This window comes from Dipodomys merriami, unplaced genomic scaffold, assembly GCF_024711535.1.
Source record: "Dipodomys merriami isolate MVZ:Mamm:240054 unplaced genomic scaffold, mDipMer1.0.p SCAF_12, whole genome shotgun sequence".
NCBI lineage: Eukaryota > Metazoa > Chordata > Mammalia > Rodentia > Heteromyidae > Dipodomys > Dipodomys merriami.
In genome coordinates this window covers 40,340,424-40,412,512 of record NW_027202493.1, presented here as the reverse complement: position 1 = coordinate 40,412,512, position 72,089 = coordinate 40,340,424, and the positions used below count along the sequence as shown (strand labels likewise).

General features: G+C 40.6%; 2 protein-coding genes across 2 annotated transcripts in view; both read right to left on the bottom strand.

Moving 5' to 3' along the window:
* Positions 1-8,279, bottom strand: part of Adamdec1 (ADAM like decysin 1) — a 15,312-nt gene extending 7,033 nt beyond the window's left edge. Inside the window, exons 1-6 of the mRNA XM_070016673.1 lie at positions 8,148-8,279; positions 5,164-5,273; positions 4,334-4,410; positions 3,515-3,593; positions 1,678-1,754; positions 171-363 (exon numbers count right to left, since the gene is read on the bottom strand). Of these exons, the coding sequence (XP_069872774.1) occupies positions 171-363; positions 1,678-1,754; positions 3,515-3,593; positions 4,334-4,410; positions 5,164-5,273; positions 8,148-8,196 (585 nt within the window). The 5' untranslated portion in view covers positions 8,197-8,279. The remainder of the gene's footprint in view (positions 1-170; positions 364-1,677; positions 1,755-3,514; positions 3,594-4,333; positions 4,411-5,163; positions 5,274-8,147) is intronic.
* Positions 8,280-16,435: 8,156 nt separating this feature from the next.
* On the bottom strand, positions 16,436-55,244 carry Adam28 (ADAM metallopeptidase domain 28). The gene is made up of 23 exons (XM_070015925.1): positions 55,193-55,244; positions 49,307-49,410; positions 47,280-47,356; positions 46,498-46,576; positions 45,289-45,365; positions 43,041-43,233; positions 41,801-41,872; positions 40,629-40,700; positions 38,855-39,024; positions 38,366-38,450; positions 35,286-35,416; positions 33,677-33,854; positions 31,427-31,516; positions 31,006-31,201; positions 28,040-28,142; positions 26,304-26,463; positions 24,915-24,995; positions 23,664-23,742; positions 21,529-21,634; positions 20,168-20,246; positions 19,203-19,271; positions 18,251-18,316; positions 16,436-16,537 (listed from the first exon to the last, which is right to left on the bottom strand). The coding sequence occupies exons 1-23, from the start codon at positions 55,242-55,244 to the stop codon at positions 16,436-16,438; spliced, it is 2,421 nt and encodes an 806-aa protein (XP_069872026.1).
* Between the last annotated feature and the right edge of the window lie 16,845 nt (positions 55,245-72,089).

Genomic DNA, 72,089 nt, shown 5'->3' with positions numbered 1-72,089 from the left:
CCTTACCAGAGGATATATATTTTTTCCAAAAGAAAAAAAACCAAACAAACAACACACCACCCCCTGAAGACTCAGAACACCCATGACAGGCTTGGTTGAGCCTACTACTACATTGTGTGTTACTGCTGAGACCACTGAAACAAATCAGGGTGCAGAAAATCAGAACCTACCTGTAAGACTCTCAGCGACCTGGAAGGTCGAATATGCCTTTGTTTCCTGCCCATACCATTCACACCACAGGTAGGATTAACATTCACGGTGTCCAGCTCCTCCTGGTTGTAAGCAAAGACAGCATGTTCTCCCTGGTCTGTACTTCCCAGAGGCCTTATCACGAGCTTTTGATCATGGAAGGTAAAGTCTCCTCTGCAAGAGACAGATATGGATTTCAGCATTCCTTGGCATGCACTCACGTTTCCTGTTGAGAATGGAGGGAAAAAAATCTCTCCCTCCTCACCAGTGCCACACATAACACTCATTCTCAGATCCTTTGACAGGCACATGTTCACTGGGGTCACAAATCAGTATTTGACAATAATGAAAACAGGCCATGTGATATACCCAGAGAATCCTGAGAAACTACTCAAATGAAATAGTCCCAAAGAATTTGGGAAGTATCTGATGAGCCCAGGAAATATTGTCACAGCTTATTTATTGATGTAATTGAATATATCTTGGAAGATTCTAGGAATGGAGTGATGGAATGTTTATGTACAAGAACCATACAAGAAGAAAAATGTGTTTGTAGGGAATCCAGAGTCACAAACGGGGACTGGTAGGAGCTGAAAGAGCTCTGTGATATAACAACAGAGAAGCTTCTAGAAACGGTATCTATTTTATGATATGCAGAAATTTTAATGTGCCATGCTAAGGATAGATCATGTTGGGACAGCAAGTATGAGCCATATTTCTTATTTTAATCCTGAAAGATATACTTGTTGGTGTGTATCATTATAGACACAATAAGAAGTTATTAGCAGTGCTCATTCAGAGGTAAACTTTGTGGTAGGTAGTATTATATTCTCATGTGTGCTTTTTCAGGCTCTGAGATTTTCTTGGTTGGGAAGGCTTGCTTGTATAAACACATATACACATACACTTAAAAAATTAAGCTGGAGCCAGACATTGGTAGCTCATACCTATAGTCTTAGCTATTCAAGAGGCTGAGATCTGAGAGTCACTGTTTAACACCAGCACAGGCAAGAGAGTCTGTGAGACTCTTGTCTCCAATTAGCCACCAAAAAAGGCATAAGTGGAGCTGTGGCTCGTGTCAGAGCACTAGTCTTGATCAAAAAAGCTTAGGGACAGAGCTTAGGCCCTGAGCTCAAGTCCCAGGATCACAAACAACCACCACCACCCAACAACTTAATATCAGCTAGGAAACTCACAGGGTATTATCTGCAAGACAATAACAAGCAATTGTTTCTAAGAATGACATAGAGAGACTTGGCAATGAACCCAGATACTCAGAAAGCCAGACTGACATGTGGAATAGCTGATGACACCGCTTATGCCATGATCGTAAGGGTGATGCTCTCTACTTCTCCCACTTGGAGCACGTTGATTAAGTAATCCATGAGGGAAAATACCAAAATAGCAAGACCAGATAAGGTCCAGAAGGACTCAGTTCTGTGTAGCAAAATGTTTCCTGATACTCACTATTCTGGTCAGTTTTCTCACCTCAGCCCATCGCCGGTACTGATGCTGGCCGCAGAGTTCTGTTCATTTAGGATGTGACCTTCATAGTGACAGTGCTTCTGGAGTAGAAAACCGAAAATCACCTCAGAATCATACACGTGTGCACAGAATGCGTCTAGCTTCCACTATTATACTTACACGTAAATGTACATAAACAACAGGCATCATGTGGAGAAGGCTACCATCTTTAGTACAGGGGAAAGAAAGCTCAACTCAGGACTGGGGCCCTTACTCTTTTTCCAGAAAGAAAACCCTTTGAGGTCTTTGGGGGCCTTCTGAACCACTCCACAGGTGACTCTGAACTCTCTATCTGGATTCTCAGTAATTTCTCTCACACTAGTGAGCAGTGAAATAAAGTCCAGGCTGGTGCTCTAAGTGTCTCATGGTGAATGAGAAGTAGCCAATCACTGGGGGTTTCAGTATCACCTGCAGGCTCTGAGGGTGGGACCATCCTGAGTTCTTCAGACTGACTGGCTGAAGTCACCATTTTAATCCGTCTGTTAGTGGATCCTTTTCTACCAGATTTGAAAACTGGGAATATTTGTCTACAGCTAAGATAATGCACAGTTACTGGTCTGTATTAGCAAGGGGACATGTATGTGGAGAGATCTAGATAAACTTACCATAAATCACCTCTGGTTCAAAGGTAACTGACTTGTTTTGTGTGTGTGTGTGTGTGTGTGTGTGTGTGTGTGTGTGTGTGTGTGTGTGTGTGTGTGGTGTGTGTTCTTTACAAGAAACTTTCTCATTGAAGAGGTGGGCAAGGTACTGCATCAATATACCATCGACCATTGGAACTGAAGCAGGAGGTCTGGGAGAAAAGCTCAGGTGTTAGAGAACCCTGAGTTCAAACCGTCATATCTCAGCAATGGCAACAATAACAACAAAAAAGGAATCACTAATGAAGCTATCAGATACTCTTCTCCGAGGACAAATGTTACCAAACATCCAGAAATCTGTGAAATGAGAGTTTTGATACAACAAGGAAGCAGCCAGGCAGAGGTGGTGGAAGTTTTATGTGGTTTCTATTTGTTTATAGAGACAAGTAGGTATACAGTTCCAGAGAAGAGACCTTTTGCCTGATCTCTGATTTTTTTGTGTGTCATGATTCTTTACATCTGGAGGCTAGGCTCTAGAACTGGAGGGTGTAGAATTGTTACTGGTCTAGATATAAACATTAATTATACTGTGTTGTAAACATCAGGATAAATGCAAATATTTTCAGGAAACAGTAGTAATAGCAAGTTTCAAGTATTTATAGGGAACAGCAAGTCTTTGCTTTTACTTAATGTATATTAAGGGAACAAAGTGTTTTGTTGGGCTATTTCCATACAGGCATATTAGGGGACAAATTCCTAACCTGAATATAAAATAGTCTAGAGACAAGTAGACTTGATGTGCTTCTAAACAGGTGACAGAAGCCTCATGCTATTCCCACCTTTTCTTTTTTTGGGGGGGGGTCCGGTCGTGGGGCCTGAACTCTGGGCCTGGGCGCTGTCCCTCAGCTCTTCAGCTCAAGGCTAGCGCTTTACCACTTGAGCCATAGCGCCACTTCTGGCTTTTTTCTTTTTGCTTATGTGGTGCTGAGGAATCAAACCTAGGGACTCGTGCATGCAAGGTAAGCACTCTACCACTGAGCCACCTTCCCAGCCCCCCACCTTTTCAAAGCTACGATTTTTCTCTATTTGTCTAACTGGCTATGGATGAGCACCTGGCTTTCAAGTTATTTGATTATTTTTTAAATCAATGTCTCTGGAGCTATGCATTTTTAATAAGTGGCAGATGCTAGGGTAAGTCCCAGGAAGCCTTCAGACCTTACCCTGTTCTGAGGGTTCCTGGTAACGTTCTCTGCTCCTGATGAGTGCTTTGTTTCAGCGCCGTCTGACCCCAGGAGGAATCTGTAGAGAATGAGAACTCATAGGATACTCAGGATAGAAGCAAAGGCTGACTTCCATGATACATTCTTCAGCACTAAGAGAATGAAAATGTCTATGATGAGGAAGAGTTGACCTTTGGGCCATTTTTCCTTTTCCAACATTGGAACTCTGTTGCTGAAGCAAACCAAAGAACGAGCTCTGTAGGTGAAATATGAGGGTAGAAATCTCAACTGCTTCTCAGTTGCAGCAGATTGTTTTTTTCCTTCAAATTGGCTCTCTTTAGGTTGGTTTGGACTAAGGGCACAGGCTCAGGAAGTCTTGGTCAACTACTGTTGGCTTGTAAGTCTGCATAAAGAGCCATTTTGTCTTGGAAGAAGTTTGTGTAGTCCTATTTTCCAGAGTTTCTCTCCAGGAAAGCACCCTTTGGACATACGTTCTTATAACAGTAATAAAAATACACATCCAAGATTTGGGTGTATTTGAAAAGAGGATATTTTCAGTACATTACAAAAAGTTTAAGAAAGAAAATCACCTACAGAATGCCTCTCATTGCCCTCCACGTTGCATATAATTCCCCAGGAATACACTGACCTTAGACAGATGAAAGGCAGACCTCCTGCTGTTGACAGGAGCATACATTTCTTAAAGCCCCACACGCTTCACGTCTTCTATTCCAGTCACACTGATTAGAGCTCCAAGAATACTTCCCCATTTCTCAATTAGCAATCAAAATGATTAGAGTTTCAGGAAACAGAACTTACTTGGGGTTTTGAAGGTGAAGGATAATTTTTTCTCCACTTAAGGTAATTTGATACCGAACATGAGGCGCACATCTTCCCTGAAAGTATTTAATGATGTAATTATGTCATACAGTTTATATGTCTAGGCTTATTAAAAGCAACCATAGTGGTCCATGGGGCATATATTAGGATAACCATTATAAATGCATACAGGCTGAAATCAGTGCTCTCCTGCCTTTAAGAGGAAGCATAGCTTATACACTGAGATAGATTTCTTAAAAATGCCATTGTATATGGTAGGGTCTTATGGCTGGCTCTGGTCCTGTGGGCCACAATGCATCTCCAGCAGGATAATCACAAGGGATGGATTTCTATCAAACTGAACTGAAATACTCTGAAGAAAGCCAATAAAGATTTACAAAGAATTAAGTAAGAGTGAAAATTACCAAATGGGAGAAGTGTTTGTAGCCATGCAGAGGTGCGTTTCTACGTGTGGATGAGGTGGTGGCAGGAGAATGGAGTGAGGAAGGGGGCCATAAGAGTTTGAAGAGCAGGGAGGGACAAGCTCTCAAACGAATGCCTTCTAGACATAGCTGTTCTTGCTGGAATTCCATCCAATCCCACATACACGTTTGAAACAATGTCTAGTCTGCTCTCTCCTTTCTCCTCAAGCAAGACAGCTCCTTCTATTAACTGTGTAAGCAAATCATATGCTTTGTTCTGGAAAAAGAGGAGCTATCTGTATAGACTTCTCTTTGATGGTGACTGTGAGATCTCTTCTATCAGTGAGAAGTATTCTCATCTGTCTTCAGATGATTGTAAAATGAACCACGATCTCTTGGGTTACTTACCTCTTCATCATTCTTTTCCTTCTCAATCTCGCTTTGATAGGCAAAGGGTAGTTTTCTAGGGTGCACTATCTCCTGGAGCTTGAGTTCAGGGCCTTGCTTTACAGTGTTGGCTAGAAAAGGAGAGAGAATATGCAATAAAAGAGTGGTTGGGCTGGTTGTTTTATTAAAAGGACACAGAGAGAAAGCATTAAAAGCAAGTTGATTCTTTCATTTTAGCTTTGATTACAAAAGTTTATATTTTTCTCTCTCAACTCCATTCTATAATGACATAGGGTCAACAAAGCAGTTCTTTTTTTTGGGGGGGAAGGTCCTGCTGTGGGGCCTGAACTCTGGGCCTGGGAACTGTCCCTCAGCTCTTCATCTCAAGGCTAGCACTCTACCACTTGAGCCACAGTGCCACTTCTGGCTTTTTTCTTTTTGCTTATGTGGTGCTGAGGAATCGAACCCAGGGCCTCATGCATGCAAGGCAAGCGCTCTACCACTGAGCCACCTTCCCAGCCCCACAAAACAGTTCTTGAGATGATCTCTATGAATGTAAACCTGGACCACAAGTTGGAGAAACTGCCTGTCTGAGAATAAAGTTCTGCCTGGAATAATGCATTTCCTTCTCCTTCTAGAATGTTCTTTCCAATTATGATTTCTTACCCTCTCAATGCCTTCTACACCATTTTCCCACTGTGGTGCAGATGTGAATACCCACTCCACAAGTCAAAATTTTCTAATAATTTTATATATAATTTCCATATAATTTTCAGATAATACATCTACTTGGGGAGTCAAAGGGGAATGTTATAAGTAGTAATTTTACTCCTCATGTGACAATAAATGGTGATTCTTTTCTTCATTGACATTTTCCCTGAAGACTGCAGATATCACCAGAAATAAATTTTTACTGACCTCTCTTGGAATATTTTTTTAGGCCACAGAGAGCATGGAGGACAATTGATTATAGACGAGATCTTTCTTGTTGGACTTGAAATTACATCATTAGCTCCTGTTGTTTTTAGTTAGTAAGAAAAGAACTGATCTTGGAGCTAAAGGATGTGGTCTGATACCTTTGCTAAACGGCCCTTGAGAAAGCTGTTTGCCTTTGTGTGATTTGCTATGTGAGACGGAGATTGAAGAAGAACACCATAAAAAAAAACTATTTATCACTCTCCTAGGAAAATAGCACCACATCTTTTTTGTTCTTTCTGATTATTCAATTAAGGTCAATCTTATTCATGAACATTCACGTTTTCACACATACACACACACACACACACACACACACACACACACACACACACACACACACACACACACACACACACACACACACACAGAATCTGTCCACAGAGAGTTTTCTGTTAAGACAATCAGAGCAATTAAGGACCAACAAGTGAATTGGGCACTTTGCTGATAATGAAGAGACTAAGGGAAAAGAATAAGGAAAGAATTATCTCCTAAGTCAACTTCTAGAGTTCTGAACAATGCTTTCCTGAGAAAAATATTATATAATGAAGCACAAAGTATAAAACTACTTAATACATTTTCTTTTATCAAGCTGGGCATTAGTTTCATGTCTATATTCTTAGGTACTCAGAAAGCTGAAATCTGTAGGATCAAAGTTTTTGGCCAGCATTGGCAAAAGAAAAAAATTCTAAGTCTTCATTTCAGTGGAAGAAGCTGGGTGTGATGGTGTTCATCTGACATCTGAGCTGTCATGGGAAATGGAAAATAGGAGGACTGCTGTCCAAGTACAGACTCAGACAAAAATCAAAACCCTATGTGAAAATAACCAGCATAGAAAGTCCCGGAAGTGTAGCTCAGCAATAGAGTGCCTGTCTTTATAATGGAATACATATGTATTTAGAGACCACATTTTCTTTATCCAATCATCATGGTTGGACCTCTAGCCTGATTCCATAGCTTGGTTCTTGTGAATAGTGCTGCTATAAATATGTGTGCACCATTATCTCTGTTGTATGATGATTTACACACTGCAGTTATACACCCAGGAGTGGTCTAGCTGTGTCATGGGGTAAATTATTAGGATTGTTGAATGAGAGATAGAAGTTCAGAGACTTTTCACTAAATTATTGTGTAAAACACAAAATCTTGAAAATGAGCAGAGTTCCTAAGAATTGAGTAAATGACTATGAAAGCACTCATTAAGCTGTATGTATATATACCATCATTACTGGCTTAAAATTTATCTAAGTTATTTCTTTGGTACATTAGTGGTTGAATATGAGGGTAAGATCTACCCTGATAGTCCTGTTAGTGCAATGTTTGCAGTTTCCTTAAACAAGTGATAATTTTGTGATAGGCTTAAGGTAGGCCCTTAGCTATCTATGTTTTTTAAAAAACCTGTTTCAGTATAAGCTTTCCTAGAAATGTATTTATATACAGAAATGTGGAGATTCCCAGCATTTGACTTTTAACATGACAGTCATGTGATCACAAGCAAAGTAACCCATGATGGCACCAATGGGTGCAATTGCTTCATAGGATAACAAGAGTGCATACAGCAAGTGCCAAATGGTTCAACTGTCAATTATCAACCCTATGGAGGAAAAGAGTTATTTTTTTCCAGGCCTAGACTTTTTGACCTTGCCATTCCACTAATGAATCCTCCTCAGGAAATAATCTTAAAATGTAGCTTTATTACAACATAGCTTACAATCCTAAATACATTAGTTAAAAATTATTTATCAATGAAAACATAAATAGACCACTCATATACTTTTACCTGTTCTGTTTTGGAAAATGATGAATTTTTTACTTAGTAAAAGGCATTAAATTTGAAAAAATGACAAACTTTAACATATATGTTTTATGTAGTGAACATGTAAATGTTATATAGAATATATATTATATATTAGGAAAGAAAAATCCAAATGGTAGTGATCCTTTGGATTACAAAGCTTTTCTCATCTCCTAGGGGTACATTCATCACATAATTTGACTTTTATATAAAATTCCAGCATACTCATTCTTACCTTGAGTTTGAACGATGAGCCAAAGAACAGAGAACAGGACCCAAGACATCCTGGCTACAGCTGGTTGTTAAAAGCTCACACAGTGTGTCATTGTGGTCTCCCTCGCTGTCGTTTTCATCTATTTGTACTTCTCTTTAGCACGTCGTAAAAGAAAATGAGGCCACACATTTTTCTTGTGAGATTTGGAGGTATTTCCTAACTGTGTTGGAAAATCACCAAGAAGTTACAGGGCAGGGAGCGTGAGAACATTTGCTTCTGAGAGGTGTTTACATCTGCGGTTGCTGCCTGCTGAGCATTCACATCTGGACAGATGTTTGTTTGCCTTGGGTCCTCTGATGGTGTGGGCATGTGTGAACTACAACTATATTCCTACTTGCCTATTTACACGTATGTTCTTCATTGTGACAAGTCTGGAAAATATGACAGGGTCCTGTCCATATTTTGAGGAATTGGCACAGAATGTATAAAAAGAACATCAGGATGCTGTTAGTCCTTCTGATTCTCTGTCTCTTTGTGGATGAAACTGGGCTGTAATAACATTAAAAATTCACCTGCAGTTACACACACACACACACACACACACACACACACACACACACCACACACACACACACACACACACACACACACACACACACAAACACCCATGCACATACATGTAGAGCTATAAACAAATGTTTATATATAAATTATCCACTGGAATAGCCACAACCAAGCTATGCTGCACACGCTAAAGTGTATGAGTTCCCTCAGAGAAAGTACTATTACTTATGATGAAAGAATTTTTTGTAGCTATAAATATACCAAAAGTGTGCTGAGGAGAAATGTTGATCATGCCCAATGTCCCAACATCAAGCAATGACTTCAGTTAACCTCTTGAGGATTCATTTTCATCATTCTTTCATCCAGGAATGGAAAGACGAAAGGAAAGGAAAGAAAATTAATAGTATATTATTTTGTTCTCCCTTTCTAAAATGTGTTCTCTTTAAGTAGTTGTACAAAGGGGTTTCAATTCAACAAATCATTTATAAGTACAGTGCGTCTTGATCAATGCCACCCTGCTATCATTCTCCCCCAACTTTCCCAATCTCACCCATATATTGCTGCATATAAAACAGTATATACTAAACCCCTGCTTTTACTGTATTTGATGTCGGTATAATATGTGGAGGGGAAGGGGAAAAACAAATCGTTTAAATAGGGATACAGGTGAACCCATTGCAACAATGAGATGTACAGGCCGTTATGTCGAAAACGAACTTTACAACTTTCTTGCGGGGGGGGGGGCAGGGAGGATTGAGGGGGCAGGGGGAGGATGAGAAGGGATGGGAAGGGGAAACAAAGGAGGAGGCTACAATGCTTGATAAGAAATGTACTCATTATATTGCCCATGTAATTGTAACCCCTCTATACAGTATTTTCACAATTAAAAAAAGAAAGAAAAAAAAGTATATACTATCATATATAGTATGTTTTCATGACATTGAATATCAGTTCATTCTTTTAATAACCTTAAAATATTGCACTATGTTTATATGTTATGTGAACTCGTGTTTCTTTGATTTCTAAGATAAATTTCTAGAAGCAATATAATTTAGCTGACAAGGATGAGTCAGTTTGAGGTGAATGGTCTATACTGACCATGTTCCTTAGCACTCCTAAACCTTCCATTTCAAAAGGTTCCCAGTCGATCATCCTACCTGCAAGCTTACTTTTGATTAGCACATTTGAGAGCTTCCCAGAATCCTATCCTAAGTTTACAAGTCACTGTTCTCTGTCTTTTCTTGTTTTTGTTCTTCAGAATTATGAGATTCCCCCACCATAATTCTGTAGAAGAATGGGAATTTCTGGCCCATAAGTTATTCTACTTAAGTTACCATGTACCATTACATAATACTTCCCATTACATTTTTAGATGAGGATAATGTTAATTAATATCACTAATCAACATTGATTATTAATATAATTAATATTAATGTGTAATGCTAATGATTAATATCATTAATATTAAGGGTTTAACTGAGTCTCACCCCTTTCTATTCACCTGCTGGTGTTAACTATTTTAGTTTTTACCATTGTTTTAAATTCACATTATTAATTATTAATCTGGTATGTATATCTTGCAGCTTAGTTGACTGATGGGAAATGCAATTTCTTTACCCTTCAAAGACAGAAGAACATAAGAATGGAATAGTGCTTTAAAATATCCACATCTGTAATCCTAGCTACTCAGGAGGCTGAAAGCTGAGGATTGTGGTTCAAAGCCAACCCAGGCACAAAAGCCCATGAGACTCTTATCTGCAATAAACCACTAGAAAACCAGAAGTGGTGCTGTGGCTCAAGTGGTAGAGTGCTCGCCTTGAGCTGAAGAGTTCAGGTACAGAGCCCAAGCCTAGAGTTCAAGCCCCACAACCAACAAAAAAATAAAATATCCAATAAACATATATACTATGAAGAAACTGAAGGCAATTCTCTGTCTCTGTCTCTGTCTCTCTGTCTCTGTCTGTCTCTGTCTCTGTCTCTGTCTCTCTGTCTGTCTCTGTCTCTGTCTCTGTCTCTGTCTCTCTCTCTCTCTGGAAGATTTATGCTGTTAAGATAGTTGTATATTCAGTCTTTAAACTGTGGTAGTACCAGTGAAGAAATTGTTTACTCACTACATCTGGTGGGAATGAGGAATGGCATATACACCAAGCCTTATTGACTACAGGACTCAAGTTGTCTAAACAGACCACTTAACTGGGACTAGAAAACCAAGAAGTTATGAGCAACATCTGGGTTACAGATAATTTGTTCCCGTAAAGCACACAAAATAAAATTTTAGAATATTTCCTTAAAAAGTATTTTTGGTTGTGTAGAGAAGATTATGGCTAGGTAGAAATTAAATCAGAATAGAAATATTATAGCAATGCCTTGTACATTTAAAGATTCTTTTTCACATACATCACTATTCTTTCTTTAATGTAACAGTAGTGATAGTCATTCAAAGGTTACACTTCTACTTTAGTAAATGATTCCAAGTTAAGTGACTTACTTTAAATTACCCAGAAGATTTGCAAAATGCATCTCCTAAGTCATTATGAGAGAGATACTTGCTCATCAGAACTGAAGGATTTCAAACATTCCATCATAAATAATGGCCATGGTGGTTTAAACTGTACATTGTAGAATGGTATTTTCTTATTACTAGTTTGTTTTTTGCTAAGGTCTTTTGGAAAGTCATCCCTTCAATCCTAGTGGCTGGTAATTTCTGCTCTTTCTTTGTAGCTGTAGTTGATGCATTTGGTAAAGGCTGATCTATTTTATTCTTCTTTCCCAGTACTTGATTTATGATTCTGTTACTTTTGTCTATTATTTTTGCATGTCAAGTCATTTTTATCCTTTTTGCATATTTTCAAAAGGTTGTTTGATTTTTTTATCTTTTGCTTACATTTTTGCCTTGCCTGACTTTTCAATTTGCCCAATAACTTTATAGACTTCTTAACCCTTCCATCTCTAATACTACTTTTTTTGCTCTACAGTATGTGCCTCAACTAATATTTCCACTGGTAATATTTCCATTGTTATTTTACCACTTGCATCCTGGCAGAAAATTACTTTTGATGTACCACTTGTTTCCACCTAGTTTGCTAATCTTTGCTTTTTAAATTTTTTTATGTTTAGTTTGCTTATTTTCCATTACTATTGATATAATTTGTCTTTATCTTTTCAAATCCTTTCGTGTTTCTTAAAAAGTAGTATCTGTTTATTTCTCCCTCAGAGAAAATAAGAATTCACCATGCTTTCATATTATTCACTCCTCCCCAAGCCCTTCATTTTATTGACATTATCTAGAACTATGCCAACCAAAAAGTAGCCACAGGCAGTTATTAAGATTAAAGTAATTAAAATTAAATACAATATTGAAGTTCAGTGCTTCAGTCTCAAAAGCCATATATTCTTAATACCATGTGGTTAGTCGCTAGCTATATAGTGAGACAATCAAAATGTACTATTTTTACTTCATATCCTTAGCAGAGCTCAAAGTTACCAGTTAAAAGGTTGGAATGATGTTTAACTCTGAGCTATGCTCTACTCCTTTCTGAGTGCGTGTGACCAAAGTATGGATTGCTGCAAATAGCCAATTGTCTACATCTGGGCGCTATTAAAGTGGGAGTCCAGGCAAAAAAAAATGCAGACAGGTTCTCTAGTTTGATCCAATATCAACTCCATCCTAAAAACTTCCAGGTCTCCAGGAGTGGGAAGAGCTATACCCCCTTACCTGTTGACTTAAATATTGTGGCTGGCTGGGTTTGGTTTTGCTTAGTTTTTGTGGTTTTGCTATCCTCGGTCATGACACGTTTCTTGCAACTTTATAAATATTGTAAATCTATGTCAGTCCTATTTACTTATTTTGTCTGTCTAGTTTTTGTTTATGAGTAGTTTGGAGTGAAACTTAGTACTCACACTTAAACATGTAAACAAGTATGTTCTATAGTTCATGGTGTCTCATCTAATGTGTGAATTCATAATACCGCTAAACCTCTTTTATCATTATATAATCTCCAATTTCTCTTGTGCTACTTTCCTATGCTTCCTACATTTATATATCTATAAAGGTATATATGTATTTAATGAAGAATATTATACCAAAAGGTATTTTTTTAAATAGTTCACTGTCTACTGTAAACTGATAATGTGAGACCTTTTCTGGAATTACAACTGTTATATAGCCCAAATGTCTCCTTAGAATTCCCTTTCTTTATCCTTTTTAGGTCTAATAAACTGCTTATGACTCAAGATTCAGATGACACCCCTTGGTCAAACTTCTCATGCCTTCTCCTAATAAACATTGCTTCCCAGTAGTTATGTTTGAACAATTTGTCTCCATTTCAGCAGTTACTTTAACTCTGTATTTATTTCCATCAGCCTTGAGCATGAGGGTGCACTGTAGGGAAAGAGGCTAATCACTCTATTCCTGGTATCCACTTGTACATGGAAACTTTGTAAATGTTTGTATTGAAGAATTAAGGAAAACAACCCCATTAACATCAGTTGTGCAATGTATTAAACTAAGAATCTTACTGAGAGAGGTTTCCTTAATTTATTAAGCTTCAACCTCGAGGCTCTGTGATACATGTAAGTAGCAAAACAGAGGAAATAATAAGGAGTTTTCAAGATATGAAGGTCTATTTGGCATGCGGTTTCACTGCAACCTCATACATTCCAATAGATCACTTGCTGGGGATGGAAAAGCTGTGGCATTCTGGGTACCTTTCTGTAAGCATAGCTTTGCCACAGCAGCAAGGTATTATGGGTGAAGGAAATGGAGAATATGGCTCCGTGGTGGAGTGCTTGCCTGACAGATTCAATCCTTAGTATGTGCACACATACTCCACAACATGCAGCCTCCATTCGTTGTTGATGAATGAATATTATCCACTAAGTGTGTCCCACATTTCTCTTTTTCACGATGCATTTATAGACAGCTTTTATGTGTTTCTCAGAAAACTCTGTGGGTTAGTAAGAGGCAATCATGATGACAAAATATCACAGGTAATCAGCCTATAAAGAGGAAGGTTTAGATGACCGTTTTGAGGTTTCAGTCTATGCTAAACCCCATTGCTGTGGGCCCTGCGGTGGTGAGGTCACACATCACAGAGGAGAGAACTGAGTGGAGCAAAGCCACTCACCTTATGGCTTGGAGGCAAAGGAGACTACAGAAAGGGCTCAGGATCCCACAATGCCCTTTGAGAACACACCCCAATGATCTGAAGCCCTCCCATCAAGCCCCATTTCTTGTTTCCACCACTTCCCAATGGCACATGCCGGGGACCAAGTCTTCATTGTGTAGACCTCTGAGGGACGTTTGACATCCAAATTATGGAACCGTCTGTAAAAACTGTAAAGTTGTGAATTTTGTTGGATGAATCAGTGTAAAGATGCTCAAGCATCTTATTTGGCTTGCTGTCTTTGCTGGCATTCTACCACCTGAGCCAGGCCTCCAGTCCTGCTTTTATCACTGATCAATTTGAAGATGGACTCTCACAGATTTTTCTGCCCAGCCTGGCTTATTTCAGCTTCCTGAGTAGCTAGAATTACAGATGTGAGCCACCAGCAGCTGTCTATACCTTTGTTCTATTTTGTTTTCCTGGTGTATGTAAACTCCTGCTTGGAATCAAAGGCTTCTCTAGCTCTCTATAGTGTCAGCATAAATGGATAAACTTCGTAGATAAAGGTCTTTATGAAACAAAAGCAGGTAAGTGGTAGAAATGGATGAAACAGGCCAAGAATAAGAAAAATGCAGCTGTGATGAAGGAGAATGCATGCATCCTGGTGGTGGGAAGGGAACTGAGTAGGACCACTTCCACTAGTTAGTTTGGCTTCAAGTCAAAGACAGAGAAAACCCAACTCAAGACAGCTTGAACAATAGGAAATGTTTATTGGTGATACAAGAAGTCCCAATGAAGTATGAGGTGGCTTCAGAACTATTACTATACCAGTTTGATGAAATCATTAATAGCAATTGGTTCAACTTTCCTGCTCCATCTTGGTCAGTATATCAGTACTACTGCACACCAGCAGCCAGAAGAAAAATGGAGGAACATCTTCTAATAATTTCCAACATACTTTCTTTCTCATCCCATGGAGAAAAATGGGGAGCTATACATTCATGTCCAAAATAATCACTGGCAAAGAAAATAAGATTATTATGATTTAGTTAAGGTGATAAAGATTTATCCATGAGATAAGTCAGGATCATCTGTGCTAAAAAATGGACAGCTAGACAAAGTTGAGGATCTGAAAGCAAAATAGAAGGGAGGTATTGGCTCTTAATGGACAATGTTGACCCATCTGTCAAGTAAACTGTGGTTGTCATGGATTATGTGATTTTGGTGTTGAAACCCATCTGATTGCTTTTCAAGACCTGGGAATTTGGATGTTTATGCAAGATCTTGAACTTTAAAAAATATTAGCAATAAATTCAGAACATTTTAAAAATACTATGTGGGCAACATATTTATGTACAACAAATTACAGCTGTAGTCCAAGAAGTGCCTGTAGGTCACCAGCTTGCAAACTCTTGATTTATATTATTATTTCATTTCATGAAAACTTTCTCTATACAGAAAGTACAGTTCACTTTATCCATGCAGTAACTGAATTATGCAAATAGCTATGATAAAAATTTACAAATATTTTACTCTCTAAGGTATGAATTTTATTGATGTATATTACATGTGTATTTGGAAATACTACAATTTAAACTTCTTTGTACAATTAATGAATGCTAATATAAAAATAAAAGGTTTTATACAATTATAGACAAACAAATGAAATAGCTAATAAACTTTATAACAATATAAGGAGATACATAGAGAATGTTTATATATTTTTACAATGACTAAGAGTTTTTAATTTGATGTGTTAATGATTAAAATAATCAAGTGGTTGCAACTTATAGAATAATGAAATGTATTTTCTCACTACTCCTGCTTTTGTTTTAATTAGAGAATACAATAATTCCTTTCAAAGCAGCAGATCAAGGTGTTCAACAACATAGTAAGAAAGAGGAGTGATTCTAGGAAGAAATCAACTAATTATAAGTTTAAGGTTCATGGATAATTTTGCAGAAAAATGGTCTTTTCCAGGAGTATGGAGGAAAAATTTAACTAAAACAAGATTTCTCAAGATGATGTCTCGCTTGAAAAATTTTACTTAACCTCTTCAAAGTAGAGCACAAATCAAGAATGCTAACATTTTTTAGGGTTATGGACAAATAGCAGTGAGAAAGCAAGTGTATCGCTTCACCTAAATTGTCCAGTCTTCCCACTTCATCATTTGCTTACCAGTCATGACTTCACTGTTGTATCAGACCTTTGGACTCGATCCCTTAAAAAAAAAAAGACCATATTCTTAAATGATTAACTTTTCCTAAAAAATAGATATAGATAAATATAAATTAGTTATAAATATAAATATAGATACAGATAGGAAGGGAAGGAAGAAGGGAGGGAGGAAGGGAGAAAGGAAGAAAAGAAGGAAGGGAGAGAGAAAGGAAGAAGGAAGGAAGGGAAGAAGGCAGGAAGGAAGGAAAGAAAGAAGGAAGGAAGGAAGTAAAAGGTAAAAGGAAGAAATAAATACAGTAACAAAGTTGGAAGTTTTAAGGAATTGAAACTCATTCTCTGAAATGACATAATCCCATCTAACAGGTTTTTTTCACCATCAGCTGGGAAGAAGTAGAGACATGAGAGGATCACTATGGAAGGTAAGGAAAACACAATACTGGGATCCTGTATTTTTCTGGGCAATTACCCTAACATGGAGAGGATGGGGGACCAGGAGGAGACCTGTGGGTCTGGTTGAGACTGCATAAGGGATTGCATCCACTCCACTATTCTCAGGGAGCATTTCTGAGAAAAAGAAGAATGTTCAGTTCCTCATTACTTTCTTCTTCTTCCTCTCCTTCTTCTTCTTCTTCTTCTTCTTCTTCTTCTTCTTCTTCTTCTTCTTCTTCTTCTTCTTCTTCTTCTTCTTCTTCTTCTTCTTCTTCTTCTTCTTCCTCCTCCTCCTCCTCCTCCTCCTCCTCCTCCTCCTCCTCCTCCTCCTCCTCCTCCTCCTCCTCTTCCTCCTCCTCCTCCTCCTCCTCCTCTTCCTTCTCCTTCCTCTCCTTCCTCTCCTTCTTCTCCTCCTCCTCCTCCTTCTTCTCCTCCTCCTCCTTTTTCTCCTTCTCCTTCCTCTCCTTCCTCTCCTTCTTCTCCTTCTCTTCTCCTTCTTTTCTCCTTCTCCTTCTTCTCCTTCTCCTTCTCCTTCTCCTTCTCCTTCTCCTTCTCCTTCTCCTTCTTCTTCTTCTTCTTTGTAGTCAGTCATGGGGTTTGAACTCTGGGCCTGGGTGCTGTCCCTGAGCTCTTCAGCTCAAGGCGAGCACTCTGCCACTAGAGCCACAGCATCACTTCTGGTTTTCTGGTGGTTTATTGGAGATAAATGTCTCACAGACTTTTCTGCCCAGACTGGCTTTGAACCACAATCCTCAGATCTAGAGAAGCTAGGATACAGGCGTGAGCCACTAGTGCTGGGTTCAGTTCCTCATTACTTTCTAATGAGAACTTCATCTCTCTTCCTTCTTTATTACTGGTCCCTCAGAAATGCAACATTTCTGTCAGTACACAAACACCTCCCATACACACCCAATCGACTGTTCCCAATGGACTTACTCATGGTGGTAACATTTCTTATTGATGCCAGGTGTGCTACAAGACTATAATGTCTTGAGAATAAGTCAGCCTTACCTTTGAAAACAGTAGTGAGAGAGATGCTTTTGCATCTTCTAAGTAAATTAGCATCTGAAATGGTATGCTCCACCCTCCTGAGCAAAACTCATTTCCTGTACAAAATTATTTTTTATCTTCTCTTCACTCATTTAAATTGTACTCAATGCCAAGGAGCCATTCACATTCAACTACTCGACGGATCTTCTCCTTGAATAATTCTACAACTATTCACATTCTCCCCACTATGTTCTGTCATTAGTATTATTTGTTTGGCACAAATTCTACTTGGGGAATTAAAAGTTTCATGTGTATATGATTTGTCTTCTGCCAGTAAAAAGTCTTAAATTTAGGATTTTTTGGTTTGTTAATTAAAAATAGAATACCAATCCTGGGACATAATCTCAGAAATCATTTGATAGGTATATGAATTTCTCATTTCTTGAGCACCTGAATTCCAGGTTTGCTTGCCTATGATCTATTTTTCATACTCTTATCTCCTACAAAAACCTGTAACAATTAGCCTTGTGTGACCTAAAATAGGTTGTAGTAAATGCCATTATGATAAGATTTTATATCCTCTAGGATAAGCATCTAGAAATTATTGCATAAATGAGACATGTACCAGAAGTATTTATCATTTCTCAACAATTATAAAATAAAAGAACTGCTTTTGCATTATAAAAGTTCAATAGCCCTCTGAACTCAGATGTAGCAAGTAAGCTTTGCTATTCCAGAACATGTGCTAGGATAGGCCAGGCTCGTCTCCAGAGCACATCTGTGCTCTGACTTTGGTGATATCATTCTCAGTGGACTCAGAAACATGGAGAACATACAAGTTGACCAATGGGTACTTACCAGGAAATAGGAAGATGATACAGATGTAGGAATTGGTGGTGGTGGAAAATTTGGCTTTGTGCTTAACTAATAAGAAAATAAAGAAAACTCAGTTCAAAGATAAGGTCCTGAAGAGTGCGTGTGCTGAATAAAAGGATTTTAAATTGTTTGCAAGCATGGTGACTATAAAAGCCTACCCATTGGAATATTCTACACCTGTGAGTTTGATTACTTTTATGTAGGTGCATGCACACAATTTGGATGCAAGTCCAAGGGCAATCAATTTGACAGTGGTTATTATGGAGTGAATGTTTAATTCTCCCCTCATATTTATCTATTGAATCCCTAGTCCCCTGAAATGATGACTGGAACTGGGGAGTTTTGGAAGTGCTTAGAGCTTGAGTTGAAGCTCTCTCCCTGTCTTTCTCCCTCCCTCCCTCTCCCTCTTTTTGTGTTTCCCACTCCTTCCCTCTGCCTTTCCTAATCCCTCTTCCTCTCTTCCCCTTTCTCTTAGAGAAAATGGAGACATCAGATATCTAAAATCCAGGGGCAGGTTCTCACCAGACACTGGCTCTATCAACAACTTGAACTTGGGTTCTCCAATTTCCAGAATGGGGAGAAATAAATACTATTTGTGGTTAAATCCATCCATTTTATGCTATTATGGTACAGTGTCTGCTATGCTGGCTAAGAAGTGTATTTTATAAAGCAGATTTGTAACTATAATGATTTATCAACTGCCCAGCCCTGGGATCTAAGTTTAGGAGTTAAATTGAGGAATATATACAGAGAGGCATAGAATTTCTCACATTTCTCACTTTCAAAAGCATTTGAAAACATGTATATTTTATATTAGGATGCACACAAATGTCAACCTTCTACTGAATAAATCACTGGGTGTGGTAACTGAGTCTTTGACCAGTAATTCCTGAAGGCTGGACTGAGCAATACCAAAGAGAAGTTTCTAACTTACAATGGAAGCCGGAGGCTCACTGCATTCCACAGGCAGATCAGACACAGGAAGCTTCTTCTCCTGCTTCATCTAAGGGGAAGAAATCATCTGGTTAAGTTGCCTCATTGGTTTCCTAAGCACATCTTCCCCACAAGTAGTCTTCTTAGGTGTGGGAACTTATAACTACCCTGACCTCAGAAGAACAGACAGGAAGTCACAGTGGTCCTGACCATGCACTGCGGAAGAACTCCCCAAGGGCTACATGGCAAAGTCCCACCAGAAACATTTTTACCAATGGTATGTCACTCACAAGCCTCACCGAAAATCTCTAACCTTGTAGAACATAATGAAGGCATTAAGGGTTGTACATATCATTATACAAACAAGGAATGCATTTGGCATAGAGAAGAGAGACAGACAGACAGACAGACAGACAGACAGAAACAGATTTCTGGCTTCTTCCCTCATTGCTCTCATTGTCCCTTGATTTATTTCATGAGCCCCAGCAGCAAAATAGCCCCTGGGTTTTTAGGAATTCTTTTTTTTTTTTTTAAATCATTGTATAGTTACTCTTCATGTTGTACAGGGGGGCTACCATTTCATGAGTATTTCTGCTTTTCACACTGCTACCCCTTCCTTCACTTCCCCCCAGTTTCCCCTCCCCTCCTTGTCCACAATTTACATAGGTCATTTTCCACATCGTTTCTACTGAATAGCACGATTGCATCTGTTCCCCCTTCCTCCCTCCCTTTCCTTGTTTGCTCCCCTCTACCGCCACCCCTCTCTCCCCAGAAGAGAAATTATTTTTGTGATCAACAAAAAGCAAAGGCGAATGCTCTGAGTTTGTTGTTACAGGGCTCATCATTGTTGCTATAAACTAAACAGTGCAGCGAGGTTTGGGTGGCGCTATTAGGAAGAATGTAAACAGGAGACAAGAGGAAGAAATCACAAGCTGGGGTCATGGCTGAGAGTCCACTGGAATTCACCTCTTGGGGTTGAACAGCCTTCAGCATCTGGGGTTTAGCCTTCTGCTTGTGTGACCTGGTATTTGTGGTAGACAGTGGCCTGTAAGTAAAAACATGTCACAGAAATGGAGAAATTCCTTCAGCATTCTGGGAAATCTCAGCAGTGATGGCCAACTTTCTTAGCCCACAGTGTCAGGCTTGATTATTGACTGACTTTTTAAAATCAGCTCCTCAAAGTATCTCTAGCTTGGAAGGTACCATCATTATCCTGCAATTCATACTCATTGCTGCCCTTATTTTCTACAGAACTGATTCTATTTTAAAGCAATGTTGCAACCAATTTTAACATAAATCACTGCATTATGTTAACTTGGTGTTCATTTAATATTTATTAACTACTCATTATCAATGAATAAATCAGTCTTTAAAAATGATTTGAAAAAGAAGGTGGACATGGTAGTTTACATCTGTAATCCTAGCTATTTGGGAGACAAAAATCAGGAGGAGGAAGATTTGAGGCTAGCCTCGATAAAAAATATCAATGAGAGGCCTCCCACCTCCCTGCCTATGTCAATAAAGCTAGGTGTGGTGGCAAATGCCTGTTATCCAAACTACATGAGGGATGTAAATAGAAGGATTATGGTCCAGACTGCCCTGGACAAACATTGACAAATAACTAAGGGGAAAAAAGGACTGGGTTAAGATATGTTTCAAGTGTTAGAGTTGTTACCTAATATGAACAGAATCTTGCGCAAATGCCACCAGCACTGACAAATAAATAAAACATGATCTTCTGCCAGGTCAACACCATGACTGAAAGGTAAATATGTGTTGACTCGGGCCAGGGCTCCATCACTTACTTGGGAAGACTGCAAGCATGTTTGTTCAACTCTCTAGACTTTCCTATGCAAGTCCAAAGTGAAGCCCCTAACCTTACAGGATTGTAAGGATGAGTAGAATTCACTTTTTCATCTTTAAGCTGAAAGTAATAAGAAACTACCTGATGATGTTACTGTGACGATTAAGTTAACAGTGGATATCAGAGGTCTTAAGCACAATGCTTGTCATATCATTAGCATAATTAATTCTGGATACTGTGTTCTTATCACAGGTGTGAAAATCATTGATAATTAGAATTAATGTCAATCTTACTATTAATTACAGTTAGATTGACTACCAGAAGAAAAAGACACATTGCTGGTTGTAAAATTTTACTAACTTCCCAATAGAAGGGATGCTGAATATCTAGTCCAAGAAGAAAGTGTACATATGTATATATGCATAAGAGCATTTGAAGTTAACTTAAACTAAATTTATAAGGTCACACTGTAACATAAATGTCAGTAGGGGTCTCAGAGCCCCACAGAAAGAGCAAGGCTTACCTCTGCACCTTCTGCTTTCTTCGGGTACTTTGGTGCCAGATTAATATTGTGACCACCACCAATATGACCGCCATGGGGAAGAGAACCCCCACAACAATGGAGAAATCTGTAGCAGTGAAACGGGGAGCCTATTGAGGTCATGAAGAATTCCCACCAATCCATCCCTTCAGACTTTGTTTTCCTACTTGCCACAACTTCCATCTATCTTTTCCAAAAAGAAGTCTCTTCTAGAACATCTCTAATAGCCAGGTACATGAAAAGGTATGGTCACAGTTATTGTGTTAAAGCTTATGAAGAGGAAATCAAGGGTAAATCCCTAGCAAACACTTATTATGTGAAAATAAACAAAACATGACCTGCCAGGTCAACACCATCATTCTACTGAGAAAACATCATTCTACTGAGAATTCTTTGAAGTAATGTTTGTAAATAATGGAAAGATGAAGGGATGAAAGATTAGAAAATAATATATCAGGAGTAAAGAAATTGGCAGAGCAGAAATGAGATCTTATAATAAAATTTTTAATGAAGCAAGCAAAAGAAAAAGATTTGAAAAATTCCTCTCAGAACAAATAAGGAGCTGCAAGAAAGTGATAGGGACACAGCTAAGTGGTCCATTTGCTCAATATTAGAATGATTCTGGCCAGAAAAGAAGTTATGCAACCTTGAATCTGGGAATGGCTTGAACAACTATTCCTCAGTATTCACTTTTACCTGCTGCTTCAATTATAATGAACATAGATTCAATCTTTTGCTTTCTCAAGTATTCACTTCTCTTATAATAACCTAAAAGTACAGGAGACCAGGCAGTACTGGCTTAGAGATCAATGCCAAAGTTACTGCTCTCCTTGCAGAGGTTAGCAATCTAGCTGCAAGATAAATTGTGATAGAAATGCAAGAAGAGTTCACAATTGTGATTACACACACATATAGACATTTCCCTAACCTTCACAAATGCATGATAAATCCAAAATGTTGCATATATGTGCAATTACATTATAGAACACTACAAAACCAGATATATTTTTAGAAGTTCCAGAAGAATAAAAAGTTAAGGGATATGAGTAGACAAAAACAAAAACAAAAAACAACCAAATCAATAAATGACAGGCTAGGGGCTGAGAAGGTGGCTCAGTGGTAGAGCGCTTGCCTTGCATGCATGAGGCCCTGGGTTTGATTCCTCAGCACCACATAAGCAAAAAGAAAAAAGCTAGAAGTAGCACTGTAGCTCAAGTGGTAGTGTTAGCCTTGAGCTGAAGAGCTGAGGGATGGTGCCCAGGCTCAGTATACAGGCCCCACGACCAGACCCTAAGTAAGTAAGTAAGTAAATAAATAAATGACAGGCTAAACATCAGAGGTAAATGCCTGAGGAAAGTCTGAAGCATCTGAACTCAGAATAAATGGTTCATTCAGTCCCAGCCCTGCCCAACCCCCACCCCCCATCTCCATGGACATGGAATGAAACTGTCCATGTCCCTGGAATGAAGCCCAAGAATTGCTCTACAGAGGCAAGGGCATATGATAGAGGAGCCTGAAAAGCAACACAGACACATAATCCAGACACCCAAACTGGAGCAGCCATAGAGGAGACAGTCAGGAAGGAGCATAGAAAAAATGCAGCTCCCTCCTTAAAGTCCTCTTGACCATGGACATTGGAGCTGAGTGTCCCCATCCTATTGAATATTTATTATATGCATTATAATATTCAATATCTAATTCCTATATTCACTTATATCTAATATACACAATCATACAACATATCACATATATGCAATTATATATAATGTATAATATAGTGCATAGTATATGATACATAATTGTATATATAACATATAATCATATATAATTATATGACATATATTAGATGTTATTCATATAGCATATAATATATGATATGTATACTATATATACTATGTATACAATATATAATATATAGTATAAATACATATATGTATATGAATGTATGCATATGATATACATGTATAGATATATATAATATATACATTTTATATATATATATATGTGTGTGTGTGTGTGTATATATAATCAATAGCTACAGAAAAGTAATCTTACAGGGATCGCAAAGAGGAAACCCCACTTGGGAAATGAGACCTCCCTTTCTCCCGGCTACCTACGGAAGACGGCGGCGGAGTCCCGGCAGTCAGGAGGGGCCCATCCTCCCTTGCACTGACACTGCAGCTTGTGGTCGCACACCTGCAGGGGAAGGGCGGGTGAGACCCTGGAGACCGACCCCAGGCCTTGGGGCAGGAAGGGGGATGGGAGGGGGGGAGGAGAGAGAAGGGGAGGCTCCCACCAACCCGGGGAGCCGTAAGTGAATTGCCAAGGTTGCAGCCATGGCTGCTCCCAGTGCTGCCTCTTATTCGAGGGACTGGGGGTCATATACACATAACCCTCCAAGGAGGGAAGTGGGGAGCATCCAGAGCCAGACCTCCAGCTGCCCCACAGCTCAGCACCCCCGCTGCTCACCGCCCTGCAGCTCACCGCCCCGCGGCTCACTGCCCGCTGCTGCCCCGCTGCTCACCGCCCCGCAGCTCACTGCCCGCTGCTGCCCCACAGCTCACTGCCCCGCTGCTCACCACCCCGCAGCTCACTGCCCCGCTGCTCACCACCCCGCAGCTCACTGCCCCGCTGCTCACCACCCCGCAGCTCACTGCCCCGCAGCTCACCTCCCCGCCGCTCACCGCCCCGCTGCTCACCGCCCCGCAGCTCACTGCCCGCTGCTGCCCCACAGCTCACTGCCCCGCTGCTCACCACCCCGCAGCTCACTCGCTGCCCTGCAGCTCACTGCCCGCTGCCACACCGCTGCTCACCGCCCTGCAGCTCACCACCCCGCAGCTCACTGCCCCGCAGCTCACTGCCCCGCTGCTGCCCCACAGCTCACTGCCCCGCAGCTCACTGCCCCGCAGCTCACTGCCCCACAGCTCACCACTGCCCCGCAGCTCACTGCCCCGCTGCTGCCCCACAGCTCACTGCCCCACAGCTCACTGCCCCGCAGCTCACTGCCCACTGCTGCCCCACAGCTCACTGCCCCGCTGCTCACCGCCCCGCAGCTCACTGCCCCGCAGCTCACTGCCCCGCTGCTCACCGCCCCGCAGCTCACTGCCCGCTGCCAAGCCGCCGCTCACGGCCCTGCAGCTCACCGCTCCGCTGCTCACCGCCCCGCAGCTCACTGCCTGCTGCGGCTCACCGCCCTGCAGCTCACCGCCCCGCAGCTCACTGCCCGCTGCTGTGCCACCGCTCACCGCTCACCACTCACCACTCTCCGCCTGTGGCTACCCCATGGCTCACCGCTCACTGCCTGCCCTGCCTCTCACTGCCCACGGCTGCCCCATTGCTCACCTCCCGCTCACCACCCTGCCACTCACCGCATGGCCCTGGCACTTAGAGGAGCAGTTGGCGGACTCGTAGGCCCTCTCCACCTCCACGCAGCGGGCACTCACGCACACCTGGAAGGGAGCACCATACACTGCAGATGCTGCCCGTGCCCCACGCTTGCCGCTATCAGCATCACTAGTAAGTCCACGAGTCGGAAAAGTCATCCTTATTTTTTTCAAGACAGAACTTGATTGTGTGTACGGTTTTAGAACACTAAATCAATGCTGTGTGGCCACCTGATCCTAGGCACATGGTGAATACCATGGGAAGAACGAATGAAGGCATGAATGAATGCAGCCATGGTGAAATGGAAGTGGGGGGAGCATTATGGATTGAGGGCCTGGAGTTTTGTGCCTTTCCCATAGCCTACTTTCCCCACAGTACGTCTGCTGTGGTTTCCTGCCTTCTGAGATCTTATTCAAATAACATAATCTACTGCTAAGAGCAAGTATGAAAATTTTACCATTAAAGGTACAAATGCACTTAGGTTGCCCTAGGACTCTTCCTACTTTGGGCACCATTTCTCGCCCCTGGCAATGGTCCACATTTCAGGAAGCAGAGAAGGAAAGTAAATGCTATACGAACCTCTTGCCATAAGTCAACAACCTTTTAAATTCAAACCAGCAGCACCTAAAACTTCTAAATTTGAATTTTTGTTTCCATGTTTCAAAGGTTCTGTCAGTCTCATCCACTGTTTTATATTTTACTCTCTACATCTTTTTATGAGACATACCTACATTGAACTACATGGTAACTCTAGGTACATTTGCAAATTAACTCTAGTTTAAATGACCCAAGGAAGTTAAGCAAATTCGATAATATGTCCAGAATCAGCTTTATGGTGGTAGAAAATCAGGCTAAGTCTTAGGCCATGTAAATATCAGAATGTAATAGAATAATTCTAACCTCTGATAGTGGGTGAAATCTTGTCATTATCAAAGCTTGTGTGTTGGCTAAGCAGCTGCTGTGCTTGAGTGTGAGTTTATTATATTTTCATGGGTGTGTAAATTTGTTCACTTATGCTCAGTGTCTCACACCTAGCGCTTTCAATTTGTTTCAAGACAGCATAGGAAAGTAACATGCCTGTTGGTTATATGTATGTTCCATGGTTGTTATGTGTATGCTTATCAGCATTGCATTGTTATTTATATTGTTCTTGAAATAATGCTGTAAAAGTCATTATTTGCAATCTTCATAAATTTTGAGAATATTAACAACAATCATTGTTCTTGTTCTTCATGAGGTTTTCTACCATTGGCCTTTTATTTTATTAATTGTTCAGTGATGTGGGTTCAAAGCCGTAGTTACTGAATAACTAGAAAGCAAGACAACAAAGTATGTGACAAACATTTTGAGTAAAAACCATGATTTCACCTTACCTTGTTATTTCCACACTTGGTCCCATTGGCCACCATGTCTAATCCTTGACTTGGATCTTCAGGATCAAACAATTTACAACCTTTGAAAGTCACTGTAAATCCTTTCCAGGGTAAATTACCTGACCCACCTTCACAAAACAACTTCCCACACATGACATCTCTAAGGAAAAAAAAACCAAAATGGATTGAACATTCAGTTGTAGGCAAGTGAAGATGTTTAATAAAATCGTTCTTTAGCAGAGTTTTCCACTTACACTTTCTATCCATTTCCCTCTATTCCTCTGTAACAGGAACCCTGAATGTTAGCAAAACTCACTGTTGCTCAGGTAAATGAACTTCTCATACTACCATAGCTAGTTTTCACTAGTTGCCAGAGTTCTGGACAATGGGAACAGGGCTATGTCTTAAGTCTAGATTTTAGAAAGAGGTCTTAGATATAAGGATGTGTCCTCTTCTTTTGTGTTTCATCCTTTTTAGTGCAATAGCTGTAATAGAAACCATGCAGACCAAAAGAAACACTTGAGAATGGTGGTCAAAGGTATAATGGAGCACAAAGTACATGGAAGCAGGATTCCAGACATCACAAGGGCCCCTGAGAACACAGTTACATGTTTGAGATTATGACTTCAGAAGAATATTTCTAACAGAGAAAAGCCTTACCTCAACTCTACTTTGGTCTTAGCATAGCTGAGCACCCCTCTTAGGCCCTGAATGGAATCACTAAAAGAATTTCTTTTCTGAGTCTGCAGATAAAACTTTATCTTCTGAACATCCAATAAAGCCATTTATTTACCACCAAAAAAAGAGTATAAGTAAAGACAAAGCCAATCAAATTAGATTTAATTGTTTCATGTAAAAGTCAGAAATTTTACACAATTCAGCATACTGTTATGAACACTTGTCCTTTATGCCCACATTCTCCACACTCCACATTCTCTCTATACCCAGACCGTAATCAGCTTTGGTAATATCTATCTTCTGACAACATCAATGTTCAGTAGAAAAACTTGGGGGGAATTTTGATTTTGTTTGGCCTCCTGTTCTTAAGTTATATTGTATTTACAAAATATGAATATGGCAGAAATAATTTAACCTACAATAAGTTGGATTTTAAAGATCATCTTAAAATTGGAAGAAAGAGGAAGTGGAGGAGCCGTGGCTCAAAGTGGTAAAGTACTAGTGCTGAGCAAAAAGAGCTCAGGGACAGCATCCAGGCCCTGAGTTCAAGCCCCACAAATAACAACAAAAAATTAGAGGAAAAAATTACATAGAAAAATCTCAAATGCATCTACTGTGAACTGAATTCTTTCTATGATATCAATACTAAAAAAAAATCAAATCATCTGTTCAAGTGGATTGGCAATCTTTTTTTTTTAACTATATTGTGTTCTTATACAAGTGCATAGCAAATGTAAGTGAAATTGCACCTGCCCTGTATACAGCATTCCTTGGGATACATGTGGAAAGCATATACAGAATGCTGGGAAATTTGTGAGCAAATTTCCAACCAGACTCAAGCAGTGTTGTATACTCCATCTATAACATTCATCGCTCTTAATTGTACTTTGTACACACATCCACAGTGCCCACCATGAAGGACTTAAGAAAGTCACTTGGTAAATTACGTGAAATTAATGGCACTGAAATCATTTTCCCTGAACAGGCCTAAACCAGACTGTGGGGCTGGCAGTGAGCCATTGCCAGGGCAGGAAGGCTTGAACAACAGCAACACTCACTTTGCCTCACAGGGGACGGGTGTGCCATTCACTATGTGACAGTATCCGTACTGTGAGCCATCTTCATTCCTGTGGTAACAGGACTTCTCTGCCACCTTCGTTTCTGGCACCGTGTACAGAGAGAAAGGAGACAGGAGGCAGGATTAATGAAATATTGAATAAACATTAAAAGTATAGTTTGGATAACCTTTATCCAAACATCCCTGAGACCAGAATTGTTTTAGATTTCATGGTTTTTTCTTAGATTTGGGGATTTTTTTTTTTTGGTCCGGTTGTGGGGCCTGAACTCTGGGCCTGGGTGCTGGCCCTCAGCTCTTCAGCTCAAGGCTAACGCTCTACCACTTGAGCCACAGCGCCACTTCTGGCTTTTTTCTTTTTACTTATGTGGTGCTGAGGAATCGAACCCAAGGCCTCATGCATGCAAGGCAAGCGCTCTACCACTAAGCCACCTTCCCAGCCCCAGATTTGGGGATTTTTGCATATGTATAATGAAATATCTTAGAAATGGAACCCAAAACTAGGGAATACATTTATATTTTCATACGTGATGTACACATATAACCTGAAGATATATGCACATGTATATGTATGTTTATATATAATATTCTTATAAGTCTGATTTTATTAATAAGAAAACAGATCATAATCTATATTTATATAAATTAACATAATAAATATAAATATATAAATGTAAATATATCACAGTATTTTTAGCACATCTGCAGTTCATTGTGCCTTGCCACATGAGATCAGGAGTGAAATCTGCCACTTGAAACTCCATGTTCTTGCTAAAATAATTTCTGATCTTGGAGCATTTTAGATTTCAGATTTCCAGATTGGGAATGCTCAACCTGTACTATTTTGGCACCGTTCCATTTGGCTGTTCTGGGAAATACAAGTTGTAATAATCTGATGTCAGAGGTGTTGGCTGGAATTTTTTTTTTAAATATGATCTTCAATTTGGATGTATGATTGACTTAAACTGAGAACAACAACTAAATATGAACACTTAGCCAGAAGAGCTGCAATTATTTTGTAGATAATGTCATGGCTACCTCTCAAATGCCAGCTACATGTAAACTTCTCCTGTGTACCAGACACAGTGGCAAGCAGCACCCTCTCCACTCATGCAACCAGGTGGTCACAAAACACAGTAGGTAAGAGCTCAGGCTTTAAGTACGAGTGTGCAACTGGGTGAACTGGAAAAATGTCTCAATGTCTGGGTTTGCTCTTCTAAAAATTTAGAGTATATGTAATAGTTCTGACTGTAGAGTCAATGAGAGAATTTAATGACTCGGTACATGCAAAGCACTGGGAACAGTGGTCAACGAATATTCTGATAAGTCTGATTTTATTAATAAGGAAACAGATCATATTAAGTCATCGAGATAAAAAAACAACTTCATACCCAATTCTATCTGAATCAAGGACCTATATTGAGTTGTCCTCCATGTACACCAACAAACAACTCTCCTAAACACTAAGGGATTCTGAATAAATCTAAGATGAACAAACAAGGCTAAAGCCTGTGAAGACATTATGTTGTTTATCAAGAAAGACAAAAAACATTAAATTCATTACCAGATAATAAAGCAAGTGCTCAGAGCTTCAGCTGTGTGCTAACATTTTTTTTTTCCTTCCCTGAAACATGAAGTCTTTAGCCAGCAAATTCAACTGTTTACATCTCCAGCTGAGCCATGAAGAATCATGAAGTTGCTGAGGCATAAACAACTCTGAGCTCTACTCCTCAAACTGTGTCTCAGACCAGACTGGCTGGGTTTATTTAGGGATTTTATTTATTTATTTTGTTTGCTTGTTTGTTTTAGGATCTCTTGGTTTTTCACTTTGTTTCTAGGTTTTTGTAAGTTGAGGATGTTTTAAAATGTATCCCCTGAATCATTATTTACCTATATTTTTAGAAATTGTAAAAAGTTTGTAGCTTGTAATGCCTTTTCAAAGTAGTTGTTAAGGAATACATAGCTTCTTCCCTTTTTAACTAAATATATTCTTTTTAGACATGCCAGTAGGAATCTGAGAGGAAAGGTTGGCAAAGAAATACACAAACTACACATCTCATTCAGTAATTCTAAACAATTTTTTTAAGTCTTCTGTTTTTCCCTAGAATTGTGTGACCTTTAACCAGCACTGCCCTGCCCTGGTGCCTCCTCTACTCTCCCCCATCCCCTCCCCTCTCCATGGGTTCAACTTTGTTTTAGAGTTCACATCTAAGGGAGCGCTCTTATGTGATCTAAAAATTGCCTTTTTAATCGAGCTGTTCATACTCATCTTAGTTTCAGTGTCAAGCGCTTGGAGATCTTTAAGCATGGTGGCTTAAGCAGACAGTATAGTTGCTAAAATCCCACTGGGAAAAATAATCCTTGAAGAGTCTCATGTTCCCTTGTTGCCTTTCTGCATTCCAGACCCTCCTTTCCTTTCCTCCTCAGGACTAGTTCTTGGCCATCTCCCAGGACCTGGTCCTCTGTGTAGGTATACACACACACATACACACACACACACACACACACACACACACACACACACACACACACACACCCCTACAGGTAAATACATGTACACACATGTACACACACATGCACACATGTACACACATATACTCTCAGGTTTCCTTATCTGACAGGGATGTTAGTAGTGGTAAATGAAATACAGTCCATCTAGTTGAACTTGAATTTTAGTTGTTTCTAAGTTGATGTCTAATACTACATGAGTAAATGGACCCTAACCAAATAGTTGTTACTCTGAAAGGGGAAAAAAAAGTTACTGGGCCATCCTTATCTTTATTGAGTCAGACAAATTCTGATCTCTCAGTTTTGGAATGCATTCTTCCTCGGTTTGGGGCAATGCCACCGTTTCTCAAAAGAATGGACCAGATTACTCCTTCAGCCTTGATCCCACACTGCCCACCGTGCGTCGGTCTGCATGTGCATAGAAAGAAGGGTGCACCCTACCTGGCCCCCACATCTCCTTACACTGCTGCTCCAGGGTGGGGCATCTCCCCATCAAGCAGTAGCCCCTGCCGTTACCGCAAGGGAAACCGTTGACTCTGAACCTGTCCTCGGCACAGTCACTGGATTTGCCATCACACATTTCCGGCAGGTCACACTCATGCTCTGCTGCTCTGCACACCGCCCCGGCCTTTTTAAACTGCAGAAAGAGAGAGAGAGAAACAGAGAGAGAGGAGAGGCCTTTATCCCCTCCCCCTCCATGGTTCCTAATATCACAAAATCCCTCTAGGAATGTTTAGACAAAATTAGTATCACTCTATAGAGAGAACACTGTTGTTTTGACTGTTTCATTGAACATAACAACGGAGACGTCAATGTAGAAAACAATGGCCACAAGGATTGAAACAGATCATGCTCACCCTACCTGGCATCTTTCACAGCACTCTCCGGAAGCACATCGGAGGCCTGCTTTGATTCGACAGGTCCGCGCATCACAGCAACGGTTGGTACATTCCTAAGAAGCATCAGAAGCAAATGTAGTAAGCCAGGCCCAAAGAAACATAGGTCCCATGGTTTCCCTTATTTGCAATATCTAGTATATGTATGAGTCAAGCGGAAAAGGTCAGATAATGTGATGTCAGGAAAATGAACCCTTAGATGTGTATTTTAATGTTTTTTTCTTTCAGGCATGTGTTTCTAACGCATTTATAAGATTATCTCTTTGTTGCTTTGTATGACCCTCCCCCACAGTATAACCCCTGCTTTCACTATATTTGATGTCAGTATAACTTGTGGAGGAGATGGGGAAAAACCAGTTGTTTAAGGATACAGGTGGACCTGTTGCAACAATGAGAAGTACAAGTTGTCATGTCCAAAACGAGCTTTACAACGTCGGTGGGGGGGGGGGAAGGAATAGGATTGGGATGGGGGGGGAGGGGGGAGGCTGGGAAGGGATGTGAAGGGTAAACAAAGGAGGAGGCTGCAATGCTTGGTAAGAAATGTATGCATTATCCTGCCCATGTAATTGTAACTCCTCTGTACAGTATGTTCACAAATAAAATTAAATTAAATTAAAAAAAAAAGAAGCAAATGTAAGCCATGGGTTACTTTTTTTTTTTTTGTCTCAGTTTGGCACAGTTTATAACATCATTTATGTGTAGGCACATTGATTTGGTAGAATCTAAAAGTGATTTTTAGGAAAATAAAAGATAAAAAACTTAGCATTTAAAATGTTTCTGGAGTAACTGGCAGTTTATATTTGCCTGAATTGTACTTATATACCTTTGTTTTGTTTGTTCTTTTTGTCAGTCATAGAGCTTGAACTCAGGGCCTAGGAACTGTTCCTAAGCTTTTTTGCTCAAGGCTAGCATTCTACCACTTTGAGCTACAGCACCACTTCTGGTTTTCTGATGGTTAAAGGGAGATAAGAGTCTCATAGTGTTTCCTGCCAGCTTTGAACAGTGATCCTCAGATCACAGCCTCCTGAGTAGCTAGGATGTATCAAATATATTTTCTCTAACCTCATATCAATAGCTGTGTTTGTCTCTGTTTATTATCCTTAATTAGTTCTGCAAAGGGGTTGAATTCAACATGTCAGTTTGTGAGTACAATGTATCTTGATCTTAAATGTCATTTTATCATTCTCCTCATGTTTCCCAATAGTTGTTTTTTTTAAAAGAAAGAACAAAAATAAAAGCAAACTATTCTTCCTAATATAAGTAGAAACAAGAGTCTTTAAAAATATAACTATGTAATAATAAAGCTTATTAAATACTTATAGGACATAGTTAAGCTTATTAGTTATGTATCTAATTAGCAGTAAATTCACTGTTCATAATAAGTTCTGAAAAACTGAAGAAACAATTTTTTATCTGATTCTGACATTTAATTCAATTCTATTTAAAGCAGTGTCATTTGTCTTGGTCTCCCTGATTTGCTTCTGAGAAATTAGAAACGTGCCTGCACAAGACAATGAAGCATTGAACCTTTACAATTTCCCTAGCAGCCTCCTTGATCCCTGTAGAATACAGATTTTTAGAGTTATAACTTGCTAGAGTTAACACTTTGCCCTTTATTCCACTGCAAATATCACCTGGAAGAGATCACTCTTGCTCACTGGATATAAACACTTTTATAGAGTATTTTGAAGTATTAATACATTAGGATTGGGGATGGGCAGGACAAAGGCCCCACTGAGAATCCTGGCTGCACCAGGCACAAGATGAGAACAGGGCATGATTCTCACAGTAACAACTCAGAATCCCAAAGCAGAGGAGAATGTCCCAGATGCTGTATAGCCAGGGCTGGACTTTCAGATGCTCTTCCAGTGCCTAGTTCTATGACCTTGAGCCAAGAAGCTATTTGTCCTCTCTAAGCACTGTCACAGTGCTGTGCCTAAAGGAACACTCAGTGAGTCATTGAAGTATTTCCACCCAAAATGTGGGGTTGGGGTAACAGGTCCTAAGTTGGTATTTTAAAAAAAAATTTAAAAATGGGAAGGACCTGGAAACAGAACTACACAAGCTCAACTGAGAGATGGGCCTAAAATGTGCCTACCCATGAACATAGCCAAAATGAAAACAAGCAATATTACGCTGGCCACATATTCCTCCATAGCTTAGCTTCTTAACAGTTGATAAATAAATGAGTCAATTTGGAAGAAGTTTGGCAGTACCTCGGGAGTCCCACAATCACAATCCTCTCCCATTTCTACCAGTTGGTTTCCACACACGGGGACAGAGATGATATCTGTGGGCAGTGGAGTATTTAAAAGGCAATGTGATGATTTGTCTTCAAGGAACTTGTAATAGTTGACACGGCTGCAGGAACTGAAGTCTGTAGGCATGTAGAATCTGTGAAGATAAATCAAGAGGAAACGGAATACAATTGCTTTTAGCATATGGGAAGCAATGTCTGAAATTAGGTACAATTAGACCTACAACCTATCCCAGAAGACTAAATCTAGCCAGGCACTAGTGGCTCATGCCTGTAATCCTAGCTACTCAGGAGGCTGAGATCTAAGGATCATAGTTCAAAGCCAGCCCAGGGAGAAAGATCCATGATACTCATCTCCAATTAATCATAAAAAGAAAAGCCAAAGTGGAACCATGGCTCAAGTGGTTGAGCACTAGCCTTGAACACAAAATTTAGGGACAGCATCCAGGCCCTGAGTTCAAGCCCCAGGACCAGCACACACACACAAGAAAAGACCAAATCCACTGACCCAATGCTGAATCATGAGCTCATTTGCATACCCAAATTAACCTGCTTGGATTGGACATGAACAACTCATCTAGTTTAATGAGAAAACATGGTCATATCTCAAAATGGACCATCCAGACTGGTTCTATTTTTGCTTTTGGGTTTTTTGTTTGTTTGTTTTGTTTTTTGCTGGTCCTGGAGCTTGAACTCTGGGCCTGGGCACTGTCCCTGAGCTTCTTTTGCTCAAGGCAAGTGCTCTACCACTTGAGCCACAGTGCCACTTTCGGTTTTCTGAGTGGCTTTTTGGAGATAAGAGTCTCACAGACTTTCCTGCCCAGGCTGGCTTTGAACCATGATCCTCAGATCTCAGCCTCCTGAGTAGCTAGGATTACATGTGTGAGCTACCAGTGCACGACTCCAGACCATTTTTAATAACACAAAAATGTTTCCGGTTTATCCAGATAACCTTTTCAGCCTTAGATTACTCTGGAGCTGGCAAATCCTAAAGATAAGAAAGTCATATTTATCCATATGTCTAAAAAAATTCATATGCCCTTAGATAAGGGCCAAGTGACAATTTTTCATCACATAAAGAAAGATAAAATTAATGCAATAATATCTGGGGGAGATGAGCTGGCACGGTGCATTACTGACAAAGCCTTTTCCTATTTTGTAAAGTGAATGGTGCATAGTCCTAGCTTGTGCACTGTGGGGGGGTAAGAATAGGAAAGATAAAAGAAAAATATAAAAGCAAAGGCAAAGAAAGAACATGTAATAGCTTTCCACAAACTGAGAAATTCCTTCTTCCATTATGCACTTTCCCCAAAATTGTGTCTACTATCAATCATTCTGAGTTCATGGAAAATTTCACTGAAAGCTAAGGACTTCCTGGCTCTAAGTCTTGTACAGGTACAGTGAAGATAAAAGGGTCATTTTCCCCATCAGCAAACACACAATATGTTAAACTATTTCTTAATTAATAAAAATCTTGTCTTGGGGTTAATTCAATGATGAAATGTCAAATTTTGAAGATAACTTTTAGGGAGGGCAGACAGGATGAGCACAGAGATCCAGAGTCTCACCTCATGGACTTCTCCATCACACAGACCTCAGACAGACACACACAGCTGAGGTCATCGTGAAACATTCCCAGGTTGTGGCCCATTTCATGGGCCATGGTCCCTGCCACTCTAAGGTGATTGCTACTATGGTCCTGCAGAGAAGAAGGGAGAAACAAGTGAAATGATAACTGAGAGGATGTGTTCTTCTTAACCAGCATGCTCCCCCTCGTCCCCCTCTTTTACACACACACACACACACACACACACACACACACACACACACACACACACACACACACAGCCCTGTGACACTGAATGTCCATTACAACATTTCACAATAAGCTCCTCACAGGGAGACAGTGTGTATTTTATTTTTGTCCAGTCCTTGAGGCCCCTCACATCGACCTGGTAAATGCTAAGGTGCCTGTCCTAGTCTCATAGTCACTAAACATACATTGGGTCCATTTCTACACAGGGTGCAGAAAGCAGGAAAGAGTGTGATTCTTCCTCTCGCAAGGACAGGCAGGTAAACAACTGGAACTTCTCTTGAATCCACTAGTAAGTTGGGGTTATAGAAATGCAAACTGTCTGTGAAAATACACTTAACATGAAAGCAAGGTATAAAGTCTTTTGCCGAAAAGCAAGACTCCTGTTTTAGGAGAAACATAAAAAAAATCAAAGTTCTGCCAGGTTCTGGTGGCTCATACCTGTAATCCTAGCTTCTCAGGAAGATTAAATCTGAAGATCATGGATCAAAGCCAGCCCAGCAAGAAAGTCTGTGAGACTCTTAGCTCCACTTCATCAAAAAGCCAGAGGTAGAGCTGTGGCTCAAGTGGTAGAGCGCAAGCCTTGAGCAAAAAATAAAGCTCAGGGACAGTGCCCAAGCCCTGGGTTCACATACAAATAAATCCAAATAAACAAATAAATAAATAAGAGAAAAAGAAAGCTCTAAAAGGTCCAATGGGAGGAAAAAGTATGATGCCATATTAGAAACTTGGATCTTTACAAAAAAGACTGGTAGGGATAACAGAATGACAAATGAAAAAAAAAAAAAAAGAAAGAAAACAGGATAACAAATGTAGGTCTACATTTTTCTTATTTTAAGTTTTAATACGAGACTAATAAGGCTACACTAATAACAATGGACTATGAATTTGTCACATCTATAACAAGGATAAACCTATAATTAGCACAATGCATGAAAGAAAAGCACTCCAGTATTTTCTTGTGAAGCTTTTACATCACATTGAAGCAGTGTGATGTTCTTTCAAGGTAAATGGACAGGAAAGGACATATGAAAAACACTCAAAATAATACAATCAAATAATACAATAAAATATATACGAAAAACTAAAAAAACAGACAGAAGGTAAAAGTCAAGACAAATGCATAAAAGATAGATTTTTTTTCTATTAGATAAAAAAGTGAAATCCAATTCTATATTGCCTACCATAAATCTAAGTAAAAGGAAATACGCAGGCTAAAATACAATTAGGGAGGAGGTGCTATCACACATGTCCATGCCACAGAATGATAGAGTAGCTGTGTTAATTAATATCACAGGAGAAACAAGGGACACTCCAGAGTTGCACACTTCAGGGTGGTGGTATGATGAGTAAAAGCTTGATTCTCCAAGAAAGCATACAAAGTGTTCTCATGTAAGTACCCAACAACTGAACTTCAAAATCTACATTGTAGAAACTTGCACATGAAACAGAGAAACCTACAGTTATACACAACTACTTCAACGCCCTCTCAAATCTTAGGGTCGAAAGGACCTGAGAAACATTGTACATTAATACCACATGTTACCATGAAAGCAAACTATTTAATAGTTACAGAGGATGCGTGGAACATTGGCTAAGAACAAACATTAACAATGACCAGTACTGAAATTCAACAAAGTATGAGTTACCCTGTAAAAAAAAATAATGGAGCAAAAAACTGGGAGAGGGGGGTGACATGGTACAGAAAGAAATGTACTCATCATTGGCTTTATATAACTGTAGCCTCTCTGTACATCATCTCCACAGTAACAATAAAATAGATTAAAATATGTAAATATATAAAAACAAAAATAAATAATGGAAGTTAGTATAGTGCTTTTACCAATAATGTAAGAAAAGATTCTGAGCCAGACAAAATGTAAACATAGATAGGAAAGTATCTTGGAGATTGAGTATTAAAAAAGAATGAATTACATGCAGTGTAAGGAGGAAAGGAAATAATGGAGATAAGAATGGAAATAGATTGAATTAGAAACAAAAAGACTTAGGGTCAGGACAAAACCACTAGACTTGCTTAAGGTAAGGTAAACAATCTCACTGGGTGCAGTGGCTCACATCTACTTTGCAGGCTAAGATAGGAGGCTTGTGGATTGAGGCCAGGCCTAGCAAAGTGAGACCCTATCTTAAAGAACAAACTGAACGGGGTGGCTCCTGTGGTTAACCCCACTATGCAGGCAGTGGCAGTAAGCCAATCTGGTCTGAGCTCAGCCCTTGGAGAAAGTGTAAGACTATATCTGGCCAAGAACTAAAACCCAAAGGGCTGGGGCTTGGCTCCAGTGGTAGTGTGTTTGCCTTGCAAGTGCAAGGCCCTGTGTTCAAATCCTACTACTCTTCTCCACCCCCAGTTAAAGGAAACATAATCTGAACAGCACTTACTGTCTAATGAGATATGAGCTCTGTAATCAAACTCTCTACAAAGAAAAGCCTAGTCTCATGTGACGTCACTGGTGGATTGTATTAAACATTTTAGAAAGAAGAGTAGCAAATTCAACTCCAGGATTTGAGAATATCCAAGAGTTGGGAATATATTGTAACTTATTTTATAATAACAAAACATAATACCACAGTATAAGAACAGAAAACTATAGTCTAATATCCCTCATGATCATAGATGTATTAAGAAATAATCTCTCCTGACTAGGTTGGATTTCTCCTGGAGTCCAAGATTAGGTGAGCATTTATAATTCAATCAAGGTTATTTTGTAGGCCAATAGGGGACAGGACATTAACTCTCATAATTGTCACAGACCAGAGAGGGGAAGCATTTGGCAAAAGTACATTCTAGATCAACCATCTGTTGATCTTCAAACAGACCTGAACGATGCCAACCGAGTGATAAGGTGAACACATGGAAGAGAGGAAGGCAAGGCCCACAGTTGCTCCAGAAAAGTCTTCAGAGCTAGAGGAAAGAACCAAACAGATATAAAAATTATGATTCTACAAGCAGATAGCCTGTAGTCAATTCATGCAGCACTCTCAACGGTCAGCCAAGAAATTCCCAGGGTGCTCTTCCCTGTTAAACTTCTCCTTCAGTTCTTGAGATGGCCTGAGCCATCTTGTTTTCTGTCGTGTCTTTCAGATGGCTTGAAAGTGAAGTACGTGGATTCCATCTCATGGTAACAACTGGGACGTCTTTCCCCATGATTAAATTTCTCGTGCTGTGAGTGAGTGATTGAAACGTTGCAGCCTTGTAGCTAAACCTCTTCTGACCTGTTCCCTAAGACGTCCCTTGCATTGCCGAGTCTTTGAAAACCTCCCGTGCTAACGTCCCGATGGCAGGCAGAGGGGAAGAGCAACACTTACGAAACCAACTGAGCCACGTCGTGACGCTTCCGGCCCAGGAGGTTTCTCCCCCGCCACTTAGAGAAGTTGTCCAAGGTGGAGGTTGCATTGGGCGTTATCTTGATCTTGTCCTCGTCCGTCCAGATTTCCAGCCCAACCAAGACCACGGTTGCATTGAGCTTTCTATACAGCTGTCCAAAGAGAAGGCCGGCAGGCACGGTGACTTAGTATGATGATGCTGTCTTATAATATTTCCAGCGGACTTTATTCCTAAAACCACTTATAACGACACGGTAAAAGCCACAATGCAGACGTAAAATTTAAAGAGAAAATAAGCTATATGTATGAGACAAGAGGCTTACTTTCAAGCTATCTTCTTTTTTGTTTCACTGATAAATCAGATAGGGGCTCACAGGTTTACCCATGTAGCCTCATACCATCATACTCCATGTCTCCCATGTAACTGAAATTAAAGACATGCACCATCATGCCTGACTTTATTGCCGAGATAGGGTATCACAACTTTTTTTCTGGATTAACCACTAACCACAATCCTCTGGATATCTTACCTCCTCCGTAGCTAAGACTATGAACATTTATTATGGGTTAGTAGAATTGTGCCTGGCCTAATATCACTTCTAAGAACATGCACCTGAACACCGAAGCTCAGGCTCCGTAGCATCTTCCTCAATTGTGACAAATAAGGCGAAGTCCTCCCCTAGGCCACCTAGGTGCTCAGGGCCTTGTCCCCTCTACCTGCCACACAGCATCTCCCACGACCCTTGATCCAGCTTCCTAGGGTCACCCTGATGCCTTCGTGCCCCTTCTCAAACTTGACAACTTAGCTGTGCCTTCAGGGCCTTCCTCCACTGTGTGCGTGCTCCACAGGGTCAAGGCCTGCTCTCCCCTGCTTGAGCTGTCTGCTCAGATGTCTCCTTGTCAGAGAGAGCATCTATCGCCACACACAGCACTATTTACCTCTGCATGTACCTTTGTCTCCCTCAGAGAAATGTTAACTCCTCCAAGGAAGAATTACTTGAAAAACATGTTCTCCATGTTTGTCTGCAACACAGGAAAGTACTTAGCACAAAGAAAGTGCTAGTAATGGAGGCCTAGAGCTTGGAGTTTCATAGGAAAATTCAGTGTGGTCTCTATGGTTAGAGGATGAGCAATGGCCTATGATACTGAATCCCTGCTGGTTTCTTCTGTGTTCAGAGGACTTGCAGGCACTACTAATAGATTCTCTTATTTCAAACAAAGCGTATATATTCAACCAGTTATATACTGCAACCAACCAGGAACTTACAATATTTCATTAAAAAGGATGCACGAGCATTATTAGTATTTTAGGTGACAGAGTCACATTTAAAGAGCACCACCAACCACTGTATGGCTGAACTGAGCTTTAGAACCTGACAGATCTCCATTCCAGGCCTATCTTGTTGCTTACTATGGCTGTGATGCTATGCAAGTTACTATGCGTATCTGACTTGTGTTCTGGTGAGGATTAAGTTAGTAATGCACTGATGGAATTTCCCCCCTTTGCATGGTTTGCTGTGGGGATTTTGTTCTCAGTGATCAGCATCCCACTGAAACCAGCTTTTAAATCTTCATGAGCCTCAGATCAGTGGAGGGAGTGGGCAAGAAAGGTGTCTGCAATGGGATGTTAAATTTTAAGTAGGAAAAGGCATGGTCACCCGGCTGGAGACAGGAAGAGCATGAGTCTTGAGGACCTGGCTCTCCCTCTTGGGTTCCTAGCAAAACGCATGACTATATGCAATAAAAGGTATCATACCATGTCAATGTAGTTGGCCATCTCAAATATTCTCTTTCTTATTTCATCTAGATTTTTGCCATACTTCTTAAACTAAGGGAAAACACACAAGAATAGGCATTAGTAGAAAGAACAAATGAAGGAAAGGAAGGAAGAAAAGAAAGGCAAGCTAACTGATAACACTTATCAGTGATTGTCATTAAGAATCAATTACTAACACTAACAGGAAAAGTTGGAATCAAATTGGTTTTTGATGTTTTGGGAGCCAAGGCAACGGTTCCTCCCTTGAAGCACTGGGTCCATGTGAAGCTCTTCAGATTCTAGCCTAGCTCACATTTGTGATCCCAATACTTGGGAGACCCAAGGCAGGAAGATTGGAAAGGCTGAGACTAACCTGGCTACAGAGTCAGACCTGTCTCAAAAGGTCGCAAAACCTGAGCATGGTGGTACATGCTTGTAAACCCAGCTGCTCAGAAGGCAGAGCAGGAGGCTCACGAGGTCACTCCAGGCAAATTAATGAAAATCCGTCTCAAAAACAAAGCATAAGACAAAGGGAATGGAGGGAAGTATGGCTCAGGTGGTCAAGCCCTTGCCTAGCACCTACAAGGCCAGGGTTGGAGAAAGGACAGGAGAAGAGAGGAGAAGAAAGGAGAGGAGGAGGGTTTTAGGGGAAAGGGGCGGGGGTGTGAGGGGGAAAGGGAGTGGGGGTGAGAAGGGGAAAGGGGAAGGGAGAGGAGAGCAGGGAAGGGGAGAGAATGGGAGATTCCACTCTGTGAAAATACACTCTTATAAAAGATAAACCGTGAGTAGCTACAAAGACTTGCCTTTTGCCAAAGAGACATTGAACCCTTCTACTTACTGTTTCCTGAGGAATATGCATTTGTAAACGTTTAAGTGCTTGGCAGAATCCAATATGGCAAAAGAAATTAATCCAAAACTATGTTTGGAGCTTTTAAGGCATTAAAGAAAGTGCATTATAGGATCAACTATTCAATTTATGCAGACCATAAAAGATACCTAATTCTGAAAAGGAGAAATCTTATCAGCTTACTTATAAATATCAGATTTCATAGGTTTAGAATATTTCTCACAATAGCTCATGATATTTAAAAAGAGATCCAGACATGACTGTCTCACATAGTAAGTGTGCAGAGAGGAGGATTTTAAAGGAGACATCTGTCTGCTCTAATTACCTCACCATTATCCAGGACCACATAATATTCTATATATTTCTTCTGTTCCTGATTCTTCCCACCATGCATCTTCTGAAATATAAAGAGGAATATTAATAAGACCACATTTTCCTTCTCTTGCTCGATATGTTTAATTTCATAAGAGGTCTTGAATGAGAATGAAGGCTGATAATATTTCCATTTTAACAGCTAGAATGTTCACTAGACAAGGCTCAGAACATTACAGTGAGAAGAGATATTAAACAATAATCTGTCCTAAGCCCCTTAAATAACCACAATCAATTATTTGACAGCTAATTAGTAGGAGAACTTGAACAGATCTGAAAACAGTGGATTTTTCTCCACCATCCTGCCATGAAACAGAGAACTCCTGATTTCAACTCTTGAAATCAAGAATTTAGTCATTTTTTAAAAATTCCTGTTCTGGTTCATATCTATTACTTTGTCACTGAGGTGGAAGGAAATCCAAAATAACCAGTGTGTCAGGAAAGCAAGGCTGTCTCAACTTGGTTAGTAGAGAACTAAAACAGAGGACTAGAGATTTGTGCCAATGTTCACAGCACCATGTAACCAGGACTGGTTTTTCTAGGCTCTTAGGTTACACTGGTAGAATTTAAACTCACAGCAAAGGATTCAACCCCCAAGGCTATCGAAACAAGTGTGTACCCAGTGTGTGTCAACTCTGAGAACATTTGGAAGACAGGATGGGATTTTGAAGTAGATATTGAAAGCAACAAAAGCAATCCTTACAAAAATATTCCAAATTACGCTTCGTAGTTTTAGACACAAAAGAATATTCTTTGTTTCTGTTATCTGCTGAAGTAAAGAAATAAAATAATAGTAAACCAGATTCTTTGCTCTTGCAGCATATTCTACATCTTTTGCCCACTGGGGTTTTTTTTCTGTGCTCTTGAAGACAAGTTTTACTGAATGCATTCGTGAAGAAATTAGGATTTTCAACTAATAATAACAATTTGTTGTCTTTTAAAATCATTGTAGCCTGGACAGGTATTGTATTTCAGACTTCTTTTAAACCCTTGTACCTTGTGGATACTAATAGTTGACCAACAAGTGCTTATTAAATAAACTATCAATGCAGTCTTTATGATCAATGTCTCTACAATCTACAGCTTGGCAACAGCTACTGTAAAATGTAAAGTCATTTGCATTGCTAAGACTGGAACACAGGTCATCCATCCTACATGTCAGGGACACAAACTAAAAATCAGAGTATACATACAATCACTCTGGTGGCAGGTAAATCCACACTGTGGTGTGATTGGCGGGCCCGTAACACATCACCCAAGCCACAGGTGGCATTGGCCACGTCTTCTTCAGGATCCTCCTTGAAGAGAGCATGTTCCTGGTCATCCTGGTTCCTGTGGCTTAAGGGCTCAATGAAGTACCTTTCACCTCCTTGGCTGAAGTAGCCCCTGAAGAATAGGAGAATTTGAGTTGCTTCCTGAGTTCTTACATTTGGGTTGTACAGACTTACAGGTGATATCAAACAAAACAGCCTCTTGAAATTGCTAGTCAATGCCCAGACAGATTCATCTAATGGTGATAGAATATGATGAAACTTGTAGCTGGTGATGCTCTTTTTTGGGGGGGAAAAGGGGAGGTTGGTTGTGGGGCTTGAACTCTTGCCCTGGGCCTTGTACCTGAGCTCTTCAACTCAAGGCAAGCACTCTACCACTTGATCCACAGTGACACTTCTGGTTTTCTGGTGGTTTATTGAAGATAAGAGTATCACAGATTTTCCTGTCAGGACTGGCTCTGAACCATAATCCTCAGATCTCAGCCTCCTTAGTAGCTAGGATTACAGGCATGAGCCACCGGCACCTGGCTTGTGATGCTCTTAAATAACTACTTGTACATATTTTCTCTATATGGATTTAGGATCTGCTAGTGAGAAAAGCCCACAGCAACATCAGGTAACCTACCACGTCAGTTCTGACACTAGTAGGGTTATTTCCTGACTCAACACACTGTCCTGATTTTCCAGCTTTGTCTATTCTGGGTGTTCTAAAAATGATGGAGACTGGGATCTTGTAGGTGAAGTGTTAAAATCCTAGGTCTGTCACAGATTACCCATGATACCATGGTAGAATATTTAAATTCACTTGGCCTTTGTTTCACAGTCTACAAAATGAAAGTCATAATACCTGTTTATCTAATAGAATAATGATGAAGATCATAACATATAACACACAAAGCATGTGATTATGCGTTTTTGACAATTTCCTCTCAATTCTTGAGCTGAAGTGCTGAGCTTAGATTTACAATATGCAGCAAGGACCCCATTAATCATTAGACATAGAACTAAGGATAGGTATGAAAAAATATAAAATATTTTTTAAAAATGCAGTTGTGGTGGCTCCTCTCATGGACCTTATTCAAATGAGGAAATGGGTACATATAAAATAATCAAATAATACATATAAATATACATATACATCATGTATATGATAGACATACTTACAATAGACAAAGAAACACAAGAGTATATAATAGGGAGATTATATTAACAGGGAGAGTAGCTTAATTAGGTATAAAATTGCAAGATACCAAGAGGGGGATCTGGCAGATGAATCATGAGTTCTTTTTCCAATGGTTTACATAAAAGCTCTCATGGAGATTTATGAGGTAAGCGAAGTAGCATGGAAGGGTATGAGCAAGAAGTTCTTGAGTTATTCTGATTCTGGATGGGAAATTATTTGTTGTTTATACTATTGATTGGCATAGCAAACACAGGAAAAATACCAAATGTGTGAGACAATCTTTAGGTTCAGGACACTCTGAAATTGAGACGCCTTACAATAGTCAACTGGAAATAGAGAAAAGGAAATTAGATAATCAGCGGATAAATTACCATGGACAGACACACAGAGATGAAAAGAAATAGATGCCATGGTTATGAATAAGATATGGTACACAGCAACAGAGAGAAAGAGAAGGGGATGGGGAGGGAGAAATTCACAATGGGGAGAAGGGGAGAAGAGGAACTCTCATTTTCTAAAGGTCTTTGACACTGAAACTGAATCCAGGTCGGGCTGGGAAGGTGGCTCAGTGGTAGAGCGCTTGCCTTGCATGCCTGAGGCCCTGAGTTCGATTCCTCAGCACCATATAAACAAACAGAAAAAAGCCGGAAGTGGCGCTGTGGCTCAAATGGTAGAGCGTTAACCTTGAGCTGAAGAGCAGAGGGACAGCGCCCAGGCCCAGAGTTCAGGCCCCACAACCAGACCCCCCCCCAAAAAAAAAAAACCTGAATCCAGGTAACAGGGAAACAAAACCATTCTGAAAGCAAGCCCAATGTGCAACGTACATACTTTTATAAAAGGAAATGGCTTCTGCTTCAAACTTAAATTTTTATAACCTTAGAATTCATAATCAATGTAGCATAACTAATTATACCTGGGAGTCTTGAGACTCCTTACACCTGCCTGTCTGTGATCACAAGTGCATTCAAGACATTCATGAAGTCTTACCTGAGACCCTCACACGTACTGATGCTGGCGTCAGAAGCTTCTGCATTAATGATATGGCCTTGGTAGTAGCAGTTATCCTAAAGGAAAGAGAAAAGGGTCTTATGGAGATTCATGGTTTTTATAACTCCCTGGTAAATTCAAGTTTGAAATCTTACAGCAGGACCTTCCCAGTGACTTTCTGCTGCATAACAGTTAATGTAGATACTAAGGGGAAAAAATGAATTCTAAAGGCTTTCTGTGTGAGCTAAAATGATTCATTTGAGTTAATTATCCCAACAAATGAAAATAAAGTACTAATTACATATGGGAACTGCTGGAATAGAATAAAAATGTTGACTATTACTTGAAGACATAGATCAATCACATAAATCTAAAACTTGAATCTTCCAAACACTACCTTTCCTTTCCTTTTCTTTTCTTTCCCTTTTATGGATGATTAACCATTAAAACTTTTTCTTCTAAGATCCACTAAATGTTTCCCAACTAGAAGGTGATTCAGATTGGCATTTGTATATTTTAATGTATCCAGAGAGTTCTACTGAATTCAAGTGTATCTATTCAACACGCGCTGTACTCATGGGTCACAGAGTAGCATTCTCAAGGTTTTTCCAGGTAGTGTTCCATGTGGGACTTTGCTATTGTGGGACACAGAGAGGGGTGATGGCATGTGTGAATGTGTTTACAGCTGCCACAGTAGAGAAAAATCAGGAGGCTTCCAAGAGAAAAGGTAGCTCTGAGTAGAAGGCCCTGCTGCACCAGTGTTCAGTATAAGGCAAGAAGCGGGCTCTTGACAAAGACCAAAGAGTAGAACTTTCTTGGAGGAAAACATGGATATCTACAACCTCCACTGAGGCTAAGTCTTCAGTTGGAGAGACCCCAGGATCCAGAGAGGGGATCTGAATTGTCTGGGGCCACCAGAAGTGTCTCCAGACGATGGAATCACTCTGTAGAAAGCTACTTGAAAGAAAATATGTGTTTCATCAGCCCACCTTCCTCTAAGGATGGAAAAGGCTCCTGAAGATGTTAGGAATGCTATTGTTCTGAGGGGGAAAATGTTAAAAAGTTGGAAGATAAGTAATGAAGTTTAATACTGCTATTTAAAAGCAACACAAAGGCTATAAGTGGAGTTTCACTACTGTTTGCCTGGCAGAGTTGCTATATTTGGGTCCCTGGGCGCACCTCCCTCCCCATTACCAGGGACTTCTATACCATGATCTGTGGGCTTGTGGTGACCATCTCTCCATTGGAATTATAATGTGTTTCTGTGTAGCCAGGTGCAAGGAGATTCCTGGGGGAAGAAAAAGAGCTTGGTTACTGGTGTGAACTGTGAAGTCCAGAGAATGAGGCTAAGGATTGAAAACTGGAAAGCACAGATTTAGGAAAACATGACTATTATAGTAGTGTAGATACAGGACGAGCAAGATCTGGTCGGATCCATGGCAGGTGAGTTGGAAACACAATGTTGAATTCAGATGGGCCAAATGGAAAGAATGAAGGAATCAAAGGCAGTGTAATACATGAGAAAGAGGATGGGTGAGTGGCTGGCATGGCAGGAAGATGCCTAATATTGGAGAGGAGAAAGAGCAAGTTCTGGTTTTGCCGTTATTTTTATATTTGTATTTAACCCCAGAATTTCATAGAGATTTACATATGCCTTGTTCTTTTCTGAGATACAAATGGTTTTCTAATATCATCCTGCCATGTTAATCAATTATAATAGCAAAGAGGAAAACCAAAATATCATAGCATAGGGAGACATGGAATTTCTCCATCTCTTTCATAGAAGAAGTAAAATCTATGTCTGCTCACACACTGTGTTTCATTTCTAAAAGTGTCAAAACACTAGCAAGCTGTTTGACCTAGTGTGTTATTACTGCTTTAGTAGAAACAAATTTCCACAGAACCAGGAAATAGTATGAGATTCAGTTTCCACATTTTGTACATCCTAGCTTGCTGGTGGTGAGGATGATACCAGAGGTAGAAGTACTTACTTGTTTTTCTTCAGATAAAGCATGGTAACTTTTCCATTAACTTTCACCTCATATGTTACTTCACTTTCAGATGGAGCCTGCAAAAAATGCATTATGAATTAAAAAGCTGCCATGAAGTTTTATTGGCCAGTTTTGACCCATATAGATCTTGGCAGACAGTCCTGGCTTTTCTACAGCAGTAGATTATATACTGCCTAATGTCTGCTTATTCCCTTCTACCGATCAAACAATGCTGGCAACTAATAAGCAAACGATCTCAGATCTTTATATGCATCCTTTAAAAGATAAGATCAGCCTGGTGTGGGTAGCTCATGCCTGTAATCTGAGCTATTTAGGAGGTTGAGCATTGAGTACTGTGGTTTGAAGCCAACCTTGGGAAGACCAACCAAACAGGCTCTTACATCAAATTAACCACAAAAAATCTAAAAACGGAGCTATGGTTCAAATGCTACAGTGCCAGTCTTAAGTGAAAAAGCTAAGGTACAGCACCCAGGTCCTTAGTTCAAGCCCAAGACCAGCAAAGAAAAGATAAAATTGATGTACTTGGCAAAGATGTAGTTGAATCAACAAGTATTTGGGAACAAAATTTTATGTCCTACAGGATGCGGGTATTTGGAGAAGAAGAGGTACAGAGCTATCAAAGAGGAAGTGGCGTTGTAGCTCAAGTGGTAGAGCGCTCGCCTTGAGCTGAAGAGCTGAGGGACAGTGCCCAGGCCCAGAGTTCAAGCCCCATGACTGACAAAAAAAAATAAAGAGAGAGAGCTATCAAAGACACAGAAAATACCTTTGTAATAGACCTAGATAATTTCACACCAGAAAAGGGAGCTGCATGCCTAATCAGTGTTCAAGTAACATCGAATATGCCATTAATACTTGCATTCTGACTCATGCTTCATACAAGACAAACATCTCAAAACGTTCATCAAGTATACATATAATTGCTACCTGAACTTTCAGACCAAGAATTACCAGTGTCTTCCTGAATTTACACAGAGAGAAATAATGAAGTTAAGGTGTGACACAAACTAACCATTTGAATTCAGATGCTAATTTTCTTCTCTGTGGATTAGGAAAACATAGGGTCCTGTGCCTATTTACATTCAGCTACTGAGCTGGATACATAATACTTTATAATTATACATCTACACATTCCATTAATCGCATCCATTGGCTCATCAATTCCAAAACATTAGTACAGATAATCTCTTATATATCAGTAACCAGTGGTGGCGGGGTTTGGTGGTGGTGGTGGTTTGCTTTGCTTTGCTTTGCTTGGTTTTGTTTTGTAGACAAGGTTACACTATGTAGCCCAGGATAGCCTCAAACCCACAGCTCTCTTCTCAGACCTCCGGAGTGCTGAGATTACAGAGGTACACTGCCTCACTAAACGTTGGTCCCTTTTTGCATTTCTCTTACACTCACAAAATGTGTTGGGTGCATGTCGACTGAGATTGCATTATAGTTCATTAAGGAATAAGGATGAATGCATATTTTAATGCTGTCTGTTTGGAAAAGATAAATTTTGGGATAGAATGCAAGTGCACATTCACTTGCAATAGTTTATTTTCTCCCACTTTAATGACCATCCTTGTATCTGTGTGGATGGATGATCCACAGATAGGCAGATAGATCGATTGTAAATTGCAGCTTTTTTGTAAGTATACAGCCTACATTATCATAAAACATTGAAGGCCAGACTGTTACCTGAGACTGTTTATTTTACTTTTCAGAACAAAATTTTTAAATGAAGCCAAGAGTAGCCTTTTCAGTTATAAGGAAAAATGAAAAGTCAAAAAGGAGCACAAATGAATATTATTTAACTCTAAAGCATGATGACTGAAATGTTCAATTTACAATGTGTGTGCATATACAATGTAAACGTTGAGATGTGCATGTGTAAACATGTGTGAATACACATACATACCTATGCATATATGCACATGTGTACACACACACACACACACACACATACACATACACACACACGAACATCAGATGAAGATTCTCTGAGAAATCGGAAGGCATACCTGGTGCTCGGGCTTTGCGAGCTCTCTTTTGTGCAGTGGATGAAGTCTTACAGGATAGACAACTTCATATTTCTTTGCCTTGGGGAGTTCTTTCGCGCCTCTCACTGAAACAGAAAGGTGTGGGGAAGAAGACTTTGCTGCAGCACGGAACCGGGCTGCTGGCCCACGGTTGGCCACGCTGCAATTCCCACGGACCATGCTACGCAGAGACTTTCCAAGATTCATGTCTGCCATGCCTGGGCTGGCAGTGTTTTTCACTGAAAGTGGAAGTGTTTCTCTGGGTAGAGACAATATTTCTTTTGAATGTTCCCATTTCTTTTTGTCATCCTGGGTCCCCTGCAATGATTTCCTAAGTAGATAAATCGTAGGAGAAAAAGACAAAAGAAAAACAAAAAGGTAGAAGCCAAAGTCAACTTCCCTAAAGTTGATCAGTTGCTAAGTAACTGAGCAGAGGAGTCCTGAATACCCCACAGTGTTGTAAACATGAAACAGCCAGTGCACCCCATTTCTAATTCAAATATGGTTGTCTTGGATCTACCAATAGCAACCTTTGAAACCGTGGTACAGGAAGAAAAGGGTCCAGTGATGTGTTGGTCAAATGGGCAAAGGCAATACAAATCCACTCTTCATTCCTTTACGTGCAAAAATATGGAGAAAGCAAAAATTAGAGAAGAATCGGGCAGAACTACTGACCCGAAATGACCTTTTTCTCCACACACTTCCCCTCCCCCGCCCCAGCATCAGTTAGTAGAATAAGGGGATTAATTTGAACAAACCATGTATAGGTACAATGCTGCTTGGCTACAATCGCTCCTTTGGCTACAATCGCTCCTTTGTCAGTTTCCCCACTCCCTTTCCCAAACCTGTCTAAGCAAGATTCTTTTTACCCTTCTCAGACATGGGAATTTTGACTCTATTTACCCTTTTCTCCCCTCTGCATTCATCTGCTCCCTTCCCCTAGTACCTGGGCCCCAGACAAGGCATGCTTCAAATTCTTAATACTCTTTGAGTGCTGTTGATTGTGCAAGAGAAGCTTCACCATGGCATCTTGCAGATGCACATACTGTATTTTATTCAGATCAATCAAATGTGTTTATCCACAAATAAACCTATGATCTTGTATATGATTATGTATTTTTTAAAACATTTTAAGTATAACATCCATCTATGAGGGGAAATATGTGACCTCTGGCTTTTTGCCTAGCTTATTTCATTGATATGAGGGTGAGTAAGACTATTTTGAGCCAATAATTACATTGAAAGCAAATTGCAAAATTACTGCCACCACCTTCTTGGGACTTAAGTGCTTATTTCCTAAGACTGGGCCTGGGATTGGAGAGGCTTGCGTTTCTTCCTTGTGTTACATGTGCTGTCTGATTTGGAGGCTGTCATTAAACCTCTCAAACTATCTTCTATGTTAGAATAAATCTGTGTCACCCTAATTAACCTTCTACACAAGCATGACCAAGGTGCTCACCCAGCTGACTTGCCCACCTGTCCCCAGGGAGGAGTTCTCAGTTACCCAAAGACGTCTCAGAGGACAAAACAAAGTTCTTAAAATGTTCTTCAAGAACAAAAGTAGAAACCCCAAATATCTCAAGGGATGTCAAGTTTTAGTTCCTTTCATCATTCCAGAGCCATTTACATTTCATCTGAAAGGTTAGAAAACATTGTTAAATTTGGCTGGAACTTAGAGCTCTTAGAGTAAATAATGAGTGGTTACTATCTCAAATGAACGTTTCAAAAACACTTAAAAGGAAGGATATTGACAGTAGAATGCCATAATGCAGAGATTGGTTTGAGGTTTGTTTTATTTGTTTGAAAAGAGGGGTAGGTTAAATGAATGTTAAAGCTTGTTCAAACCTCTATAGTTTTGAGGGAAGGAATCCTCTATAATGTCTTTGCAGAAGGGACGATAATTTGCACGAGTAAGTTCTAATCGTGTTGAGACAAAATTCAAGCCTTGCAACACCGTGACACTTCAAGAAAAACATCACACTTTCTTCAGTTGAGTCATAGAGACTATCACCAGATGCCTTTGTTTCTATTTAATTAATGTATGATAAAGAAACAGAATAACATACATTATTAAAAAATGTTTTCCAGGAGCTGGGAAGGTGGCTCAGTGGTAGAGTGCTTGCCTTGCATGCATGAGGCCCTGGGTTCGATTCCTCAGCACCACATAAGCAGAAAAAGCCGGAAGTGGGTGCTGTGGCTGAGGGACAGTGCCCAAGCCCAGAGTTCAGGCCCCACAACTGGCCAAAAAAAAAAACTCTGAGCAAAAAATGTTTTCCAGAATGAATATACGGAACTCTAAGAGGAACTTCAATCACGTTCTTTCCATTTGGTTCAATCTTCATGATTCCTTCAGCACAGTAAGATGCCAAGAGGTAAGAAAATCATTCTTGGTGCAATTTCCAGCAGTCTCCTTCAGCTCAGTGCCATAAAATAGGAGTACCATAAGGTTCCAATATGCTTCCTGGTGTATTACAGTGTCTAACCAATCCAATTGGTCCCATTAACGTTGAGTGGTAAAGCCACGTTTTATCGAATGCTGCCACCTTATTAACTAGCTTTAGAAAGTCATATTAGCAGTTTTCATCCATTCTGCATATGATTATAATAAGAAACATTAGGACATAAGCTTGTTTTCACTCATAAATAACTTCATAAATACACAACAACTTTCCATCTTGTTTTTTCTCTACAAGCAGAATGTCTCTGTCTCTCTCTGTCTTTCTCTGTCTCTCTCTGTCTCTGTCTCTGTCTCTGTCTCTCTCTCTCTCTCTCTCTCTCTCTCTCACACACACACACACACACACACACACACACACACACACACACACACACACACACACCCCTCATTCTGAAATGTTCCTGATAAGGATACAGATGTATGTATGTATGTATGTATGTATGTATGTATGTATGTATGTATCTATCTATCTATCTATCTATCTATCTGTCTATCCATCCATCCATCTATCCATCCATCCATCCCATACTAGTTTTCTCTGCTGTGTACACTGATCTCCATGCTTCTGGATAATCTTTGAGCTAATGTTTCACCAAGCCAGAAATGACCAACTGGCTCTTAAATATGGACTTGAAATGTTCATTATACAGTTTATTCCCAATTCATTGTCCCATGGTGAGCACTCCCACATGATGAGCACTTCTACACCAAAACAAAGCAAAACATAAATCCCAGAATCTCTTTTAAAAGCCTTCAACAACTTCTCTCTCTCTCAGTATGAAATGTGTGGATTTCCAGCTCATTCTAAATCCTTGCAACATACTGAGTTCTCTAAAACAAACAGATAGAATTTCCCTTCAAGGCTCTCTTATTTTCCTGAAAGTGAGAAGGCCCCGTAGATAAAGAGATTTCAATAGAATAATTTCCACGCACACATAGGTATACAATAGACTTAGACATTAGTTGCCTCAGTCATCCCAAGTTTGGTGGGGTCAGAGAAGCCTTCTCCAAGATGAATAATATCGTTAATTGTTTTGAAGTTGGTAGAACAAACACGGGTAACTGCCATCCAGGGATTACACAAATCCAAGGTGTAACATAATCTGTTTCCACTAATTTATTTTAATACTCACTTTCTCTCTCCCACAGAACTCATATGTTGTATTAATTTTCACCAGCAAAACAGGATCAAGAAAATAAAAATTATTAGGTAATGGTAAAAACAACACTACCATTAGTTAGTATTATAAGAGCCCAAGCTCCCAGATGGGATGAACAACACAGACTCCAGTCTGGGTCGCTATTTTATTTGTTAATGTGTTGGGATCCATTTTGGAGACTGGAACATTTACTGTAATCTTGACATTTTCATTTTTGTTCAAATCTTTTCTAGGTTGATCAAAGCGATGTGTTTTCAAAACTAAACACATAATACCGAGCCCTAAATCAGGGATTCTGAAGTGACCATGACTCTAGTTCTGAGAGTCTCTGTATTAGCTCAAATTATCTTGTGCACTTTAACTTGATACAGAAACAGGAGTACAAGCTTTGAGGAAAATGTCACATCCCATTTAAGCCCACTGTTTTTGCTATGGAGGTTAAACTGAATATACAGCTTGAGGTCTTCAATCATCTTATAAGGGCAAGGAAACGGTGGCCAGTTTTGAATAAACTAATTTCAAAAAGAAGGAACACCCTTGGCTGTCCTTCTGGAATATTCTGGTTCATCCATGGAAGTCCATCCTTATGGAATTAGCTTCTTTACCCACATACTCCTTTGCTCCCTGCCACACAAACACACATCATGTGCTTTTAAATACTTTTTCCCCTTTCTTTCTCTATGATGCAGTCCTGTAAGTCATGTTCTCAGGGGAGTCTGAAGCTCATTACAAGCATCTATTCTGATTTCACATCTCATTCTCTTTCTGGTGACAAGAACCGGGCACACGGCTGGGAAATAACAACCATGGGAATAAGACTGGGGTATTTCAGGGTCCATACGACCTTGAGTGCACCGTCCTTTGGAATACAAGCTGGGTGGTAAAAGAAGGGGGCACCTGTTTGCTGGAGAGGCGAGATGTGAGCATGCAGCTCCCCATTCCACAGGAACTACTTTAGCACCCATGAGCCCACCACCATCTGCGGAGGGAGACGCCACACCTCCAGGCGTGGTGATGCCACGTTGTGAACACACCGTTGAGGGGGCAGAAAAAACCAGGGAGCCCACTTACACTGAAAAGGCTGCAGTGTGGGGGCCTCCAGGTTAGCCCTATGACTCTGAGAAAGGCTGCAGTGTGGGGGCCTCCAGGTTAGCCCTATGCCTCTGAGATTCTGGGGAAAACAGAGCTCAGAATGTTCTTATTTTTCAAGTGAGGATTGGCAAGAAATCGTTCAGCCTAAGACTTGTGGGCGATACCATTTCTGGAAACATACCTACCAAACGTGGCCTCAAAAAGTAGGATTTTTAATCTTCCATGCCCAGTTCAGTTCTGTGTTTAAGGATATTAAGTAAAATGTTTACAAGTCTGAAAAATCAGAAAGCCATTTTTAGTGACAAAGTACACAGTGGATGCAGAAAAGGAGAGTCTTTCCCTTACTCTATGCTTTTGATTAAAAATTCCTCTCATTCCCCAGGCAAAAGCCAACATTCTAAGACCCAAGAAACATTTTAACAGGTAAGGAATCACCACTAACTTGCCAGCTTGTGCACTGGAGATAGAAATCAGCTGGAGAAGTGTGTTACTAAAATCTCTTTTATCCAAAATCAAGTTGAGCATGTACCATCAATGATGACACATGTTAAAAGAACTGTATTACTATGAAGCCATGTTCCCACAAAACAAGAGTGAATTATTAACTTTCACTTAACTGAAACACATTTTCTGTTCAATAATGTCACAAGGCTTTCTATACAAAAGTTGACAGATAATTTGTTTCCAATTTGTGTATTTATTATCACCCACAATGAAAGGATTAGGTGTACAAAATATGTGATCCAGAAAAATACAGGTTGCCAAACTGCTAATAACCAGTATTCCCAGAAGCCTTCGCCCAGCCACAGTCAGTGAAATCTGTCCCATCGGCAACACAAACTAAGTATGACAAGATAACGTTTGATCAAACCTCAGAGGTCACATTCATTACTTATATGATGCCCTATGCCATCTTCCCCTTCGTAAATATCCTCAGTTCAGACATGTCAATATCAGTTCAAGATCTCTGCTTTACCCTGAGACTTCAGGCCCCTGCCCCTCAAAACAACAGGCGATAAAAAAAATCAGATGGGTTAGTAAAATTAGAGAGGGGAGAACCAGTCAGAACATTTTCTACAACAGAACTGCGAGGAGCAGACGAAAAGTCTGCAAACCCCTCTGGTACTTCGCAGAAGCCAAGGAAGAGTACTGTCCTACCTGGAACTGGAGCAAGGAGAAAAGTCAGTAGCACCAGACTCCCTGGCCACATGCTGGGCCAGGGCAGCAGGCCAGCCCTGCCCTCTGCTCTGCCCCTGCCTTCTCCCACCGGAGACAGAGTGAACTCCAGGCTCATTGTGCTCAGCCTCAGCCAATGCTAGGTGCAGGTGTTGCGCAATCCGTGCTGAGGTCCCACAACAATGGCTCAGCAGGAGGAAATCCTGGCACCTCTTTGGCTGCCTCTGCAGATTCCTGAATTCCACCCCATTTTCTCCTCCACATTCTCTACACACAAAAAGGTGTGGATTTCCCATCTAGTTCCATAGCTCAGGAAGTCACAGGAGGGACCTGCCCTGAGCGCTCCTGATTGGTGTATAAGCGTGCCTGTCACTCATCATAGGCATAATAACTATCTGATGCATATGATGCATACTACGTGCATAGGCTTGTGTGCAGATGATGGCTATAGCACATGGGTTATATATGTAGAAGCATGCATATTGTTTTATATATAATTTTTGCCAGGCTTCCAAAAAAAGTCTTGAGAATGTGAGTCTTCTTTCTTGTACTTAGGGGGTTTGATAGAATGATTTCTAACTCAAGTGATTTCTGTAAAGCTCTGATTTCCATGGATCTCATATTGAATGTCAACATGAGTGCTCCCAGGGGACTTGAACTATTCTGAACTAAGAACTTAGGGTAACACAGGTGCACCCAGATTTCCAGGGTATATGCATCCCAACCGACAGCCAGGATACAGGGGAGGACAGAAACTCCATGACCCCAAAGATGAAATGTGTTGGCTTTCACTGGTTGTAGAGAGACTAAACTGGACAAATTGAGTTCCATGCATTTCTCTAAATCCATGACACTTAGTATATTGATACTAGTCTTGGATACACGCTATGTTATAAATACCATTTTGCCTCCGTTTTGTTTGAAAAGAAGGGAGAAGGAAAAAAATATCCTAGAGTAGGTGAACTGGTTCAAAATACACTGTCCACATCTATGGAATGATCACAACAAAACCCTTGTGATATTAATGTATGCTAGTTCAAAATAAAACTTAAAAAGAAATGTGAAGTGGCAACATTTGGCAAAATATAATGACTTCCTTGTATTAATTTCATTTCCCCCCCCCCCAAGAAGATATCACAATTCTGTCTGATCCTTGGAATAAGATACAGGTTAGCAAAAATTACTTCTCACAACCTCAATCTGCTGCCAACTCTTCATCCGCCAGTCAATGTATCAGTCCACACTGGTATTTACCCTATATTTACATTATTCACAAAACAAGTCACAATAAAATATCAATATAAATATAGGAACTTTCAGTTGCATGGGCTACCATATAAAGTATTTGCAAAATGTATCTAATTGCATTTAGACTAAATATGGCAGTCACCAGTTGAGTAAGATTAAAATACAGTGTTAGAAAGTTGACAATGAATTAGTAAAATAATGGGTGCAGGTTTGGGCGTTACGAATGTGTTAGAAGGTGTGGATGTGGATGATTGTCCTAATAAAGAATCATAAAGAGATGTTGGCCATGGAATGAATTTGGTATAAAACTACGTGGAGGCCCAGGAGTGAGAGGTAACAGAAGAAGGGGGACAGCCATTGTTGTAGAACCAGAGACAGCACAAGCATCCTGCGGGCCCCATGAACCACAGCCAAGACAGCCAGGGTGGCAGGGGCTGGGGAGAAACATATGCGGAGAGCACCAGGTGTGTCTCTAGAGCGTTTCCAATACATTGGTGGAAAGTTGGTTTTTCCTGGCTTCCATCCTTATCCAGAAACGATTTCCAATTAATTTCTGAAAGTATGCTAGTAATATGTTCTAGAAAACAAGTAATGAGGAGTCATTCAAGGACAGATTTGTTTTATTTTATTTTGTCAGTCGTTGGGCTTGGTCTCTGGGCCTGGGCACTGTCCCTCAGCTCTTCAGCTCTACCACTTGAGCCACAGTTCCACTTCCAGTTTTCTGGTGGTTCATTGGAGATAAGAGTCTCATTGTCATAGACTTCCTGCTCAGGCTGGCTTTGACCAGTGAGCCTCAGATCTCAGCTTCCTGAGCAGCTAGGATCGTAGGCATGAGCCACTGGCACCTGGCTTCAAGAACAGATTTGTGTGAGGACCACCCCCCCACACACACACACAACTCCCTGCTCATTGTGCTGAGGTACACAGTTCTACTCCTTCCTATCAACTTCTCCTCAACTGTGCTGCCAGCAGACATCTCCAGGGTATTCACCCGCCCTTAACTTAGGGCCTCCTCTGGGCTGGAGCACTTCCTCAGTGCCATAAGTGATAGGCTGCCCCTACCTCACTCCCCTCCTTCAAACTCCACCTGCCAGCCACGTCCTACCATCAAAACCACTGGCAAGCTCTTTTCCAATTTCTGCATGCAGTCATATGGCTAAGAGCACTGGCTAAAGTTGAATCTTAGAAGAAAAGAAAAAAACATGCACGCATACTTCCATTCAAGATCACTGGTTATCAGTGACATAGCTATTCCCAGATGATGAACAATCTTAAGTAATAACATTTAGAGACTTTGTTAAAGGAAAGGAAAAAAAAACACTGTTCAAGCAGCAATGTACTCATTGTGCAATTCATGTCACTATAACTCTGCTGTACATCACCTTTACAATAAACTTTAAGAGAAAAAACCCACCTTGTTTGTTCAGAAGGTCTTATCTCATTCCACCTGGAGTTATATCATGCTTGTCCAAGTTTAACTTCTAGCAACTTCATTTACTGAAACGGAGTTAAAAGTCAATGAGTGTGCACTCACTTTCAGTAAAGATGAGAATAAACTACACACTTGATGACTTTCTCAAATGAAGCCCCGAGGCCACTGTGTCTCTCTCCTGGCTGCACGTTACAGCCCCATGGAGACCCGTGAAAAATCCCCAGGGCTCATGGTCACCCCAGGTCAACTGATCGAGGTACCCCAGTGACTAGGCGGAGGCTTGGTATTTGTTAAGCTCTCTGCCTTCAATGTGACTCTAAGGGGAAGTCAGGCTTGAGAGCCCCGACCTCAGCCCATCAGTGCCCAGTTCATTTGTGCCTGGGATGTAGGTGGCAGCAACTCTCCTGTGGACTGCTGTGTTACTTCTCTGTGTCTCGCTTCTCTTTGTAAGCACTCCCTTCTCCTTGAATACATTGCTTTATTTTCCTCCCACTTCTGTAACTAATGCTTCTCACAAGCAGTGCTGGAAGTGACACAGAAATGCAGATATAAAGCAAAAACCTAGTCTTTAAGCTTGTCCAAGAAAGCCACTCATGGGAAACTGAAAACCAAAATGTAAGGCTACCTGGCTGAAACTGGATATAGAACAAGAACTTCCTTGCAGGGAAACGTGACCAGTTCTTTGAGATGTATCCGGGAAGGTTCCAGTGTTGCACTTCGCCAACACTGTCCAAGTCACAGGCTCAAGGATTCGACATTATTAATTGCCTACAACACTAATTAGTGTAAGAGCAAATAGTATCATCGGGCCAACTGGACAATAGGCATTTATTTAGAGTCTGTAGAGTCTCTTGTGGACTTTGGCACTTTAAAGAGATTCTAAGGACAGAACTGAAACTATTTGAGATTCATGTAAAGCCTTCTTAGTATAAAGAAACAAAACTCATTTGATGCTCACAAGCCATTTTCTCATGTATCCATCTCAACAACCGCGGCTCCTGTGTAACATGACAGGGTGTTCTTGAGCCCGGCCAAACCAAGAAACACATGCTTTCCAAACAAGAATCAGAACAGGAGCTGCAGGCTGTAATGAAGAGCTCCTGTCCTTTTCCGCTGTACTCCCCATCCCTCCCCACTTCCTGTTACTTTTGAATTTGCTTCATGGATGGGTGATCAAGAAAAAAATGTGGACCTTCACCTTGTCTCCTGAAGCTGCCCTCAGGGAATTCCCTTTATACTCTGTTATTAAAGGTTGCTTTTTTTAAAAAAAATGAATCAGTAGTATTTATTTTTTAATTTTATTTTCTGGTAAAGATGCTGTACAGAGAAGTTGCAGTTACATCAGTAAGGTAATGAATACATGTCTCATGGGGCATGGTGCTATCTCCATGTTTATTTATATTGTATGCAGTGATTAGGGATTACAGCTATCTTCCTAGCTGCTGAGACCATGGACAGATGAATACCTTGGTGCCATATTGAGTCTGATTCTTGCTGTAGATAAACCACGACTTTGGTCAAGGTAACTTCATTGTGAATGGCTGTATCTCATCAAAGTCAACACAAGTTCACTTTTAATTGCTATATCTGAGAAAACTCAAAAATGCATGTATAGGTCTCTGGTTAGAAACAAAAGAGTAATAAGCCATTGACCCAGTAATTTACTATTTAATGCAGATCACTAGAATTAGAGCTCACTTCCTGATTCATCTTATGATAACCATTGCTCTGTCACGTGACACAAAGTTAGAGACACTTCTAGTTATGGCCAAATATGTATGTAGAAAACAGCACCAAACAAACCCTATTACAGCTTACACCTGACATACACGCCAACTTATCAGCGTCTTTCCCTGACTCATTTTACCCTAGCCTTTCAGGACACAACTAATGCCATAAAGGAGGGGGTAATTAAAAAGAAAAAATCAAATAATTCCATCGAACACTGCCATTGACCTCCTATTCCAGGGATGGAAGGTCTTTATGATTACAAGGTTGGTTAAAGTGAGGTAAGGAAAGATGACATTGATGTTTCAGTGGCATTATACAATATCCTATGACATAATAACTCATATCACCACATTAGTCACAAGGCACTGATAAGCTATAAAGCCCATCACAAAATAGTATTGTGTGGTTCTAATTCTGACAGGTACGTGTTGTCGGTTCCAAGAACATCGAGAGATTCAGCAAAATATTGACCAATAGTGGCTCCTCACAGATCTATGAAAGTATTTAAGGATTTTCTCCTCACAGTTCTTTTTCCCCTAGTGCTAAGAACTTAAGCTAGGGCCTCCCACACTTGCTAAACAAGTGCTCTGACACAGAACCACACACTGAAAACCATGTCTGTCCTTCCTCCCTCCCTTCCTCCCTTCCTCCCTTCCTCCCTTCCTCCCTTCCTCCCTTCCTCTCTTCCTCCCTTCCTCCCTTCCTTCCTTCCTCCCTTCCTTCCTTCCTTCCTTCCTTCCTTCCTTCCTTCTTTCCTTCCTTCCTTCCTTTCTTCCTTCCTTCCTTCCCTCTCTCCCTCTCTTTCTTTCTTCAGCTTCCATGTGATCTTTTATGAGTTTTCATTGCTTTTTAATTTAAAATACATTCTTTTTAATTTTAAGGACCTAATTCTGAGAATTCAGCAGATGCTGAGTTGGTCTCCAAGTGGGAAAGCCACATATCCATACTTCCCCCTCATCCCTCAGGAGATTTAGGAATAGTGTGAACAAGTGAGCAGCTATCTGTTCACAATGGCAGAAGAGAACAGAATGCAATTGGTGCAAAGAATCATGGGACACATAGCCTCTGTTGCCAGCTCTGCGCACTCCCTCGGCTCCCTGAGCCCAGACACGGCCTGTGAGCCTCGAGTCCTCCAACGCTCCACACAGACTTGTCCCTGACAGCCCTCACCTGACATCCACCTGTGGATGTGATTGGGGGGCGAGGAGGTTCTGTGCAAGCAACTTTGACTATACTTCATTATTCTAGAAGTGGATTTTTTTTGTACTTTTAACAAGAAACTGCAGGAAAAACTGATTTTTTTCCCTTTCAGTATTCCAAAATATGCAGAATCTACAATGACTAGTTTTAACCAGAATTGCCACCTAATACTGTGAAAAATTATGACTGAGCATTGAAAATGAGAGGTTAAAGAAATTAACTTAAAATATTATCCAAAATACATAAAATATATAAAAATAGAAAATTCTTAACTGTGATAAATACTGACTTGTTTCTCTTAAGACTGAAGTACAGAAATAAGGTGCCTGGCGATATAAATGGTATACACATACACACACACACATACACACATACACACACTTATACATACCATACCCACACCACACACATTCACAAATATATACATACCATACTCACACCACACACACATACATAAACACACATATATATATACATACACATATACACTACCATACACACACCACACACACATACCATACACACACCATACATATACCATATACACACATACCATACACACATCACACACATATATACACATACCATACCCACACCACACACACCACACACATGTACACACATACCATATACCTCACCACACACACCACAGACCACTTATACATATACACATAATTCAAAAATAGAATGAACATACAATGTTAGAAGTTCTGGGAAATAATGTTTTAGTCTAGAGAAAGGCTAAGTTAAGTCCAGTGAAAATTGGATGTTAGATTATAAGTAAGGCAAGGAATTTGTTCTCCTTTCTAGACAGCAGAGACTCTTGAGCGAAGGTTCTGGCCTTGGGCCTGAGGAAACCATTCTTGGCTCTGGGTGAGCTGGAGGCTTCATAGAGCAGGTTGTAGGGGGGAAATGAGACTTGAAAGAGGGAGTTCAGAAGATCAAGAAAGCAACTGAGAATATGGAACGCTGTAACTTTTGTTGCATACAGGATAAGCCTCTAAGACCAAAAAACAAAAACAAGCCCACAAAAAACTCAATAGGTACCACATATTGATCACGAGTGGGGGCACAGGTGACCTACAGAAAGCCTGGTGTTTCTATTTTATTTTGTTTTATTTTCAATTGTATCCCAGATACACAATTTTGACTACGTATGGAGGGTTTTTACAAATGTAACTATTGAGATTCGAGATAAAATGCTAACAGATGAGTATGGAAGGGATTTTCTATACTACGTGAAAAAGGAGGAAAGATGGAGGCTCATGATCGCTACAGGAACAGGTGAGCAGAGAGCAAGCTTCAGGTGCCCGCTTGCAGACAGAAAGCGATGCTGGACAATGAATGGCCAACGCTTCACCCATCCCATGGGATCGCCAGTCCTTTCTTACACGTAGCTGCCCTCTAGTGGCCATGACTGGTTAAAAACCCTAGACCAGAGAATTTTCAGAAATGTTCAGTTGTATGCTTATCTGAACTTATGAGAACGTGCAGAGGTGTCATAGTTAATGAGTACCTGTATTGAGTGCGTCATGGGGCTGGGTTCTTTGGAACATGCATGAGGCTTATTTCTTACAAATGTAAGTTCAGACAAAGAACAGAAGAAAGATACAAGTTTGCAATCTGACACAGCCAATTGCCTATGTGCCTGACAGCAGACGAATAAAAAACATGTTGCATCTGGACATGATGCAGTTATTCCACCATAGAGAAGAGCTGCATTATGTCACTTACAGGAAGACTGATAGCCCTAGAAATGATTACATTGAGCCAAATAAGCCAGACTCAGAAAGACATAATACATGTTCTCTCTCCTATGTAGAAGTTATTTTTAATGTTTTTTTTTAGTTCTCCCCAGTAAAAGGAAGGAGGAAGAAAGAAAGGTCATGAAGAGTGAATATGATATTAATAGGAAAAATACCACATGTTTAACTTGTAAAAACAAAAAAGGTATTCAGCAAAATGATATCGTATCTAATTATGAAAATACATACACACACAAACTGGGAATAAAGGAACTTTCTCAATCTGTTCAAAGAATGTATGAGAAACCTATAGTTAATTTCATATTCAATGGTTATCTGGGTGTTTTCTTTTTAAGTAATAATCCCAGAGTCTTGGGAGGTAGCTTGGGTGGGTGCTAGTTTGAAGCCATCACAGGCAAAAAGTTAGTGAGGTCTCATCTCGACAAGTAAGTGAGGGGTTGTGGTTTATAACTGTAATCCCAGCTAGACAGGATGCCGTACCTAGGAGAATTTCAGTCCAAGGGGATGAACTTCAGAAGAGGACGAGCAACAGCTTTCAGTTGGGAATGAAAAGTTCAGCAGACAGCGCAGGGCAACTGGTTAGTTACATCACAAGAAGGAAGTTAAACACTAACCTGGCCATGTCAAAAAAAAAAAATGAATCGGAGACCAAAATGTAAGAGCTGAAACTACGGAGAACTCTCTGGAGGGATGAACATTGATTTCCTTGATTAGGTGGTGACTTGTTAGACAGGACATGGGAAGCAGAGATAAAGCACACCATCAATATGTAAATCAGGAGTGCCGTAAGCCATCCTTGACCCTGGGAATTTGGACCCTTGAACTTGAGGTCCATTCACAGATAACAACCGCAAGATTTTAGAACACAGAAAGTCAAGGTCTGCTCATTTTCCCAGGCAAAAGAGGACTGCCAAGAGCTGCTATTTTTATTTTTTTACTTTTTGCCGGTCTCAGGGCTTGAACTCGGGGCTCAGAGACTAGGCGTTGTCCCTGAGTCTCTTTGTGTTCAAGGCTAGCGCTCTACCACTTGAGCCCTACCACCGCTTCCAGCTTTTTCAGAGTAGTTTATTGGACTTTTCTGCCCAGGCTGGCTTCGAACTGCAATCCTCCTATCTCAACCTCTGGGGTAACGAGGATTACAGGTGCGAGCCACCAGCACCCAGTAAGAGCTGGTAGGTTAAAAGCTGCAGCCTTCTTCCCTGGCAGAGAGGATGGGGTTTGAAGCATAGAATTTTCTAGAACAACATTAAAATAATATCCTACCTACTTGCAGCCCCAAGACTGGGAGAGAACAAAGGGGGAGCTTCCTGCCTCAGAAAGATATATCCTCATTAAGGGTAGCCCTGTGAATTGTCTCTCCCTAAGGCTTGCTCCAAGATAGTTTTCTTTATATTGCTCTTTTAAGCTATCAATGCTGACAGAGAGAACATGGACTACTTTTCATACATCTAATACATTGAGTCTGAGTTCTAAATGGTCATCAAAATAATAATTGTCAGATTTTTCTGGAAGGTACATGATTTGCACTTAATACTAATTCTCTGTCTTTCTTTTAAGTATCGCTATATCTCTTTTCCCCTAGAAAGCATTTTCCCTAGTTATCGGAGCATATCTTTAATTTTCAAATGCACTAAAATAGTTTTCACTTCCAAACTGATGCGCTTTCCTGTTAAAGTGGCACTTTAGCATCTTCGTGGTTTGTCATTTTCTTCCCTGTGACCCGAAACAGCATACAATTTGCTGACTTTTCTGACTACATTCTCTCTTAGCCTGGACCATAATATTTGATCAGCATCTATTCTCTTCTCCATTAAGGCAGAATTCAGGGATGGACTTGAATGGACACCTCCTAGTGCTGAGCCTACAGGAAGCAGACACGGTGAAAACCACATTTCCTGGATCTCCACACCCTTCCGACTCAGAGAGCCTGGGCCCCACATGCAAAAATGAAAACGGGTAAGCACAGGAACGGAAGGGGAGAGCCCTGCGGAGAGGTAGTGTGTGGTGAGCTGCTTCCTTAGGGCCCCTTCGCCCAATAACAAACAGCTCTGATCATTTGGTGAGGGGACAAGTGCTCTCTCTGCTGGGCAGGCCGGGTTTGCCGGCCGCGCTCATCTGACTATAACACTATACACCCATGTTTGATACATTGCATCATTTGTTTACCTAATAAATATGACATCTACCACTTCAAAACAGAGACAATAATCTGTGAGTAAACATTAAGATTTTAATGTTTCCAAATGCAGTAAATATCTTGCAATCTTCTAATCTTTTGGATTACACACAAGTAGGAACAGACTGCATCATTTTTTTCTTCATTTCACTATTGAAGAGAGGAAAATGAATGAATGGGGTTTGGTACCAGACATCATTTGTGACATGCTTGCTTTGATGAAAGGGGAAACACGAAGATGGAGCTACAGAGCTCCTGATTCCAAACTCTGGGCCTGCGTAGCCTTACAAAGATGTGTCCCGGATGCTCAGTCCTGCTCCAGTGCGCAACATGACTTCGTCCACCTCTGACCCTGTCTGTCTGTCCAGAGTCACTCATTCTTCAAGACTCGACTCGTCTCACTTTGTCCTTTCTCTGATTTCTATTAAAACTATGGCCCTTCCCTTTCCTCCACATAGCTGTAAAATTCACACTGTCAGGGACATTTCAGCATACAGTTAGAGGTCAGCAGTCCCATGAATCACTCCATAGTGTCCGATTGCATATCAGGATGTGTCTAGGGCTTTGGGAAGAGAGAAAAGCAAACTAAATAGGTACAACTCAGTCTCCTGAACACAGCCTGAGCCACTAAGTTTCACCTACGTTTGTCTTAAGTTGTAGGATTTTATGGAATTTCTTTGACTCTATTTCTCCTCAGCAGACTAGACCAACTGATATATTCTATTTTAAAAAGGAAAGTATATTTGGTTCAATCTTTTCCATTTAGTAATTAAGACATTCTGCATCTGTTAGGAGAAACAGTTGGTCTGACCTTACCCAAACACAAGAGACAGATTCAGCCCTTAGAAAGTACTGGCTGGCTGGCTGCTAAGTACCTCCACATAAACTCATACCCCTATGACCCCAAACCAATTCATATATAAAAAGATATCCTGACAACAGCTAGGCTAGGTTCATCAAGGAACACAGTTTCTGTACTTTTACAGAACACATGCTAATGTTATACTTAAACAATAGCGAACACTGCCTGAAAGTAATTTTGTTTGAAAATATTTGCCCCAAAGGACTTTTGTGTGTTGCTCGCTGTCATTGTTGCTTGTGTATCTCTTGTCTTCTTGAGGGGCATGTTCAGGAGACTCCATGGCTCTAGGTGTAAACATGGACAGAGCCACTTGGGGGCGCTGAAGGCCTTGCTCTGGAGCTGTAGGCCAAGCAGGCCCTGGCATTCTCAATGTAGAGGAAGTGGGTGGGGAAGGCGAAGGTCTGGGAAAATGACCAGAATAACAGTACCTTGTGTTTACATAGCACCTTTCTTCAATCAGCTCAGCATGTTTGGCTGTGATTATTCAGCTGGGAGCTTCCAGTGGTGGGAAATGATGTACAAGGCACACACGTGGCCTTGGTGGGGCGCAGGGTCAGACTCATTCTTATTCATCTCAAATGCCCATTCAGTATTTTTGCTCTGGAGAGCTGGCCTTTCCTGGCCATTTCCTTAGAAACAATAAGCTGAGAAGTCAGAGTCCCAACATGAAGTTGAAAGACGCCCAAGTTCCTTGAAAGAACTCACCCTCTTCAGAGCCGAGAAGGAACACGGATAGCATTTAAGTTTAAGTTAAGAAGGCGTCGAGTCAAATGTGCTATTTTCCAATGCAAGTCATTAAAAAAAAATCACAACTTTAATCATCCTTGACTCTATTGGACTTCCATTTCTTAAACAATCTACACAAAATTAAAATGTAAACAAATCATGCACCTCTCCTACATATTCTACCCAGAAGAGATAAATAAAGAAAACTTGAACCGCTATGTGCAAAGTGAAACTCTTGTTGTAACTCAAGAAATACTACTCCAGAGTTTAATGTGTTACGTATGTGTGCAACGTGGTTTAGCAGAGGAACATCGTGACAGAGTGGTTGATGAATGGACAATTAGATCCGTGGTTTAGTCATCAATTAAGGATATTGTCAGAGTGAATGCTTCCAGCAAGTATTTGCCAAGACTGATGGTGTGGTTCATCATGAAGAAGACATCTTTTTCCTCCAGAGTTAGTTAGAGACTTACCTGCTAACAAAACAGCCTGAGCTTCTTCAAAGTCCTGGACATGATGATCGTTCACAGGGTTAAACCCAAGAGATTCGCCCTCGACAACCATTTACTCTTTACCAAATACATACTTTCCTTGACATTTCAGAAAGTGTTTGAATATGGCTTCCTCAGCAATTATAATGATCTTGGATCTTTCTTATAAAAGGGTTTTTTTCCCCTCCCAAAAGTGTTTGTATGCATGCTTGGAATAAACTGTTTTTCATTTTATGAGAATATAAGATTTAAAGACAGAATGTCCTCGGGGGAAAGCATGTCTCTCTCTTGCTCACTTAGCAATTTTCCTCCCCTACATGATCCTGAATTTCAGGAATGCCAAAGATCTACTGGGTTTTATGGTTTGATGGGTTTTAAGATACCCTTGTTTTTGTTGTATTTATTTGTCTGATTTTTTTTTTCTAAGAATGGTGAGGCCTTGTCCCTATAAAACAACTACAACAACTCTGTATCATTTCATCTCTCAAAATAGATACTCAGAGTTTGGTTTAGGGGATTAGGAATTTTAAGGAGGTCAGAGTCTGCCAACTCTTGATGACAGAATCTGGAGCTACAAAAAGCCTAGAATTACTACTTCAAACTCCCCTCCTCACGATCCACACAACGATTGTTTACAATCATTGATTCCTCTAATTTTAGTGCTAAAAAAACAAGCTACAGCAGCACACAGTCACCTGTTTGTGCACAGCCAGTGGCCAATCCATCTCTCCAGTCTAGCTCGCTGAACCTTTAATTTGTTGTGTTGGTTATGTTCTTTATATCCCATATGCAGCTAGAACTACATTTGTGTTATATAACTATATCTGAACTACATTTGTTTTCAACAGATACCTTATAACATCAACGTTGTATGTATATATGAGGCACAATGGGAAGTTTTGATGTGTGTAGACCTTGTGCAGTGTTTAAACAAGTTCAGTTATCCTTCTGTCTTCTCAAACATCATTGCCTTTTTGTTTTTAAACTGGTTGTGGGGCTTGAACCCTGGCCCTGGGCACTGTCCCTCAGCTCTTCAGCTCAAGGCTAGCGCTCTACCATTTGAACCATAGAGCCACTTCCGGCATTTTCTGCTTATGTGGTGCTGAGGAATCGAACCCAGGGCCTCATGCATGCAAGGCAAGCACTCTACCACTGAGCCACCTTCCCAGCCCCATTGCCTTATGATGAAGACATTCAGAAGTCTTTCTTCTAGTTTTCTGAAACACATAGTGTGTTATTATTTCCAGCCAACCCATATTGCAATAGCTTACCAACCCTCCTTGCTCCTATCTAGGCATTAGCCCCCCCAAATTGTCTCTCCTCATCCCCCCTTCCCCATTCCGTCCAGTCCTTGGTTTTTGCTTTTGTTTGGTTTAACTTCGAGATCATAAATAGGAGAGAGAAGTTAATTGTTTCAAGGTGGTAGATAAGTCCATTTCAATTTCTTTTATAAACAATTTTTGAGGTACCGCATTACGTCACCTTCTAAGGTAGAAATGAATCGACTCTTCACTCAGAACTCAGAAAAAAAGTCTTATATTTCCTAAACCAATTTACATGAAATAAAGACAAGACTATAAATTTGGTAGCTAGAGTTTCAAGTTTCCTCATGAGAGACATTTTCTCAGCTAGAAACACCTTTGTGTCGTGTGAAGACAAAAGTTGCACAGGGCCTTTGTACTTCTTCAAAATGGTTTTAGGTATGTTTCTCCCCAGAGTTTTCACTGAGAAACATGGATAAAACCAAATGTTCCTGGTAGTGATTAAGGATAAGAGTTCACTTGTGTCGGGGGGGGGGGGGGAATATCATGGTTATTTTCTCATATTACATGTAGTGTTGGGAGAGTCACTCTTTACGTTGCTAAGATTTCCAGATCCTTACTTCTTATGCTCACTGGAATACAAGTTGTCCAGAAATAGAACACTGGGGAGGAACTGTGTGCTGGCCCTATGGATACGGGATAACCCTGTCAACATGCTAGCGCTTTGAATACCATTAGAAAAGAATATTAGGATATCAGTTAGAATGGCTGGCAGTACTGAGTAATCTCATGTCCATCATTTATGAGAGACAATGTTCAAATCCCACAAGTCCCCAGCAGAATGACCACCTATGTCACACAGTTGACAAAATACAGAGTTCCTATTCAAACACAGATTCCTATTCAAACACAGATTCCTATTCAAACACAGAGTTCCCATTCTTGGAACTGTGTAACCTTTGCTTTCCCGGTTAATCTTAGATTTTTTTTCCCACCTAGACAATTTAAAAAATCTTATTTTTATCTTATTCACCCCCCACCCCCACATAGAAGAAGCTGGAAGACACCCAGCAGATGAGTGAGTGAGGATCACAGGGGGATGGGGATGCGACCGCATCCTAGAGTCACACAAGGACAGAGAGTGAAGATGATGTGGGACGATTCACATGCAGAGAAGCCAAAGGATCAGCTTCACTGAGGTCACTGTAGAAAGGGGAAAAACCTGGGAGAAAAACACGATAAACAATCAAGAGCTTTCAGACAAGGAAGCCGTTGGCATTTTGTGTTGTGGAAAGCAAAAGGGAAATTTTTAGACGTTTGGGTTGGCATGACTGTGAAAGGTTAAAAATGATAGGAAATGTGGTAGCTATTAAGACTGCCCATAAATAATCTAACCCAGTGTGCTCTCTCTCTCCCTCCCTCCCTCCCTCCTTCCCTCTCTCCCTCTCTCTCTCTCTCTCTCTCTCTCTCTCTCTCTCTCTCTCTCTCTCTCTCTCTCTCTGGTGCACTGAAGATTCTATTTCTCTGACTTGTTTAGGCTAATGGAATGTGCTGAAGTGATGGAGTTGCTTTTTCCTGACAGCTTTGAGCATGGACGCAGAAGCCTCCTCGCACAGTTCTTCCGTGATGGTTCAAATGGTTCAAATAACTTTCTTTGTCTGGAACTGAATACATGCCCGAGGCCTGCTACACAACACACAAGAGCATGCACCGTGAATAAAAACTACCCTGAAGTTGTTTAAAGCCCTTACCACAGCAAAAACAAGTCAGAGTCGACTGAGCACTGACACACACTAATCCAAGCATCTCAGGAGGCTGAGATCTGAGAATCCCAGTTCAAAGCTAGCCACAGCAGGAGAGGCTATGAAATGCTTATCTCCAATTAACTTTCAAAAGTCAGAAGTGGAGCTGTGGCTCAAGTGGTAGAGCACTAGCCTTGAGCAAAAACAACAACAACAAAAATCTCAGGGACAGTACCCAGGCTCTAAGTTCAAGCCCCAGGACTAGTGCACCCCCCCAAAAAAATCAGAATACCACTGGCAAAGAGAGTAAGAAGTGACATGTTTCTTATTAGCTGGGAGCAGATCAAAATAACTAAGAATTTGATTTAAAGGATTATATAATGAGCTACTATCTGATAAGATATCAGAGTGGCAACTGTCCAGGTAACTGCTTCCTCCGAAGAGACGCATCTCCTACCCATTCTGATCAAAATTTACTTTAGAAAAATATATTGGAAGGAACAGAATAAACAGGAACCTGGGAGTTGGCACTGTGGATAAGGAAGTATTTAGAGACAAGCACAGGGAACGGACAAATCCACAGCTGAGCGAGGGATGGAAGCACTCAGTGACCTGGTGTTCATCCTAGGAAAATGGAATAGCTGGCATTTTGACTAATACGTTCCTGTCCCTCCGACCTAACCGCCTCATCCCTCTGGAATCTGGTTCCTGGGAGATTGAGAGAAATATCCCCGTTGAATCCAGGACTCCTGATAAGGCCTTACAAAGCCCCTGGGCTCTGTGAAAAACCCTTCTGGCACTTTCCAGCATCAAAATCTGGGTTTGGTAATGTGTACTGCTATAGTGTTTGTCCTCTCCCGCCTTGACCTTGAATTTGTTCTTTTTTCTCCTGGTGTTTCCTTCCTGACCCTCTAAACAGCCACTTCTCAGAATCGAGGGCTCTTCCTTGAAGCTCTTTCTGACATAAAGAGGAGAAGGAGGTCCTCAAGGTGGGATCTGTCGGGTAAAATCTTATCATAGACGGGACAGAAGAATCCTTTCACATCGTGTAACTGAGGCCTTCTTGGTTTACCCGGCCAAATGGGATCTGTCACAACAACCCTCACCTTCTCTAGGGAATGTCCTCAGCACTGGGCTACTATGTAGGAAGGAAAAGCTTCAGAAAGCCACTGCAGGCTTTCTGAGGTTGGAGAGACCCAGAGAGCGCTCTTTCCCTAATCACTGAAAGACTAGACAGATTCCAAACAAGTTCAGGTGAAAACATTTATCCGCATAGATCTCCAAAGGAGGGTTCTAATATTTTCGCTGGCCATTTTAAAAGCTGTCTCCCTCATTGCTGATTAGCTCTTAAAATAAGAACAGATAGATGTTCTCTGGCTTCTCTGCAGATCCTGTAAAGCTTGTGCCTTTTACCAAAAATTTCCATGGAGAGAAACAAATAAACAAGCAAAAAAGAACAGATAGAAGTCTACATGACCAGGGATTTTATTCAAAGCCCTTATCAAAGGCGGTTCAGGTCAAGTGATACAACTTTAAGATGTATATTTTTGCACCTTTTCTCAGCTGAGAAAAATTCATAATATCAAAGTTAAGATGATATCAAATTTAATTTTATAAAATTAAGACCAGTGGTCTCACTTTCATCAAAACTGAAAATGATAAATCTGACGACACGTTCTGATAGTCGGTGGTTTCATGCATCTGTCTAGACATGTGTGTATAAGATGCTACAGCCGCATGTCCGTGTATTACTTGGATGGTGCTAAGGTAGATACATAAAGATAGATAGATAAACAACCACGCTGATAACCTACAAATGCTACATTAATGCACCTGCCCTTTACAGAGTCTCCATCCATGAGAGTGGTTCTGGGAACAGGACCTCCACCCCTGACCTCCTCAAGAACGAGGAGGGGAATGTTTCAGGGGTCATTTGCTAGCAGCTCAGTGAGGCAGTCACAATTAGGGCCCATCGCTATCTTCATACGCCATGCACAGAGTGCCCTTTGCTCGTTTTCCGTTAGAACTTCATGATGTGAGCTGAGCATGCCCTTGCTGTCCAGCCTGGTAACCTTCCAAGCAGGTGCTGTGAGACCTTGAGCTACGCATCCCCCCGATGCCTCTGCCATCTTCCTGGATCATGAGTGCAGGGTGAGCGAGCTCAGGCATGTGCCCACCCTTCCATGCTGTGTGATGAGACCATGTGTGTACCTCCCACAAGTCCTTCCTCGAGGAAGACCTGG

Bases quoted from the DNA above. Each gene is read 5' to 3' on its own strand.
- Adam28 (XM_070015925.1), bottom strand. From the start codon at position 55,244: ATGTGGCCAGGGAGTCTGGTGCTACTGACTTTTCTCCTTGCTCCAGTT. The intron at 46,577-47,279 runs GTAAGTACTTCT...TTCTTCCCCCAG, and splicing joins CTTTATCTGAAGAAAAACAA to GAATCTCCTTGCACCTGGCT. The intron at 26,464-28,039 runs GTGAGTGTTGCT...TTTTTTCCTTAG, and splicing joins CCCGTCCCCTGTGAGGCAAA to AGATGTCATGTGTGGGAAGT.